The sequence below is a fragment of the Panulirus ornatus genome, chromosome 50 (genome assembly GCF_036320965.1).
Source record: "Panulirus ornatus isolate Po-2019 chromosome 50, ASM3632096v1, whole genome shotgun sequence".
In the NCBI taxonomy this organism is placed as follows: Eukaryota; Metazoa; Arthropoda; class Malacostraca; order Decapoda; family Palinuridae; genus Panulirus; species Panulirus ornatus.
In genome coordinates this window covers 8,316,043-8,388,131 of record NC_092273.1, presented here as the reverse complement: position 1 = coordinate 8,388,131, position 72,089 = coordinate 8,316,043, and the positions used below count along the sequence as shown (strand labels likewise).

The following is a 72,089-nucleotide window of genomic DNA, read 5'->3' as shown; positions in this document are numbered from 1 at the left end:
CATCACTCCTTTTCTTGTTCCATAGCCCTCTTACTGTCACAGCTACCCCTACCTTTCCCTAAAGTATCACTAAAACACCATTCATAATACATGATTCACTTAACTGCCTCTATTGCATCACAAAGGTAGCATAAAAAATATGCAAACTACTGCCTAATTTACATACAAGTATATACACTTTCCTGCTTTCATGTATAATGCATTGAAACCAGAATCTACAATTTACAGCTAAGCCCTACAAACTAATTCATAGTTTATACTGACTCTTTCATATACCCTAGTTCAGCCTAATAACAACACATCAGCCCCCATATATCATTTCAACCCAATGCATCCTATGCCATGCAAGCGCTTTCTCCCTTGAGAACATTCAGATCCCTATACCAACAAACCTCCTCTATTCTATCGTTCCATCTCCTCCTCAGTCTCCCCTTCCTCCCTGCTCCCTCCGTTTCTAGCACATAAATCCTCTTAGTCTTTCTTCACTAATCCTCTCCATTTGTTTAAACCCTTATCGGCACTTTCAGTCAGGCTGCCCTTACTACCACCTCTCTCTCCCTTACAATGTCAATCCTTATTTGATCAATCCACTTCAAACTATACATCATCCTTGTCATCCTAAGGTGTTTCATTTCTAAAACATCCATCCTCTTTCTTCATTTGTACTTAGACTTTAGCACAGCCTTAAAAAATCTTTAATAAAACCTTATAATAAAGCACACATCAGTTAACCTCAGCGAGGTTTATCAAATTACCTCATTGTCAGGTACATAGGTCGGATGATGAAGAGTGGGAAAGTATGGATTCTGATCATGATAACCATAAAAATTCCATACAGCACAACTTTGAAGAAACCTGTGTGTAATACTGTAATTAGACTCTGTAACTATAAAAGCAACTGACAGAAATCTTAAAAAACTCATCTTCACATTCAAAGAACTGGAAACCAAAAGGAAAAGATAGAAAAATGAGAAAACACATTTGAAGACTAACAGGAAAAGAAGACAAATTTTCATATGCAAAGCATATGGCTTTGTACCTCAATGCTTATGTCCCTAATGGATGGAGCTGTATTCACAACTTTTCAAATTTGATTCGATGCCTGTTTTTTTGTGGCATAAGACTGATCCATATCCATAAAACTGGTCTTCAGACTGTATGTACACAGTAATTTAGTAACACTTAGCATATGATGTCTTATAACCTTTACCTCAGAGTCCCTGGCCTCAAAAAATTAGTAAACTGTAAAACTATCTATGCAGTACTTATGATAAAAATTTGTTCCACATCCAGCAATCCCATATTCAGCTACTACGTAAAAAGGCATACAGTAGCACTTCAGTGCATAGCATATTGTGAAGATAGCTCCTGACAGCATGACCTTGAAAATCTAATGAGGTGCTCATCTTTGTATATAATATTTGTGGATACAAGTTTGGTCCATATCTAATAAGCCAGTCATTAAATAATACATACAGATGAGTTCAGATAAATCTTAATACAACTTGACCACTAACCCCTAGACTGTGGAAATTTAGTCAATGGGGAGTATCTGTGGTAAATGTTTGAATCATGTGCAATAACCCAGTCAACAGTACTGTATACACAAGCATTTAGTAGCATTTCTGTACATAAAACACTGACCTTTGACCCTGAATGAGATTTAATCAGATGAACTTTGTATGTAACATCAGCAGTACAAGTTTGGTCAATATATTCATTCCCTAAGTCTTCAGATACTGTGTTCATATGTATTTAAAAATACAGTACTTGACTATATATGACCTCGACCTTCAACCTTCTAAAATTACCCAGATACAGAACTTTGTATGCAGTATCTTTGGTACTAGTTAATATTTGTTAACCAAGTCATGAGATATCAAGTGCGCAAGTGCTTAGTGACATTTTAGCTAACTAAATACTGCAACTAGATCTACGACTTTGGACATCCAAATATCATTCAGGTGCAGGAATTTGTATGTAGTAATTTCAATACATGGGGGTTAGTCACTATCCATGTGCAGGATCACCAGATATTTTGACTCAAGAATTTAGGGGCATTTTGGCACATATTGCAGGGTGTGCATGACCTATGGCTCTTGACACTCAAACATGATCATATGCACAATCATCTTCGTTGTATCTGTGGTAAAATTTCGGTTCCTATCAATTTCCCCAGAGACATGATGTATACAAGCAATGACTGGCACCTTAATACTGAAGACCTTGTGGCCTTAAACTCTGACCCTCAAACTCAAAAACTTATTCAGTAGCAGAACACTGTATGCATTATCTTTTGTACAGGCTTTGGTCATGCCCAATCACCCAGTCAAGATATATGAGTACAGATAATCAGTTCTTTGAGGTGGGCAGTAAATTAAATTTTAGAGATAGGAATGTTCAAGTACAAATAAATAATATAATGGTTTCATATGTATTAGCAGAAAATTCTGTTGATGTAATCCTACTTTAATGATAAAGTAGATCTTAAAATGCAGAGGTACAAATGAATTACAAACTGATATCATAGGTGCATCAGCTTTTTTCAGAACTTCAATTTGATATTCTACAGCAATAAGGTGAGTAAAGACAGGATAAGTGCTTATCAACACAAAAAAACATACAAGAAAAATAGTTAAGTTTTTTGACCAGATGGGAAAAGTTTTAAGAAATTTTATATTTGGCGGAAGGTTTTATCATAAATCAAGTGGCTCAATATTTTTACTAATATAAACTACTGATCTTACTTATAGACAACTGCAACCATCAAAAGAAATACATGAATCCTGTTACCTTACAAACTTTGAAAACATATTGTAATCTCACCCATACAAAGCTCAGTATACAGAAGATACATGGCCTTGTTCTCCCATGGATTCTCTGACTGTAAGTCAACTGTGTGACAAACATACTTCACTGCTATGTTCAAGGCCACAGTCAAGAGGATGGCATATTCAAAGCCAAACACCAGCTGGACTGATGCACCCCGAGTGATAGTGGAGTGGTAAGCGTGACTAACAAGAACCAGGTCTAGCAGACTCAACAGGAGCAGCAAAGCTGAAAAAGACAAACACAAACTGTTGGGAGAGAAGGCTTAATCTGTGAACTTATCAAATAATTTAGGCTATCACAAGTGAATGATATTTTTGCTCAGCTCTTAGCATGAATTCCTCTTAGCATGAATTCAAACTGATTATGTTTCATTATTTCAGCAGAATCATACTTACAAGTAACCCTAATGTGGAAAAGCAAAGTTATTACTGGAGATCGTTCCATGAAGTCTACTCTGTAGTCTGCAAGCCAGTGGAATGCTTTCAAAAATAACAGCACAGTGAACAGTGCCACAAACTTTGGAGAGAAGTCATCTCTGAATACAGTGAATGCCAAGCAAGTCTCAGTGACAGCATAAAAAGATCGTTCAACGAGATGCTGTGGAGAGAAAACAAAGTAGAGTAATTATCAAAATAAAGAAAATCATCCAAATGCTACAGATCATGGGACAAAATATGCAAATTTATGCAAATTCACATTCTAATTTGTGTTTCATGTCAAGTATTCTGTGACACTAATCTCTTCCATACATTTGTCTGAGTATGAGTTCTGCTCCTTCCTAGGTTAATGTTATATTTCAATACCCATGGTCTGACATCAAATTTACTTCTCTTTGAAACAGCAGTGCCAAAGAACTGGTTGCAGTGAGGGTTCCCTACATATTCTGAAGTCTGATTAACTTTAGGGCAGGGGATAATTAGCAAAAATGTCTATCAGTCACAGTCAAATCCATTTAAAATCTAACTGAAAGCATAATGAGAAGCAAAATTTTCTATAATGACCTTGTAGATGCAAAATATATATCTGACTGAAAATATTAAACTGATAACATAAGGAAATGATAGGAGACTGAGAATATAGACTAAACAGACACAGCACAAAAAGAATTTCAGCTTCTTTTCCTTAACTTCATACCTCAAACTCAGCTGCTCTCAGAGACCCAAAGAAGATCTTCATAAGGAACTTCCCAAGATGGATGACCAATATGAATGCAAGCAGGTATATTGCCTGAAATTAAGAAAAAGATAAAATGCATTTACAAAAAGCTCCATTGCATAAAAGAGCATGATAAAAGTAAGAATATATGTTCTGTAAATTCAGACATTATCAGAATTTCCAAATTTAAAGAGATTTGTCAAGAATATAGGAGGTTCAATGTTAAGAGCAAATTAAAGTAAAAAGGAAGCTTTGTTTTTAGTCATTTCAATACATATATACATATATAAATATACATATATATATATATATATATATATATATTTTTTTTTCATACTATTCGCCATTTCCCGCGTCAGCGAGGTAGCGTTAAGAACAGAGGACTGGGCCTCTGAGGAAACATCCTCATCCAGCCCCCTTCTCTGTTCCTTCCTTTGGAAAAAAAAAAAAAAAAAAAAAAAAAAAAAAAATACACATGCCATATGCAACACGGTATTCACTGAGTTCACTCAGAATTCTTGCCCATTAAAAGAAATGAGTAAACCGTTCTAGAGAGGTACATTCTTATAACAAAACAATCAAGTGAGAGTTGAATATATTCTGCCTCTCTATCTATATCTCTGATGCCCATTCCCTCTGGAAACTCCCTCAAGGGTGCGGCTATAGCAAAAGAGTCTCCATAAATGGTGAAACCAATGCAACTTCTAAGCCTTTAGTGCCTCATCCTTAACAGGCTACTGGCAGAAGGCAACTCTACCGCAATATTTCCAGAGATTTCTCCCACAAGTTCCTACCAACTACTTCTACCTAATGTTTCAACCTTTCACTACCTTAAGTTCCTGCTTACCATCCCTATCTACTTCTTCTACCTAATGTTTCAAACTAATATTCTATCTACTGCTCCTAACATGTTGCCAAAAGGTATGCTAGCACACAGCACTCACCACAGAAAAATCTCGGGTTACAAATAATGAGTCATGTAAGTCAAGTATTGTCATGTGTCATGTATGAAAAGGAGTGACTGTATGTCTGTGGACAAAATGCCATCAGTCCACATGTGGGAGAGGCAGAAAGAAAAGGCATAACATCAAGGGTGACACTTGGAAACATGTTGATCACTCTTCCCTTTTTTCCCCTCCCACTTATTTCTTGTTTTTACCTTTTCCTTTCTTCTTATGAGAAAACTTTCCCCATTCCAGATATATAAAAGGCAAATTCACCCCCTTCCCTCTCTCCTTGATAACAAAATTTTAGCAGATAATTATTTTTTTGAGTGTATCTTTCAACGACCTTTTTAAAAAAGAGGAGAAATTGTAAACCCCACTGAAGTGCTGGCTCACTTTGCAGCCATCACTAACCCTCCCGATACCCAGATGGGTATTACCAATAAACCTCAAAGGTGACACAGATTAAAAAACAAAACAGATTTACTTTCCCTTAGAAACATTTCAGGTGTTATCTACCATCACAGCTTCATTTGAATTGAAGCTGCTTAGGTGGGTTGTTAGTTAACCAAACTGCTGGAGGCCGCAACTCTCATGCCTTCATAACCACCAAAGCCTAACCAGTTTGGTATGCAATGTAGATAATTATCCAAGATCTTGAATTTATCCAATGAACACCCAGTATTATCTGTGAAGGATGTTAGTAAAGTACCAAAAAATCTTGGGCACTTGATGTTTAGATACTCTTTCTAATCTTCCTCAATGCACATTTTGACTTCAGTGGTAAAATTCTAGTCTTCCATGTCTGTCATACTAAGAAGGAAAATTTTTTGAGTGTAAATTAGGAACCTTGCCTTCCAGGATTTTCTAAGTGTAAATCATGATACCTGTACATTTGTCCCATCTGCTCCCTGGTGTTCAGTCATTCCCAGTATTTGAGATCCTTTACAGTGTCAATTTCACCCCCCCCAAAAAAGTGATGTTAGAAAACAGCAGTACACTATGCTATTAGGGAAAGTATTAGTGACCTAATCAACACCATCAATGATTGTTCTCTCTTTTGTCTTGAAAGTCCATAAAATCCAGCTGGCCATCTTTACTGAAAAAGGTACCTGTTGCTTTGCTGTGCTTGCTAAGGATAAGGTTATCGGATTTTATTACTCCAAAGTCTTTCATACTGTTCATTCAAGATATGATGGTCTCTGTTTCTGTTCAGCATGCAATACTGCTTTTATACCTTCACTCCCCATAATGGTGTAAGTTGGAACTTTTCACTTTGAAAAATTGTTTCTTTCAGTGACCCACCATCTGTTTTTAATTTGCCGGTGTCTTCTACTCACGAAAACTTCATATTCATTCTAATAACATCTGCAAAGAAAATGAAACTGTTATCTGTATCTGAATCACTGTCAAATATGGTAATGAGAAACAGTAGAGGTGTGTGAACAGTTACTATGGGACAGCATTTTACCATGGAGGCACTGGAAATAGACTGTCACAAAATGTGCTGTAAACTGTTATTCACAAAGTTGCATAATCATCTCCAATGTTTCCAGTTGTTCCCATCCTGAATATTTCATAAAATACATCACCAGTTATATTCAATGAATGCTTCCACAAAGCAAGTCTATTTAACATCAACATTTTCCATCCCTAGTGCAGTAATCTAACAAGTGTCATCTTCACTCCTGATTCTTTCTCAAAGGCAGCATCTGTATTTATTCCAACATTCCCATACCAACCACACACACTGAAGGGTTTTAATCTCCAAACTTTGGGAGCATCTAGCTCAAATTCTGTATCCTACTACTGTTTTTTTCCCTTAAAAGATCTGTCCCACACAGGATAAGATTTCTATATCTATGTAGACATCAGAACTCAGTTTACCTTCCAACCATATGATCCACAGCACAGTTTACTGGAGTACATGCTTTGATAATGATGGACTTTCACAGAACCCATAAGAATCCACAACATTAAAATGAAAGGGTTATCTTTTTTTCAATAAACTCATTGGTATATTCACATCACTTTATTTATTATCTAAACCCATATTTTCCCTCTCCCTCATAATGCTACCATTAATGAGTCATTTAATATTGAAATCATGGTTTTAGTTGTGACAAAGCAAAATCTCACACCTTAAATCACTCTTCACAGTGGTAGCAATGATTCCACTGTAGTGAACACAGATAATACTCCTTGAAAATGCATTTTTGCCAAGAGATAAATTACTGATGCTTCCACCTCTGGTGCATGAATAGTAGAGGTTGTAACAATAAATGCATATAAACCCTCATCCTCTTAACCTAATTCTTTTAATAAGTGGTTCAATCATTCTTGTTGAGGTCATTCAAGCAAGGCAACCTGATATTAAAAATGTCCTTAAAACAAAGCGTTCCTTTATCAAAAGTGCGACAACCTCTCCTTTTCATCCACAGAGAGGCTTTTCTGGCCTTTAAGTAAAAGCACTTCTAAATACTTCTTTTGCATTACAAATCCTTCAGTTTTCCATTCTGAATGTATTATAGCTGTCCCTTTCATTAATAAGGAAACTCTTTTGTGGTTCTCTTTTCTCCTCTAACTCCATCTTGGATGACTAACTTTCCCTCACTGGTTGTTTTTCTAATCCTTAGGCCCTCACAGCAAATCCCTTTGTCTTTCAGAGAGCACTTCTCCTTTTGGACATATGCATGGCTTATGGACAAGCTGGCATCCCTGTATATGTATTGAAAGAATGTGCTTCTGAAATCACACCTGTGCTTGTTCATCTCTTATTTCTCTTCAAAAATGGAAGCCTTTCTTTCTTCATAAATACATCCATTAGTAAATTGGTACATCCTATCACAAAGATACGTGATCCTGATCAACTATCATCCTGGCTTAAACCTGGTAAATCTTGATGAATTGAATAGAATGGTGTTATCTTTAGAAAGGATATTGCAAAATATACCCATACATTTCATGAGTCATCAGGGTCTTCTACACTATAATAGTGTTCCTGTAAATGCACCTTATTTTGATGTTCCAAGATACTAGTCAGCTTGAGGTTGGTCTCAGTGGTTTTCAGCTTTAACCATTAACACTCTCAATCTATTCCATCAGTAGCAATCACTACAAAGTATGTTATGGAAGGCCAGGTTAGATCATACTTTCTTGGGCTGGTAGTTTTTTGAAAAAAATAAAAAGTGGGAAGAACAATAATATGAACTCAAAGACACCCAAAAGAGGCTGAAGTGCTAACAGTGCCCTAAAGGACAATCACAACACAGGATACTTGCCCTACATAAATAACCTCTGAACTCACCTTACTCATCCTCGACCTTAGGTTAGGTCAAGGATGTTTACTAGCCTAAACGGCTCTCTTCACACACTGTCCTGTGAGGCAACTATCCGCTGGGGTGCCTGAAGCACTTCAGCACCTTATCATGAAACTCAATTCATCCTAACGTACCCAAACATAACGCACCCTAACATTCTTCAGGGTGGTTGCTGCAGGTGGAATACTTCTACGACCTACGACATATCCATTGACATGATTTATATTTATAGTGACACATTATAATCGCCACGCCCCAGAGGAATAATACGACCTTACGTACCCACTGACACCCAAAATTGGGTCCGACCTCGAATACGTCATCGGGGTGCAGGTTAAAATCGCTGCGTCAGTGAATGATTAAAACAATTATCTACATAATGAAAAAAAAACCACATTCATTGTATACTCACCGCCATGCCCGGGTTAGATTTGGTGATGTAAACGACAGTTGGATAAAACTGTCTTTTCTTGTAATATGCATTTCCTATGACGGCTGCCATTAGGGCAAAGGAGGCCATGGTTAGGCTCCCTACAGGCATAGGCGGCGGCATCTTGAACTTTATTACCCTAACGATAGTAATAATAAGTCCACACAATCAGTTATGCTGGGTAGCGACATCCACGGCCACTATCACTCAGGTCCTCACAGCTGACGACACACACACAACACAACCCAAACAATTGCTGACATTTGGGTAACACATTTTACTCCATATTCATCATTTTTATCTAAGATATTCTCGATGTGACTCAAGGGAATATAATTCTAAATATATACTGTTAGACTAGATATCGAATTGAATATTCTTATAATTCAGGAAGGTCCGAACGATGGATATTAGAGAAATCGGAAAGTATGTTTCATTTAGCGAACTGTCTCTCTCTCATTGGCTGGAGGAGGAAGGCGCTAAAAATGAGAGTTCCTTAGCTTTCTCTTGAGCTTCTTTTTTCCAGGAAAATCTCTAAAACTGCCAATAATCTACTCATGAATCCCTTTACATGAACAGTGGTTTTCTCTTTATGTAGTAGAACAAGAGGAAACGAAACTAACATAATATTATATCGAAACAAATCACGTTAATTTGCCACTAAATGGATATGCATAAGAAGTAAAGCTGAACTGTCATTAACCATCAGCTGTATTAACCAGTCACAGAAATCATGCGTTTTGTCAAAGGTATATTGACCATCAGATATGAAATCTGCTTTATCTTTTTCGTATAAGCTGTTACAGTTTGATGATGGCTATGAAACGGTAATACCTAATGTACTGAAAGTGACAGTGTTCATGAAATGCAGAAAAGGCTCCATTTTAGCCAAAACTAACATGAAAGTTATGGTACATGTGCTCTACTACTAGTGTACTGTGGATGAGCATCTTTAGGCAAAATACATGGACAGTGAGCACATTTAGATGTCTTAAAGAAGATAGCATGTAAGATAGATACAAATACTTACTTCTAATGTGGTTCTCATACATTGAAATGATTGATGGCAGAGTAAAAGATAAGAGTACAAAAATATGAATGAGGTCTCGGGGATCCAGGGAGCACATCCCTTGAGAAATGTGAACATTTTGGGTTTCTGGGACAGTATTTCCTGCTTTTTTTTAAGGTTGATACATAACGTTTGGGATTAGCGGTCTGGGCCCTACGCTTTGAAAGTATTGAGCCCATAGAAAGGGCCGGCCTTGATTTTTAACATTTCATACCTTCTGAGACACTGCCATTAATGATGCCTTATATATGTCCACATATCATTTGCTCTACTCTTTATTCCCCTGGGAGAGCATAAATTATGCTAAACTGATCAAAGCCGGTCAGAGTTATGGAAGGAGTGTTATGTAAGTCAAATGAATCGATTAGATAATATTAGTGTCACGAGAATCTTAAGTTAATAAAATCTAACTTACAGGATTAAGGCCCAACACGATCTGTCAAGTTATAGTTAGTTAAAGCTGGGGTCCATAGGTGGAATGGCTTTGAAAAACTGGAAGAGGGAACGTCCAGAAGAGGTGAATCCGACCTTGATCCTCTACAGGGCAAAACACTTTAAATGACTTCAGAACCATTTTAAACCATTTTGGGATGAGGGTATTAAACCTAAAGTTCAATTCACCGTACTAATGTATAAAACCGCTGACAGCTAAATACCATGTAAAGAAAAAATGTCATATTACCAAAGATGATGATACATAAAGATTGGCTAAAACAAAATGTGAAGAATAAGGGTCATATTACAGAAAACAGTACCAGCCTCAACATTTCTCATATTCTAAACCTTCAAAGAAAACGAGAAGGCAATGCTTGATCTGCTGATAGTGACATTCTAAATCTGTAAATTGATCGTAATATTCCTCTTCTTCAAAAGTAATTCAGTAGCCTTCAGCATTCTTCATATTTTCAAGTCGATAGATAGATAAATCATACCTGAATTCACGATGAAAGTATAAAGATATACACTAGGAAAGCAAAATGTCAGGACATAATTGCAGAGTACGTGTAACACAAAGATGTCACATGATTACGAAAGAGGAGAAAATAAACGGTGGGAAAGTTTTATCACGTGATATGCCTGCCATCGAAAGTAATAACTTACGTCAATTATAAGATACTATGAGAGGGGAAATATATATATTACTCGTTCCCTGCCATAAAAGAAGATAAGTAATGAGTCTGTACAAACTTTAGTAAACCACTCTAAGGAAATGAAGTAAAACTATCCAAACAGCTGAGTATGAACACCACATATGAGATTATCAATAATCACCTCACCACTGAGGAGACTATGGAGATTGTACGCAAAAAAAAAAAAAAAAAAAAAAAAAAATGGTCATTTTACTGACGTCAGAATCGGTGGGTCAAATTGTATATTGTCGTCTGCTCTGACGCGGTGGGTTATAAAGTAATTTACCAACTAATCTATTTTCCTTTATGTCCACTCTAGTAAATTATCGTTTTTCTCCCTAGTAAATTTGTAAATATCAATAATCCAACAAATACTAATTTCAAAGAACAAAGAGATTGACCTTATTTGCATCACGTATACCTAACCGTCATCTTTAAAGTCTTAAGCAAGAGTAGGGTTAAAACACTAATCATCCTTACTTCCTGGTAACGAGAGGGTTCAGCACGCCATTCCTATCTCACCTTCAGCTAAAAAAAGCACGGGAATAAAAATAGTCGAAAAGACACTGGTTGGCAAAATAACGTTTTGACCCACTGGTCGAAAAGTCGGCAAAATAGCTATGTAAGAAATGACAAAGTCTCTGTGATACAGTGTTCTATTATATTAAAATGGAGTAATGACGTGGCCTTTTGCATATTACATCCTAATGAGAAACTCCGAAAATGAGTTATGAATTTTCTTTAACCATAGCGCATAATCCGATATATTTTCTTATTCGGTTGCTGCACTTCCTAGAAAATGATACTTTTTACACTTTACATGAAATGGCCTATGTCCAATATAGGCCGAACAGATCACCACCAAGAGGACAGTCTGAGTTGGGGGGAGGGGAAGGCTGGGTGACAGGAAGGTCACGCAGCTTTTTTTTTTTGGGGGGGGGGGGGGGGGGTCGGGAAGGGATGGCAGCTCCTGGGATAAGGATGGGGAAAGTGAGGGGTCATTCTGGAGTTGAGGGGTCTGGATCACTCAGTGGAGGGGAGGGAAGCGCGAGGGATGGGGGTCAGGGAAGGTCGTGCATGGGGTGGGGGGTTAGGGGAGAGAGAAGTTAGTGCAAGTGATCGAGAAGGGAGTGCCATGTTAGGGTTGGTGTCCACTCTCGTTTTCATGTCTCACCTATCGAAAACAAATCCCTCCACTCACAGTCATGCTCCATAACATGGTTTCCCCCGATTGTTTCAGCTCATTGACAGTGTGTTGCCCCTTGTATACCACAATGTTCAAAATCTTTCAATCCCATGCATATCCTCTTGCATTCCTGAATGTTCAGGCCATAACTCCAACCTTCCACTCATAGAAATCAACATATACAAGAATCTAAAATTCAAAGAACACATTAATAAGATAGTACTATCAAGCCAAATAATAAGTGATATGACAATAAGAATATTCACAATCACAGACAGGAGGTAATGATGAAATGTTCAGTGTATGTCGAATAAATAAAACTGAGCACTGCTTCTCTGCATGGTAAACAAACACATGAAAGTAAGCAAGAGAGAATAAGGAATCATTTTGCATGCAAAACTGAAATGAACTAACAGAGAAGTTGAAATAGATCATTTGTGCAGTCTGGAAAGAACAGAAAGATACATCATAACATAAGCATACAGCGGGTGGACAGTAACAAGAAAAATGTCAAGGACTTAAAAACGTCAGAAAGGATGATACAGAAATATGAAGCCTGAGGTAATATATCCATAGCAAATGGATACCAAAATTATGTGAAGGTTTGGCTAAAAAGCTAGATTTTTCAATGCAATACAATAATAAATTAAAAAATACAAGGAACAAATACATAAACACTCAAGAAAAAATATATCAATGGCTGAGGTCAATACGAGATGATCCTCAGATGAACAATAATGGGAGGTGCTTGACAGCAGAAACAGCAGTATTCAAAACAAACTGTGAATACAAATCACTAGCATCTGCCACTCTGGTAAAATCTTGTTCTTAGTCTCTGTAGACATGTAAGTACTTCCCTTTGCTCCCTTCACTTTTGATACATATATCCTCTTAGTCAGTGCCTCAGTGCTACTCTACATATATCCAAAGCATTTTAACACACCTGGTCAATTCTCTCAATCACACCTTGCTTACATAATCCTCCTTCCTCACAAAACACATGATCCTCATACATTTCAACTTATTCACCCTCTTCCATTCCTTTGTATTCAGGGCCTAAGATATAACTGTACAATAGTGTTGTGACTACTGTACCTTAAAACATGCCCATCTATGCCTTATCAGACACTGACCTCTCCTTTCACACACTTCTCAATGAACCTAGAAACTCAAACTCCCACCCCCAACCTAGGACTCATTTTGCTCTCTAACATTCCACCCCCTGCTGAGACCACTCTCAAACCATATCTCTGTTTCATCTCATTACCTTACTTCACATTCATTCTCAACTCTCTCATTTCACACTCCCCAGACCCTGTCAGCTTCTAAGGTTCTCCATTGGGTCTAGCCCCAACACTATATGTCATCTGCAACGAACATCAGATTCATCTCACCAGCTCCCTAAATCCAGTATGCTGTGGATCTGCCCCTCTATATAACACCCTTGCACTCACTTCCCTCATCACCGACATCCATGAAGATTGACCATCAACCTGACTGAAGAACACTCACGATCATCATTCTCCCATACATCTTAACAGAATAATCAGCAGACTTATTTGCTTTCATCCTCCTTCCCTTTATATAATGGATCTATACATGTTATGCATATCTGCTATTTAAACAATGAACAGCCAGTCTATTCAGTCAACAAACCAACTGCAATACCATACACTACCAGCAGCTTTAGCACACCAAGTAATCTGAGGCTTTCACTATCAACTCTCTTTTCACCAAACCACATGCAGGACACTCTCACTCTGCATACACCTTGTATTAAACAGTCCACATCCACTGCCCTATCAACTAACATATCCAAGTTCTTCGAAATATTCTCATCTATTTTTTTTTTGCATTTCCTTGCTTCTTATCACTTCATCATCTGCTCCTTTCCCTGGTGTTTCTAGTCTCTCTTGTTCTTACACTGTTCACCTTTCTTTAATAACAAATTGGTTATCCGTTCCAAGATTGGCATGATGCTTGTACTTTTTTTCATATGTTTGCCATTTCAAAGCAAGAGCGAGGTAGTGCCCAGAACAAATGACTGAGCCCTAGAGGATAAAAGATCATTTGGCTCTTTTCTCAGTTCTTTCCTTTGGAATGTAATACAGGATGGGAAGATCATCTCATCCTATGACATGTAGTAGATACGTGGGTAGTATCATTTCTTCCCTATTCCCACTACTAGTGATAATTCCTTTCTATTAGATCATGAAGGTTTTGAGATAGTAAAAGAAAGATTTTATTATGATACAGAGCAGAATTTGTATTCACTGCAATATGTTCATCTATTTGTAATAAAAAACATAATTTTTTGTGGGGTGGATTAAGTGCAAACAGGTCCACATCTTTTGTAGGAATTAGTTTTGCAATACAGTGAGGTTTCTAACATCAAACCCATATGCTGGCCAAATGGAGGGATGCTCGCTTCTCTGATGAAGACATGCCACTCTACTATCAAATTTTTACTGCATATTCTTAAGATATCAATTTCACTATTCATGAAAGTGTTCCTAAAACACAATATCATACACACAAATGTAGAGCATAAAATTCAGCAGATATTCTTTTATCTTTTAATGAAATAAACATTATACAGGTATTCTTTTATATAAAGGATTTCAGTGATCTTGTGATTACCAAAAGAAGCTGTTTATGGTTATGACATCAGCCATTTTGAATGAGAACACTGTTGCTTTACACAACTTCCTAAGAAAAATTCTTTCAGTTAGGATAATGAGTCTTGCAGCTTTGAATGACCAATCAAAAAAAAATTTTTTTGTGCTAATAAATATACAATGTTCATATAAAACTTCCTATCATAATTTGTATCAAACTGTTAACAATTACTATGTGTGGATTTCCTTTCCTGTCACAGAACAGTACACTCAATACATATGGCATATACAGTGAAAGTTCGATTATCTAACCATGTTGGGACCTGTAGCAAGTTGGATACCAATGATAGGAAAAACTGGATACATTGAAACAAATTACAGAGGTATAAGTTTGTTGAGTATTCCTGGTAAATTATATGGGAGGGTATTGATTGAGAGGGTGAAGGCATGTACAGAGCATCAGATTGGGGAAGAGCAGTGCGGTTTCAGAAGTGGTAGAGGATGTGTGGATCAGGTGTTTGCTTTGAAGAATGTATGTGAGAAATACTTAGAAAAGCAAATGGATTTGTATGTAGCATTTATGGATCTGGAGAAGGCATATGATAGAGTTGATAGAGATGCTCTGTGGAAGGTATTAAGAATATATGGTGTGGGAGGCAAGTTGTTAGAAGCAGTGAAAAGTTTTTATCGAGGATGTAAGGCATGTGTACGTGTAGGAAGAGAGGAAAGTGATTGGTTCTCAGTGAATGTAGGTTTGCGGCAGGGGTGTGTGATGTCTCCATGGTTGTTTAATTTGTTTATGGATGGGGTTGTTAGGGAGGTAAATGCAAGAGTCCTGGAAAGAGGGGCAAGTATGAAGTCTGTTGGGGATGAGAGAGCTTGGGAAGTGAGTCAGTTGTTGTTCGCTGATGATACAGCGCTGGTGGCTGATTCATGTGAGAAACTGCAGAAGCTGGTGACTGAGTTTGGTAAAGTGTGTGGAAGAAGAAAGTTGAGAGTAAATGTGAATAAGAGCAAGGTTATTAGGTACAGTAGGGGTGAGGGTCAAGTCAATTGGAGGTGAGTTTGAATGGAGAAAAACTGGAGGAAGTGAAGTGTTTTAGATATCTGGGAGTGGATCTGTCAGCGGATGGAACCATGGAAGCGGAAGTGGATCATAGGGTGGGGGAGGGGCGAAAATTTTGGGAGCCTTGAAAAATGTGTGGAAGTCGAGAACATTATCTCGGAAAGCAAAAATGGGTATGTTTGAGGGAATAGTGGTTCCAACAATGTTGTATGGTTGCGAGGCGTGGCTATGATAGATTGGCATATTGCAGGCATCATCTTGAGCTATTTAAACAATGAAAGCAGTCGTGTAGTCACACAATGATACCGATAAGTACTACAGCGTTTAGCACACAAGTATGTGAGGACATTCAAAAGCAACTTCTTTTCACAAACACGATGCTGGACACTTCACTCTGATGACACCTGTATTAAAGAGTCCAATCATGCCAATCAATAAATATCCGAGGTTGTTGAAATATCAGATTTTGTTTTGCAACCTTGGCTGTAATCATGATAATGATTTTCTGGTGTTTCGAGCTCTGTACTACACTGCACGATGCTTGAAAGACAAAATTGGTGATCCTTGGAAGATTGGTATACAGTTGACTTTTTTTCATAGTGTTGCATTTGAAGCAAGGCGAGTAGAGCTCTGGAGACAACACTAGCAAAGGTAAGATTCATATTTGCGTGTTTCGTTCTTCTTTGTAATGTAATGGATGGGGAGGTCCATTTCTTTGTACTGTTCCTGGTTTCATTTCTTCCCTATCCAAACTAGTCGAAACAGTTCATTAGATCAATAGAAAAGATAAAAAAAAAAAAAAAAAAAAAAAAAATTTAATATAACTGAAAAAAGATAATTTATATTCACTGCAATACTGTACTCATTGTTTAAAAACTTTTGTGGGTTAATAAGTTTCAACTGGTCCACATCTTTTGTAGGTTAGTTTTGCAATACATGAGGTTTAAACATTAACCTATAGCCATTTGGCAGGGAGCCGCCTCTGATGAGTCATGCATTGTACTATTCAAATTTTTACTGCATATTCTTAAGATATCCAATTCACTATCAGAAAGTGTTCCTAAACAAATATCTACACAAATGAGACAAAAAATTCACAGAATTCTTACATTCAGTAAATAAACATTTACAGTTCTTTTATTAATGGTCAGTAGAAACTCTTATTCCAATATGATCTTTTATGTATACATCCAGACACTTTTATTGAAAACTTTGCTTACACAACTTCTAAGAAAATCTTTCAGTTGGAAATGAGTCTTGCAGCTGATACCACAAAAAAATCAATAATACAATTCATTAAAACTTCCTATAATTGTATCAAACAAGCTAAATGTGTGTCTCTGCACAGAAACTAATACAGATAACTAAGTCATACTACGTTGGATACAGGTACATGATGGAAACTATACATAAAGAATAATCAAAAAAATACGATAACAAAAAAATATCATTATGCAAACTCTGCAGGTTAAGTGGCTTACAAGACCTTATGCTATTACCTCAGCAACAAACATAAGCACTTAGTTTAAAAACTGTGCACCTCGATGCGTGAACTTCCTATGCACAAAGTCAGTAACTTATCTCCAAATCACCAAAAATAGTCTCACAGGAAAGAGTCTCCTTCTTATAAGATCTATCCCTTTTTTCTTATCCACAACACTTTCATTACTGCCTGTACTTATCTCACCACAGCAAATAGCTTACTTGGCAGCACGAAACATGAATAAACTATCCTTAACCATCAAGATAGTCATCAAAATTGTCATATCTAAGTCAAACTCATAGCAATACCTAGTCCCAAGCTCACCATCTTAAACAGCTTTATGTTAATTTTCTGCAGAAAACTTAACACCACTCTCTTTCACTTCTTTGTACTGCTTTATGATGAACTCAGCATAAATACTACCAGTTTTTAGCCGACATCGTGAGATGAGGACACTATTTCTAATAAAGTTCAGTAAAAATGAGAAGCCACTCAAAGACACTATGAGGAACCCTGACATCGTACATAAAAGCAACTAAGAATGCTTGAATTGCAATGCCTCGAACGACCAACTCATAAAAGACTACATAGATTCTACAAGAGGGCCAAATATCTGATAACCAGCATTTTGGGGGATAATGAGTATCTAGTCCACCTAAATGAACCATGACTGATACTTGGAATAATCAAATACCTGAAAGTCAGATAATCGGACTTTTTCTGTACTTGAACAGAAAACTCAAAACATGAATATATAAAGAATTATCTGATGCACCACTCCTAAAAAAAAGTATTGCTACGGAACAATAACAATGAAATACTACACTGTGGGGTATCAGCTAAAAATCAAATGATAATGGTGTGGCTGTGAATTAAAATAATCATGGCTCTGACTTACTGTGAAGTTAAACAAAGATAAAATATATAACATCTTTTTCACAAAACAAATTCCACAAAAATGTTGAGGAAACAGCCATGATGATGTACTAAAATATACTGGCAAAATCAAAACTAATATAACAGAACACCAGTGATATTACATGTCTTTACATATCATGAAAAATATCTTTTCTTTGCTGTGTCTTTTTTCATTTCAAATAAGTGCAAAAAAAGCTTACTTTAAGAAGTAAAAAATTATTCTTTGGTGGAATGGTAGTGACATAGATTAACACTAAATCTGTTTAATGCCATAAAAAAGTAGGAGAATACAAGATATAAACATATACTAAGATAATTTCAATACAGTTGCATTTTCAACTGACTTCATTTCATGACCTAAAGCTGAGAGAAAAAATTCATACTGCCTTTCTGGTGGACTCTTGGTATTATGATCTTAAAGACGAAAACTGAGATCTGCCTTTATTATGGACCATGATCTTTGGAAAAGTACACAATATTTACCCTTAATCTCATCAAGTGGAATGGTATTGAAAATTATTCCTCCTAAAGTGTGATCTTCCTTAGCTGTAAGGCTGAATGTGCAGTAATAGAAGGTGAAGTTTGTGGAAAATTTTAAAACTTTTATATGAGAAACAACTAATCAATTCTGCCACGCCATTAAACTTTCTTACATGAGCCATAAGATGTTACGCGCTAAGACTAAAATTCTTTTCCATGCCAATGTTTGATTAAGGTTCTAATAACAATTGTATATGCACGACTAATTCTGTGGCTTCAAGTTCATCATCATGTGGCATACCAGTAGAAGATGTTCAATTTGTAATTCTAAGGGAAATATTTGGTAGTAAATATTTCTCCTTTTCTACAGGCAACACATCAGTCTATCTTTCTGTCTTATCCTTCATTCAAATTAGGTGGCAAACACAGAATAAGTTATTGTCTTTCACAAGATGCTGAAAATTTATGAGTAAAATACAGATTATAACAAATCCACAGAAGTTACAAAATCATGCTCTATTTTCAAAAGAGACATTAATACTGAACATTCATTTGAAAAAGATACTTTTATATACTTCAACAACAGTTATACCATTCATCCTTTAAGAATCTGATGCCCAAAGGAGACATTACCATATCTTTAAGAAAGCACTCTGTGCCTATTCTTTAGATAATGGAACAGCTTCTAAATACTCTTTTATTCAAAAACATATCTGCTAATAACTAGATACTCAGACAACCAATGTCTTTGACAATAATGACCTCCGAATCATCATTAGAGGTTAAATCATCATCATCAAGGCCTGCTTGGTGATGTCGTTTCCGATCTTGCGCTTGTTGCTTCCTTAACTGCTTCTTTAATTCCTTGCGTTTAGAGTTAGAAATGTGCTGTGGGAAAACAGAAAAAGGTCTGTCATGACAGAAAATGATGAAATACTTCAAAGAAAAAAAAAAAAAATGTCTCACATGTAGTTACAAAACAAATTATCCAAATCCTAATTGAAAAAAGCAGTAAACCACTTAGCACTGCTCATTTACACAGGTACAAAATGATTCAGCTATCTGTCTGCTGAAAAGCTGATACTGACTTTCTGGAATCCACTTAATGCAAGTGTCTGAGGAAATTGAGAATATCCATATGACAACTACTACCCTCTCCTCATGGCCACCCTCTAGATGGTGTTTCTGATGGTAATGGGTGTCAGACATATAGGCAGATAGATAGGAGAGGTCCAAGTTCCACCTCAGCCATCTATTCAAAAGGAGGCATTATCCTCACATGAAATGTTTAACACCTAAAGAAACACAAACTAAAATATAGTTAGGTGATTGTAGAGCATAGAACTCCTTAGTACTGTACAAATAGGTAATCAATTTTTCTGTCTAAATCTCTTATTATAGGAGATTCTTCCACACTCTAAGATCAACCTGGATATCATATCAAAGCCCATATGGCAAACCTGTGTGACTGTGTCTAACTATATCTGTGATGCTTGTTCCCTTCGAGAGCTCTCATCAAGAAAGTCGCCATGGCAAAATAGACTTCACTTATCCCTCTCCTTACATGCTCCCTTCACATACACCATTCCATGCATTCTCCTCCCATTTCCCTCCCTCTAGTACTCTTCCACTCTATTTCCCCACGCTACATCATACGATCACACATTCTCCTTATAAACTCATCTTGCATTCTTTTCACATGCCCAAACACCTTAAAGCAATATGTATGACCATTACGACTCGACAATTTATTCTCTTTGCATTCCCTGCCATACCAAATCTCTGAAACACCCCCTCATTACTTTTTTCATTTCATCTAGTCATACAAAATGCTTCTCTCAAATACCTTATTTCCACAGACAGGATTCTTGACCTCTGTCAGAGAGGTCACCAAGTTAAGATCTCTAACAGAATATCTTGATTAAGATGAATAAAACTACAGAAATCTTCAAAACAGAATGTCTTGAATGGCAAAAATACACAGGTATTCAAAATCAATTTACCGGCTGTGTACGTAAACGTTGTTGAATCTTCTCCTGAGGAGACTTTTTTTGGTAGCTTGGGTGGATGGAAGGGGGTGGAGGTGCAGCAGCATTTTCCACCAAAAAGTGTGTCCCTGTACCATTTGGGCTCCACAAACCACTGCTACTGTTTGGGGTAGTTTGTGGATATTCACCTAAAACAAGAAAAGTAAACCTTACTTTAAAAATTCAAATGATACAAGATATGCAAAATAAACCGACATGAATGCTCCCAATGTGGTTATAAGGGCTGGATAAAAACTAATAAATACTCATCGTAAGGGGATATGATATTATGTCAAGTTTTAGAGAAACAAAATGAAAATATAAGAATTCAATATATTACACATCCTTAATCTGAAAAAGAGTTTTTAGTGAAAGGTATAATATTTTGTGCAAAATTTTCTATCACAACAATGGCAGTTTTCATTATGTAAGGATCATGTCAGATCTGTGAAAATATGGTTCATCAACTGATGTTATAAACCCTAACCAATAAAAAAGAGCCCACCAGCAAATTCTTACCTTGAGATAAACTGTTCAACACATATTACAAAACAATGTGCAAATCATAATGCATTTAGGGACTATGCAAAATTTAGATAAATTTACTGAAGAATGTAGGTGAGTTAATCACATACACTACACACATTACTATTCTAAGATGGAAAACTGAAAAACTGAGAGTCAGGATACATGGATGACAAATGAGCCAAGGGATAAAGTATGCTCCTACATTCCTATGCACTGGAGACAAAATTTCAAGTCCAAAATGGGACATTTTTGAAAACCCATAATACCACTGTACTGGCACATGCACATGTACAACTGACCATAAAAATCTGCAGAAACCTTGCAAATGTAAGATAAGACCACAGACCTGGTGAATGTTATTTATTTATCTATTTATTTCTTTTATTATACTTAGTCGGTCTCCCACGTTAGCAATGTAGCGCAAGGAAACAGAAGAAAGAATGGCCCAGCCCACCCACATACACATGTATGTACATAAATGCCCACACACACACACACATATACATACCTATACATTTCAACATGTACATACATATACACATATACACATGTACATATTCATACTTGCCTTCATCCATTCCCATCGCCACCCAACCACACATGAAAAACAGCACTCTCCTCCCCCTGAGCACATGAGGTAGCGCTAGGAAGACAACAAAGGCCACATTCGTTCACACTCAGTCTCTAGCCATCATGTGTAATGCACCAAAACCATAGCTCCCTTTCAACAAGCAGGCCCCACAAAACTTTCCATGGTTTACCCCAGACACTTCACTTAAACAAACTCAGTCACCAACTTCTGCAGTTTCTCACCCAAATCAGCCACCAGTGCTGTATCATCAGTGAACAACAACTCACTTCCCAAGCCCTCTCGTCCACAACAGACTGCATACTTGTCCCTCTCCAAAACTCTCGCATTCACCTCCCTAACAACCCCATCCATAAAAAATTAAACAACCATGGAGACATCATGCACCCCTGCCACAAAATGTAATTACAGTAACATATACCATGCATGTTAAGATATTTGTATTTAATCCCCTCCTCTTCCAACAGAGTCAAATATACAATACTTGAATTAAACTGAACAAAATCAGATGGAGAACTATGGCTGATTAACAAGATACTCCTGGCAGAACACTCATGAAGTTGCCAAGTCACCTGCAGCCCATAGGGTTGGAGAGAAATACTGGAGGAGGTGATGGTTTCCTAAGTTTGTGCCATGGCTCTACCCTACTCAAAAAGGCTGCTATGTGTGCAGGTAAGACAACATCTAATACCATGGGAAATAATTTCTGATCTAATTAGTCCTTTTCCTTTTTCACTGTTCCCTGTTCCTTATACTATCCAGTCCTTTGTCCTCCCTTTTCATTTTCCCTTACACATATACCACAGTTTTTTACCCCACATGTACCTTCCCAATGTACACTTCTCATCCTGATCCATAACCACTAATCTCCAACCCTGTCTCCTTCCACTCCACCATCTAATTACCACCACAGTTAAACGCATAATGTCATCCACTGCTGTGGTTAATTTTACCATCTAATTCCTAACTGTATCATATCACAACACCAACTCTGTTTTCTACTTGCTTGCTCCATCTTTTGACCAAGTGCCATATTGTGATGACTGGATGCCTTTCTTGTCCTCTCCTGTGCTCAGCCTATCAACTTAATCCATACCATATCTTATGTCTTATGAAATGTTGTCAACATCCACACACTCTTCCTTCTCTGCTTAAATTCTTCCTTTTCACCTCTATACCTACCACATTCATTCATTATAATTAATCCTTCTTTTCACCTCTATACCTACCATATTCATTCATTATAATCATTCCCTCACTGTTATTTCATTGCAGGATAAATGTCATGCACTATGTAAGTATTCCATCTCAGTCTACTTGCTAAGCTTCAAACCTATTGACATCTCTAAATCATGTAATGTCTACTTAATTTTATGACACTGTAAAAAAACGCTGTCATTCTGAAGATTTGGTGCACATCTGATCTTCTGTTACCTAAAGATACTACTACTCAGGATCATATAAATACAAGATAATTGGATCCCTGGTAGTGTAATTCACGCAAGTTTTCATCTCCTCAAACAAAGTTTAACTCACCTTTATGTTGTAGAACAAAATAATTCACTATAAAATCAATGGCTTCGTGAACACCAAAGTCATGAGCCTCAAGTTGTTTCCGTATCAGTTGCAAATCCTCACATCCAGTCTGATCCATTACCATCTGTTCAGCTTTGGAAAGTCCTTCATAAACTGGCTCAGAGTAATCATATCTTTCCCCCGACCAAGTGTAGTCTTCACATGCATAATCTTCACAATAGTCTTGAGGATCACCATCGGTAAACTCTTTATCTAGATTCTTGGATACATTTTTCTTTTTATCTTTGGTATCTTCTACTGACTCCTGAACCTGCAAGTAAATCAAGTAAATCAAAAGAAAGAGATGTGTTTCTTAAAGCAAAAGACCCTAATCAGAAAAATTCTTTTCCAGGGAAAGCCTAGATGGAGTTAGAAATCCAAGCAACCTCTTCTTTGTGGACCTTTGGACACCACTGTGAATAACCAAAACCCATACAGAAGAAGAAAAAGTGTATTCCAAGAGAGACTACTAGCAAATTAACCCATAACCTCTTATGTGCCATAAGTTGTTGAAGGAAGCAGTACACCCCTAGACATATATATGTAACAAAATACACTTAGAACATAAATCATCTGCATGCAACTCATTTGGATTCTGAAGCTGAACTTATTGGGAAAGAAGATAATATGCAATGAAGTAATAAGATTTTAAAATCAGACTATGGAGTTCATCACAATAATTTTAACGTCATATGAGATCCAGCAAGCCAATCCAAAACAAGAAAAATAAACACTTACAGCTAACTTGATGCATGCTGGGCTAGAGGTACAGTCACCAATTTTCCGTACGCTGTTGTAGTGGTCTCCATTATGGTAGGATATGTGAAGCTCCTGCAAGTTCTTTTTCCCTTCCCTTCCACAAATCTTAAGGATTAGAGAGAGAAAAAAATTGATAGTAGAAGATCCTTGGATAAATTACAAAATGTTCTGCCATTCAAAACGTTACTCAAACATCAGAGTATTAAAACAGAGGCAGTATGCCTCAAACATGATACCTGTAAGTGATATGAAGATCCTCAATACCACAGGTGAAGTTATGGAGAAAACTGACCAAATGCCAAGTGTGTGGATCAAAGATGATAATCAAGTCAACATGCCTGTCTATAGTCCAATGTATCTCTTGTAAAAACTATACAGTTTTAAGGTTGTTTCTCATCTAAATACACAGATTAATGATGTACCTGCATTATACCCATTATACCACAAGTTTCTAGGCATCTTATTGTTGTGGAAAACAAATAAGAAATCTCTTCCAGGAGCAAAACCCCTGTATAAATTGAATCCCATGGAAAACTGGGTTCCATGATATGATGACTCCATTTAATTTTGTTTTCCAAGAACACATCTCCAATGTAAAGCAGTAACAAGATGTATATAATCTGCATATTATCTCTTATTTTTGCATGCCAACCTATTTCAAAATACATGGAATATATTTTGATTGTTCTTAATATACTGTGTTGGAAACTTTAAAGGGTTATGCACTGCTCAAAGCATACATTCTCATATATCAAACATATAAAAAACATAAAAACATCCTTACATAACTGAAACTCCTCTATCATTTGTACAGTTATGGGGATTTAGATTTAATGAGCGCATCCGCACCCATTTTGTTCTTTACATTCAAAAAGTGCCCAAACATGAAAAACTGAAGCTCTGGGAAACTTCATCAAGGACACACTTGTGAACAAATACATATAAAAATTAAATTTCCTTGTTACATCATATGTGAAGGTTCATGTACTCATACCATAAGAAAATAACCCATTCACGTGGTTAAGTCAAAATCATGTAAATAACTACATTTTTCAAAAGCAACAATCTTCTTCATGTAATTTACAAATGATCTGGGCTCTACAACTACTCTATATCTTTATTTGTACAGAGATCATGTACTTTTCTCCTCATACCTGATAGCTGCTTCCCATAATAGCAAGGTAGTGCCAGGAAACAGATGAAGAAAGACACATCCACTCACAAACACATGAATAACGTACATATACATATATACATACTACACATATGCATACATGTGCATATTCATATCTGCTTGCCTTCATCCAATCCTGACACCACCCCAACTCACAAGAGACAGCTCAAATGCATGAAGGAAAAAAATCATATACTATGTGCAAATGGTCTAGGTCCAATTTTGAACACAAAATAAGCAATAGCACATCTGCATTCTTATGAAAAACTGATATGAAATATACAGCATAGTACATACCTGCCAAAGTGGAGCATTCAGCTGATGGATTACAACCACAACCTCATGAAGACGAGCAAAGGCAACAATGCAGTCATTGCCTGCATAGGTGCCAAGTTCAGCTAAGTTACTCACTGTTGAAAAAGACTTATGTAGGGTGATGCCATTACATGAATACAGCAAGATCTTTCATTCTACTGCTATCATGATTCAGTCCACTTTTTAATACGGAGTTCTGACAGGACACTTCATTCTGTTTAACGATGTGCATGAGCTGAGATGACTAACATATACTTCACTCCTCATGAACTAGTTTATGACAACAAGTAGCATGAAAAAAAATTCTTGCAAAATTACTGAAAGGATTTCCCAGATGGAACAGGCACCAGAGAACAGAACAAATAGACGATGATTATTGTGATATCTTATTTGGGCCCTGTAATGAGTTACGTAGTGGAAAAAAGGCTCAAACTACTGTATCACTAAGGAAACATAAAAGAGATTACATATGTTATCTTATTTTTCTGTCTTTTAACAAGTATGTTGAATTAATCCATTGGGTAATTCTTAATAATTTTCAGAGAAAACCTTAAACTGGATGTAATGCAAACAGAGATCATGCTTAAGAATGAATGGGTTAAATGGCAAAACCTAAAATATTTCCCACACTTTGAATATGTACCCAACTGAACTTTTGACATACTTCAAAATAACGTCTCTTATGAAAATAAATCATCACATAAGATTAAGAGATAGGTGTTGCATACAATACAGTATTTCTCATGTGTCTAATTTCACTGTTGTTAATTCCTTCAGCATGATGCTTTGAATGGTCAGGACAATGGTATGACCCTTAGTTATGATGGGTTGGCCTTGAGAAGTAACTGATTTCGTATGAGGCTCTTAGGTAGGAGCAGATGACCCCAAACAAGGACCAGCTCTTGAAATAGCTGCCTCTGCCCCAGTTGTGAAATTTAAGGCCATTCATGCTTGTAGTGACATCCCACGCATTGATTCAAGACACTACAGACTAAACTTTTTTCCATATATGCAATGTCAAGGATGTGTGTATAAGACCTTGTCGCTATGTCACTCATGTCATTCATTGTTTATGGAAAAAACACTGACAAAATACCACACAACTCACTTGGTATGCCTGAAAATACTCTTGGAGTACCTCATAAGGCTTCTAGCAGTAAGTGTACATTGACTAGCACACAGCATTCATAAACAACAACTCAGCGGGTTGTGCTATATATCATATTAATCAATACATTATGTTGTAATTAATTAAAAGAACAAACTTTAAAACTTTTTTTAAATTCTGAACTTAGGCTTCCATTGTGCAAGAAAAATTAGAGCAAATGCCTTACCAAAGGGATAAAAGTCAGGTTAAATATCTTTCACAGCATGCATTAAAAACGTCAAAAACTTAAACTACTAGGAATGAGGCTTTACTCACTAGAAAACAGATGTGAAAGATTTACTCCACCTTCCTTAAGGGGTTAAACATAAGGAATGTAAAGAGGGTTACCCAAACCGTGAATGAGACTGTTTTGCAACATCCAGTTCTTCCTCTGTCAAAACAAAGATACAGCTGACCGAACAATAAATCACCAGGAGTACTGGACCCTAATATCCATCACAAATTAGGTGGTAAAAGTGTCTCAAATACAGTAATACACAAAAGTATCATCCTAATATAATAAAACTTTAAACTAAATGACTGTAACTTACAGTGCCTGTCAAAGGGAACATCATCCTCAACAAATGGTTCAAAATCACTTCGATGTTGTCTCATGTATGCCACTACATCTTGTCTATGTTTTTGATGGGTATTTGGAGTTCCGTCAAGCTGATCCCCAAGAGCTCGGAATAAGCAATTTCTGGAGGATAAAAATGGGAATTTCCACAACACATTGACAAAATATCTGTGCTGTTACAATAAGATGTTCTTCATTAATACCAAGGACTACATTCTAGCAAAAACAAATACAGTTTTAATGAAGAACGAGTTTCTATTGTAAAAGTGGGTACCATCTCCAACCAATGATGAAAATTCTGTGCTAAGTTTTCATGCATAGAGTAATAGGATAAAATGTTTCCAGCATTATTGAATTCATATTATAGCATAAAATGTTTCCAGTGTTATTAAATTTATATCATAAATAAGTACAGTGTAATAAATAATGCATTCTTTTGTTTCCTACATGGAAAGATGCAGGTATCAGGTGTGTGAACAAGAAGTTTTTCATACACAGACTTACTTTATGTTAAACATGTGGAGAAGAGTTAAGACTCAATTACCATTCACTAGTTTTACAATTAAAAACAGCTTTATTTTGAGAATTGATATTAAATTTAGCTTCTTCATTTGTACATGCAATCATATAACATTTTGGGATGCCATATCACTAACATAGAAAATGAATCTGCAAGCATTGTATAGCTTACCACATAAGCAACACATGGCACCTGGCATCAAAGGACAATGTTTCCTATGATCATATGCCAAAGCAATGATGTAGATTCTTTAAAATCTATTATTGCATCATTGTTTATCATGTTACATTTCTCAGTCTTGCAATTATCTGTACATACACTTCATCTGGATCACACCATCTCATTTTCAACTCATCTCTGCCTATTAACACTTCCACATTTGCCCCTTCACAGATACTCCTATTTGTTTGCATGGACTTCTCACACTATCAACCTCCCAGAATATTTTCATCTCCCTAAAGTTTGCTGATACAAACCCTGAGACTTATCTGCCCTTTTTCAGCCCTTGCACCTTCCTCTTGGCCTCCTGCTGCTCTTCTTGTGCAACTTCCAATCACTTGTACTCTGTCCCTGCAAGTAATTCCCATACACCCATGCAACTCTCTTTTTTCCTTCACCGGTGACTTCACTTCTTCATGCAAACACTCACTACCCTTTCTCACATGCCCATCTCCAACTTTCTGCATGCCATACATTTCTCTCACATGTGAGCACTAACTCCCTAAACACCTCCCATTCCCTGAGCATCATTTACTCTTGTTTCGTTATTCTATATTCAATCTCTCCTGGTATCTCTTTACACAAGCCTCTTTTCCAAGCTCATTCATTTTCACTACTATATTCCCACCCATATAATTTCCTCTTTTTCAAAATCCTTCGCAAAACTTCACCCTTTCCTCCAACAGTAATGATCTGACATCTCACCAGATGCAATCCACCACACTCATCACATTCATATCCGAGTCTCTCTCTTTTGCCCATCCATCAATTAGTACTTAATTCAATTATGTCTGCTTACCCTCTCTACTACTTACTCACATGTATGCCCCTCTCTTTACACTAGGTATTCATCTTTTTGACACACAAATCCAAAAACAGTTCACCATTTTCATTCCTCATGCCCCCCCAATTAAACCCTCAACTGCCACATTACCTACTCTCGTATTCAAATCTCCCATCACCTATACCCAATCCCTCAACATCAAAATTGCTGACACACCCAATTACCTTCTACCAAAATACTTGACTCTCTCCCTCCTCTCACTTCCTGGTGCAAAAGCTTTAATAATCACCTGCATCTCATAGTCCACCTTCATTTTTACCCATATCAGTCTGGGGCTCACTTCCTTATACTTTTTCACACATTCCCACAACTCCTCCTTAAGCAGAACAGCAACCTCTTTCTTAGCACTAACTCTCACAGTAACCCCTATGACATTTCCAAACCATTCCTCCCTCCTTCCCCTTACTTTGTTTTACTCAGAGTTAAAACATCCAAGTTCTCCTCAAATACATTATGTATCTCCCCCTTCTTCTCGTTCTGGTTACATCCACACACACTCAGACACCTCTGTCTGAGCCTTTAAGGAGGAGGACCTCTCCTCAGTTGATTCCATCAGTTCCAATTTTTAGGAATAATAACAATGATAATAATAGTAATTACTGAAAATAAAAACAGCAACAATAATAACAATAATGATAATACAATAATCATTGCATGGGCTATAGATAAAGTTGTGAGGAGGGTGGATGTGTTGGAAATGAGATGTTTGAGGACAATATGTGGTGTGAGGTGGTTTGATTGAGTAAGTAATGAAAGGGTAAGAGAGATGTGTGGCAATAAAAAGAGTGTGGTTGAGACAGCAGAAGAGGGTGTACTGAAGTGGTTTGGTCACATGGAGAGAAAGAGTGAGGAAAAATTGATAAAGAGAATATATGTGTCAGAGGTGGAGGGAATGATAAGAAGTGGGAGAGGAAATTGGAGGTGGAAGGATGGAGTGAAAAAGATTTTGAGTGATCAGGGCCTGAACATACAGGAGGGTGAAAGTCTTGCAAGGAATGGAATGAATTGGAACGATGTGGTATACCGGGGTCGACGTGCTGTCAATGGATTGAACCAGGGTATGTGAAGTGTCTTGGGTAAACCAAGGAAAGTGTTGTGGGGCCTAGATATGGAAAGGGAGCTGTGGTTTCAGTGCATTACACATGACAGCTATAGACTGAATGTGAACAAATGTGGCCTTTCTTGTCTTTTCCAAGTGCTACCTCGTGCACACACAGGGGGAGGGGGTGCCATTTCATGTGTGGTGGGGTGGCGATAGGAATGGATGAAGGCAGCAAGTATGAATATGTACACGTGTATACATGTATATATCTAAGTATGTATATGTACATATACGCTGAAATGTATAGGTAAGTATATGTGCATGTGTGGGCCTTTATATGTGTATACGTGTGTACGTGGGTGGGTTGGGCCATACTTTCGTCTATTTCCTTGCGCTATCTTGCTAACGCGGGAGATAGCGACAAAATATAATAAATAAACATACAAATAATAATAATAACAATAATAATAATAATAAAATTAATAGCAGTCTAGGTGAGGTTGCATTATACCCCTTCCACCAAAACTATTTCAAAGCTAATCAACCCACAATTACTACTCATCTACTTACAGATTCCCCTACTCCCACTAACATGATATCAATAAAACACACAGACACTGAAATGACCTCACAAGTGCTGCATAACCACCCTCCCAACTCAGTCATAAACACCATCCCACCAGACATACACTCATCTGAAACCACACTCCCCTAACATAAGAGTTACTCTCTCTCATCCACAATCTAGATACCAAACATCCCTACATTATTACAAGTTCCTAATCATTACAAGTTCCTATTCATCACATCCCAAGAACCTTCAGAACCACAAGGCAACTGCCATAATGAAGACACCATATACTTACTGTTCAACTGCCCTAAACTCTCTCTGTATAGATGCACATACACTTACAGACCTCTGTGGTGTAGTGGTTAGCATTATTGACTGTCAAGCACGCACAGGCAACCCAGGATCAAACATGCATAGGTTTGAATCGAATCCAGGTCATGGATATGTTGATATGTATATGTATTTATATGTACATGTATGTGCATGTAAGTATATGAGTGGATGGGTCTTTCTTCATCTCTTTCCTGGCAGTATCATGCTGATGCAGGAAATGGTGATCAAGTATAATAAGAATATTAATATATATAAAGGCCAATGGACTAGACAATCCTCACTTGGCCCCCTTCTCTGTTCCTTCTTTCGGAAAAGTAAAGACTGGAGGGGAGGATTTCCAGCCCCTAACTCCCACCCCTTTTAGTTGCCTTCTACGACATACAGGGAATATATCCCAAGGGATATTCTTTTCTTTCATACATTTTCACAATTTCCTGCGTAAGCTGGGTAGCGTATAAAACAAAACACAGAGAGGATACAAAATCTTCATATAATTATTTCCCCTATTCCCTGTTTTGGAAAGTAATACAAGGAAGATTTCTAACCCCCAGCTCCTGCCCCTCTTAGGTGCCTTATATGGATGCAGGAGATATATGGGCAGTATTCTTTCTCCACCATCACCAAGACAATCTGTTCACAAGGACCGCTATATCATGCAGTATGATATAAGCACTTACTTTGCATATCATGATGTAATGGTATTAATAACTTCTCTAAATTACCGTAAAATATGTGTAAATCACTGATGTAAAAGAAGCCAACATTGTTTTAAATTTCTGTTCTTCAAAGCTGTTCCATTATAGCAACACACATGCAAAAATGGCAAGCATCTAAAGACCTGGGGAAGGCTGTCAAAAGATGTAGTGAAGATATGGATATTTAAGATGTTTTTGAAATTTCATGAAAACAAATACGAAAAATGCATACATTATAGGAACTAGACAATATAAAAGTTTTGGAAAACTATAAGAAACTCCAAATCTATACACATTTACAAGAACCTGATTCCCAGCTATAAAATTGTGTATCTTGGTTTTGTGATTATGTGCATAAAGCAAGTACGGTTTCCACAACAAATGTGCGAAAAGAATATATATCCAGCAAGTGGACCAAATACTTATAAACTTAAAAGGGAAAATATGGGTATGAGACAATTCAGACCAATAAAATAATCTTGTATGTAAACAATTCTTGAAAGGTTGTTAAAATTCAAATTGGTGCATCCCTCTGACATATTTCATGTCTACTTTATCAGAAAAAGATTATAATTAGATCAAAATGCAATTACAAGAACGGAGAATATTCAAATGATTAGCCTCTTAACAAAACTAAGCCCAATAACAGTGCAGGGTACAACACATCTAGTCTGAGAGAATCCTAATTCCCCGAATTATTACAGCTGAACAGATCTATGAAGTAGTACTGCCACTGCCATAACTTACCCATCACCAGGAATCTCTCTAAGAGTGAGCCCCATAGCCACCAACTGCTGCTTCAGCGACACAAAACTAGGGTCTTGTCCACCCTGGTTAACACGAGCTTTTCTTGCGGCACGCTGTGCATTTCTGATGGCTCTTTCTTCACGTTTACGTGCCATCTGATGAGTAATAGTAAGATAAATTAATGTTATCAATAATAAAAAGTAAAGCATCAAGGCAATAGTTAAAATAGCTACATCAAGTGTTTTTGGATGAAGAGCACACATAGACACTATCAGCTTTACAGTACATACCTTTTGCTAGATTGTCAAAAATCCATAAACCAAAAACTCCTGACATTAATTCAGTATAATAAATATTCTTTAGTGGATCACACCATCATTCATAATTCATATACTTAGTGTGCAAAGTGAAAAAATAAGAAGCACTTGTATTACTTGGTAAATTCACGTTTCACTTCAACTCATAAGACATGACCTAATGAATGGAAGTAAACAAACAGTTTCTGTACATTTAATCCAACACATGGTACTGGGAAAGGATTTTATGATAACAAATGGAACTAAAAATACAGTCTATGCACCTGATCCAACACATGGCACTGGAAATGGATTCAATGATAATAGATAGTACTAAAGCAACTTCTCTTTGCCCTCCAGATAACATCCCTTGGGGTTCAGAACAAATATAACCCAACAAAATCAAATAATTTGCTATTAGCTTATTGCATTTACAGCACAGTAGGAGGGGATAGGTTTGAACAAATGTCAGAAAGATACACTCTGGCTAGTTGACAGAAAATTGTGGGGTAAAAGACCTATTTGTAATTCTTTTCTATGGTGAAGGCTCCAGTCATGGACAGAAGTCCACATCAAGGCTGGGCCTTAATTGAAATACAGAAAGAATTATGAAACAAAAAGAAAAGTCAAGGGAAACTATCAACAAATATTTGAGAAAATGAAAGACCTGTCCTCTGAAATGTGCTAGGTTATAGTCATTAGGAAAGGCATGGGAGGGTAAAGAGTTCCAAAGCTTCGACATGTAAGGAAAGAAGCAGGTATCAAAACGATCCACCCTTGAGATGCCAATGGCCACACAATTGAGGAATGTCCTGTGGACAACAACAGACAAACATCATCATGACTTTTGCTCAGATGCTATATCACTTTATTCATGAATGTTTGTAAGACAATTCATTACCAGAATGATCCTATGACTTCAGATGCCTATAAAGATGAAGGATCAAAATAATGCATCTGTTCCACACAAATCCATATTCTTACATATTTCTAGACCTAAATTTACTGTTTACCTCGAGCATTAATATGCAAGGCACCATCCAATAGAGCGAGTCTCCTCAATAAAAATGAAAAGGATCCATAAAGGATCTGCAGCATTAAGAGAAGCTAGTTATTATTTTGCTTACACATTCATTAATATTTGCACTGCATTATCATTATGTAATTATGTCTTCCTTTGACATAACTAACACCAGGAATTATCTAACACTGAATTAGAAATGAAAACAGAAAATCCCACCCTCTTCTATCGTTCTTAATAGCACGAAAAACTATTCCACTGGAGCAGAAATGAGGTTATAAACCTAAACATCCACGTCTTCTTTCTGATGCACTACCTATGTCACACAATCCGTGCTCATGGTATAACTTACGTCATTTGCTTATTCTTTATATCTTATATGCATTATCTATAGTTACTTATCATTCGCAGACACTGTATTTACATGAATACATGAAAAAATCACCATATAACCATCAAAATTAAAAACTATGGTATATGAGCTATTGTTTCTTTTACTATAACACCATTTGCACAGTGATTCCATGCACTGCACTTTCTGAAATGATGCAGTTCACCAAATTTCCTTCAGCAACGTAGGGTGTCTATAACACACGATATTGTTTACAGCTGTAGTTAATTTCTTTATAACATCTATGGATAACATTTGGAATCATACATCAGCTTGGAATTTAAACATGGGCATGAAGGCTTACATTCTTGAAGTGGCACGGCACATCAAAATTACATATTACTTCAAGAGTGATACGACGAAAAAGTTTTAACATTATGCATTATGATGCTGGAAATAGTGCTCTACAATTGTTATTATATTCTCTATACACTAGCCATGCATAAAAAATAAACCATTCATTATCCAGCTATCAATGTGAAGTGCAACCCAAATCATTAAATGTTTTGAACAGCTGCTTGAAGTTTCGTTAGTTAAACCTCAACAAAATTGGTGGGCTTTGAATCACAAGGAAAATGTCAGGATATATGGAGAGAAAAGATATCTATAACTTTACCAAACCTAATACTAAACACGTGGTAAAAGAGCTCAGGTAACCCAATCACAGCTAACCTAACCTTAGGCAAGAGGCTTAGCTTCCTTGATTTCCAAATAACCAAAATTTCAAGACCAGAGCAACAGCTTCCTTCACATATATGTAAATTTCATGCTGGTAGACTAAATAACAGGAGTGACCATCAAGGACTTCATTAATATAAACGTCATTAGTGAAAGTCTGGAGGACTTTCTGTCACGCTGACCACAGTACAAACACTTTCAATAATTCACGCACTTTTTTCAATGTTAGCTTATGTAATGGTCCTGGCGTTCAAATAAAATCAGATATTCAAGATACAGAACCTGGGTAAGGCTTATTACTCACGCTGAATATGCACTTCCGCAAAGCCAAAACATATATATGCATATATATCACTAAGAACCGAGGGTAAATCCAAATTCACCCAACAAAATCCACTCTCTTACTCACCTTAGCCTGATGACTGTGGAGTTTAGTGCCACGCTATCTGGAATGAGTGGAGAGAATACTGAAGGCTTGAGAGCGTATATAGTCTGTGCTTGTGCAAGTGGAAACACCTACGCTATCAGCTGACTGCCCGTTTGTTTACAACGTAACGAGTTACTCGATTCTCACCCAAATTAAAACACATACCGAGTTCTGTCACTCTAAATATAAACCGTATTATAAAAACCGATTATCCTCTGGAGGAAATCGTCATCATGCCATGAGGACTTTCACTTCCCTGACGCCTTTACCGACGATTTTGTTTGCTGGCGGACTCATATGGTGTGTGTGTGTGTGTAAAAAGGTTGGACTTACGCCACAACCCTGTCACATGGACGTTACTCCACGTGATGTCACAGATCAGGGACCTCGTACGGTACTTGTACGGTCACATGTCAGCCTCCACACCACATTTCCTGGTATGGTGTCTCCTTGAGTCGAAGTCTTCTCACTTACACCTTGGCCTCTTGACCACGCTTCCTGATACTCGTTGAGACGAATGAAATACGTTGACGTTCACAACCACACACACAAACACGCGATTGCATTGTTGCACAAATTCGTACAGATATATTGCAATATTGAGAAGTACATAGTAATTAAAGTACTTACATCTGATATTCGACTCAATTCAATATATGCCCCAGAGTTATGTCGTCACACTTTTTTTGAGGCTACAAATTTTCCCTCCATGAAAGAAAGGACGTCTAAGGGAGGACGTCATTATATCTTTGCTCCAGAGTTAGTTTCACAATGTGGAGTCAATATTTCTTTGAATAATGGAATGCAAAGGGATAACTACCAAAACCCAGAAATCTTAGCGAGAAATATAGTAAGAAAGGGGTTAAAACAGATCAAACTATTAATCTATTATGACAATGAATGGAACGGTATACCAATGATATTTTGTGTCAGGACTGCTAGACATTTTACCTCCAAATTCCTACTGAACAGGATAATTTGGCTAATTAGGAGATTTCAAAGCAAATCTATTTTCTATTGAAAAATAACTGCAGGGTATTTTTCAGGCCCCCCCCCCAAAAAAAAAATAAATCCACGGATATTAGACGAAAAAAACGACAACCTTACGTCTTTATTTGATATCCAGCATTCAAGAATTTAATTGTAACACACTTATATGGGATTATAATTAGTATATTGTCCTATAGCGATGTGAGAGATATTAACCAAGTCGCGCCAGTGAGGCGAGAGAACGCAGGAATAGGTTGTGTACATCTTCCAATTTCCCGCTCATCTTAGCTACAGCCAGCACAGCACTTGGTGGAGGAGTAATATACATTATGTGTTATATAACAATGGATTTGAAGAAATAATGAGGTAAGTGAGTGACAGCAGACTCCTAGGTTAATGTGAAAGTGGTATCTGATGAGATAATTATGTTCTATATGGAGCGAAGGTAAGAAATTATATGTTTTGGAACCATTGTTTAGAAACTTATTTTATCGGCAAGGTGACGATATGTAGAATTCATGGGAGTACATACAAGCACAAGGATGCATTTGAGTGTGCCACTAACACACTTACCTTACCTTGTTTACTTCGTGTTGTAAGATGGAAACTGTACGATACTACATATGAGCTAAAGAAACCAGCTGTGAAATATGGGAAAGGCTTAGCCCTCCCACGAAATTAATGATTCTTAGCATCATGTTCTCTTTCTAGTTAGTTTGTGAGCATTTTCCAGAATTCAAAGAGTTTTAGATTGCATTTTGTTTTTGCTAGGCCCAGGGGATCATTCAGAAGTACATAGGTGATTTCCGGGGGTGCAAGTTGAGGTAAGTGGGACATGAAAGTCGGTCAAATATCCATAGGTAAGGTTTTGTGATTTTCTTCCCTAACCGTTTCAGTTTAGGTTAGGTAAGGTTTTAAGTTACGGAAGAACTTCTCCATCCTTGGTTGATCACCACTAATTAAGGTATACTTGCATTATATTAAGGTCCTCTTATGGGCCAGAAGTTATGACCAATTCCTAGTTAGACCAAATATAATGACCTGTCTATCTGGGATTTGTGTTAAAAAAAAAAAACTAATGGAGGTCTGTGAAAAGTTAGTTACAGGGAAACAACATGAAGTCAAATATCTTGAACTTATTTTTTTAATTCTGGAAGGGGTAGGGGTGGGTGTCTGACGCAGGGTACCCACCAGAGGACGTTGGGCACAGTATGACATCACCATTTCAAATACTGACCATTTATCACCCAGACTCCAAAGTTGCCTTTGATGCTAGATATTAACTCCATTCTATTTTTGTACCAGACCGACCCTCCCAAACTATAAGTAAGTGAACTCTATGTGTTGTATTAGTTTCCGGGCCAAATGGCATCGTTCACGTGATGCGAGATGGCAACTCCTTCCAGTTGTTGACTATCCCGCTCAAACGCCATTGATTTTCCCGGTCAAACGCCATTAATTTTCCTGCACTTACTTTGGCCCAAACGCCATTGATTTTTATTTCTTATCCCGACCCTAACCTGCTTTAACGTCATTAACTATCCCGTTCTTATTTTTGCGCCGAAACGCCACTGCCTTCTGCATTTACTATCCCGCCCAAATGTTAGCTTCTCTGCTCTTAATTTCCTGCCCAAATGCCACCGACTCGTCTTCGACGCCATATTTTTTTATGTAAGGTGAGATGGCACTGACAGCCGAGGCCCTAATCAAGGCCATCCCATTAACATTATATATATATATATATATATATATATATATATATATATATATATATATATATATATATATGTGCTCAAATTACAGAGGTATAAGTTTGTTGAGTATTCCTGGTAAATTATATGGGAGGGTATTGATTGAGAGGGTGAAGGCATGTACAGAGCATCAGATTGGGGAAGAGCAGTGTGGTTTCAGAAGTGGTAGAGGATGTGTGGATCAGGTGTTTGCTTTGAAGAATGTATGTGAGAAATACTTAGAAAAGCAAATGGATTTGTATGTAGCATTTATGGATCTGGAGAAGGCATATGATAGAGTTGATAGAGATGCTCTGTGGAAGGTATTAAGAATATATGGTGTGGGAGGCAAGTTGTTAGAAGCAGTGAAAAGTTTTTATCGAGGATGTAAGGCATGTGTACGTGTAGGAAGAGAGGAAAGTGATTGGTTCTCAGTGAATGTAGGTTTGCGGCAGGGGTGTGTGATGTCTCCATGGTTGTTTAATTTGTTTATGGATGGGGTTGTTAGGGAGGTAAATGCAAGAGTCTTGGAAAGAGGGGCAAGTATGAAGTCTGTTGGGGATGAGAGAGCTTGGGAAGTGAGTCAGTTGTTGTTCGCTGATGATACAGCGCTGGTGGCGGATTCATGTGAGAAACTGCAGAAGCTGGTGACGGAGTTTGGTAAAGTGTGTGGAAGAAGAAAGTTAAGAGTAAATGTGAATAAGAGCAAGGTTATTAGGTACAGTAGGGTTGAGGGTCAAGTCAATTGGGAGGTGAGTTTGAATGGAGAAAAACTGGAGGAAGTGAAGTGTTTTAGATATCTGGGAGTGGATCTGTCAGCGGATGGAACCATGGAAGCGGAAGTGGATCATAGGGTGGGGGAGGGGGCGAAAATTTTGGGAGCCTTGAAAAATGTGTGGAAGTCGAGAACATTATCCCGGAAAGCAAAAATGGGTATGTTTGAAGGAATAGTAGTTCCAACAATGTTGTATGGTTGCGAGGCGTGGGCTATGGATAGAGTTGTGCGCAGGAGGATGGATGTGCTGGAAATGAGATGTTTGAGGACAATGTGTGGTGTGAGGTGGTTTGATCGAGTAAGTAACGTAAGGGTAAGAGAGATGTGTGGAAATAAAAAGAGCGTGGTTGAGAGAGCAGAAGAGGGTGTTTTGAAATGGTTTGGGCACATGGAGAGAATGAGTGAGGAAAGATTGACCAAGAGGATATATGTGTCGGAGGTGGAGGGAACGAGGAGAAGAGGGAGACCAAATTGGAGGTGGAAAGATGGAGTGAAAAGGATTTTGTGTGATCGGGGCCTGAACATGCAGGAGGGTGAAAGGAGGGCAAGGAATAGAGTGAATTGGAGCGATGTGGTATACAGGGGTTGACGTGCTGTCAGTGGATTGAATCAAGGCATGTGAAGCGTCCGGGGTAAACCAAGGAAAGCTGTGTAGGTATGTATATTTGCGTGTGTGGACGTGTGTATGTACATGTGTATGGGGGGGGCTGGGCCATTTCTTTCGTCTGTTTCCTTGCGCTACCTCGCAAACGCGGGAGACAGCGACAAAGTATAAAAAAAAAAAAAAAAAAATATATATAATATTCTAGCTTAAGCTGGGTTGACTTGTGGACCGACTGGCGTAACCAGGATTCGAACCAATGCCCTCGACCCAGGGTAGCCCGTGAATGCGTCAGGGGTCAAAGCGCTAACCATGGGAGTCTATGTAATGCGAGATGACAGCCACCCTCTAGGTGTTAACCTTCCCACCCAAACGTAATACTGGCGTCTTTCCTCTTACTAATGCAGTACCAGGGTAGAAAGGTCTGGAATTTCCCCTCGTACCCATGATTCATTTTGTTGGACTGAATATGATGTTTGTAGCAGCAACTACAGGCCAGCGTAAGGTTACAACGTACCTTTGTGTGTATACTTATACATCGCGCTATAAGGGTTATGACATTTTCTTAAACGTAATTACCAATCATATCTCATACTATTGTTGATCAAACAGCATTTCACTAGCTTTTAAGATATTTATTTAAATATCTTACATAGCATACAGCGAAAAAGTACTGACCAGAGGCTGTTTGTGATAATGGAAGAGATCCAACTAGGTTCGCTTCAAGAACAGATGCTTGTAACATGCAATAGATTTAACTAGCAAATAGTCAAGTGATTAATGAAAAATACCCGTCACTAGTTAGTTGGTTATATATAGATTTAATGGCTATAAGATGTCAGGGTTATTAAAGCCGTCATCGTTAACCAAATCCAACAGGAAAATCTTTAATAACCTTTTCAAGTGTTAAGGATGATTTTAAGACCCTATACATGCTTACTGTTCATTGGTTGTTATTAATCCTAAAATTCAGGTATCTATATTAAATATATATATCCAGGTTGTGAATAATTTCTTAAGATTTTCATAGAATTGGAATATACGAAATCTTTCGTGAAACTTTAGTATTTTACATATTGTTGAATAAAAGTAGCTGATCATATAAGAAAATGAAAATAACAGGTTAATTTTCTGGGGTAAATATACATTCCAGTAACTTTTAAGGAACGTTTTAAAATTCTTGGAATTTATCAACTGAGAATGCGTTAGTTTTACATGCTGTTAAATTCACCATGTTTGTTAGAAACATTCAATCTTAATGAATGAGGAATGCTTTATATTATTTTTATTAAATGAAGTTTTAGCTCCATAAAAGCGCGATCGTTTTTATTCATTCATAATGTTATGTAAGCTTAAGAGGCGTTGCATACAATAATGGAACCATATAGGTTTCGTTAATATTACAACGACTGCTTATGACAAGCTGGAACAGTAAGCATAAAACTAGTATTAGGATCTAGGTGACAGTCAGGAGCGCCTGAAGTGCATCATATAATCATTCAGCTTGAGGTACCTCAAGTACAGTATATTACTAGAAAGTTTAACTGTCAGGGTGTAAATGTGCGTTATGTATCAAAGACAGCTCAGCTTATTAATAACTTTAGCGAATTACTCAAGTAGTTTCTGAGCACCTGCCTGCATATATATTTTTGAGAAGGTATTATAGCTGGCACAAATGACTACGTTTAAGTCCTGTGTAGGACGTATCCCAACGAATATACATCAACACAGTACTTGCCGCTGTAATATTATGACACTGGGCCGTGGAATGTATGGGGTGATTTGGCCTACGCCAGCTGTCGCTGTGGACAAACATCCAGGGGTCTCCGGGTTTCCAGGTTATTCGTTTCTGTGACCATCATTGTCATAACTATAATGCATAAATGTTCATACATTATATCTATCTATCTATCTATCTATCTATCTATATATCTATATATATATATATATATATATATATATATATATATATATATATATATATATATATATACCATTTACATGCCTGGAGTGCACCATTGCATTTCCACAAAAATTCCGAAAAGTGGGGGTAACAGTGCTATGACTCATCCCCATTCTTTTTTAAGTAACGTCACATTTCTGGAAATTGCACCTGATTAGGGCACTGCTTCCACCACTTCCCCTTAGTCAGACTTAGCGAGGCAAATTTTAGGAGGAAGTCAAAGAGCTGACTGGGAAATGCCTCGTAAAAAGACAATAAAAAATATGAGATGGCAATCTCCAAATGTTGACTCTTCTCGCTTTACAAAAAAGCTACTTTTTGACCATTTTTCCCCCCGTGAACCAGTCTGCTTTTCTTTACACCATTTATTTGAATCCTTTTCTTTCGATAGTGGTTATGAATTTATTGTGTATGTATTTTACTTAAGTAGCAGGCTACGGTCATACCCCATCTCGGGTCTTTACATGAATGTTTTGACAAATATACCTGTCGTTGTCATTTTGCAGAGCTGGGAATATCTTTGTAGTCCTTGTCTTGCTCCATCAGGATGTGTTAATGTGACCAGACTTAGTTAGACGTAGTATTCTCGTGTACACTTTACATATCTCTCGTATAAAAGTATTGTTTCGTTGTTTTTTTTAATTCGAAATTTGACCGTTTTCCTTGCGTTAGCTGCAGTACACCAGACAAGTTTCCAGAAGTTAAGTTGACTCATCAACATTTTAAGGTTTCTCCTTCAGACTTCCAGAATAACTACACCGTTCTCCACCTGCATGAAGTTTATATTTTTCTGACATTGTTTTGCATTTTATTATCATGGGAGTGATGGAACGAATTCGCATAGTTTATATATAGTTCATGGGTAGATGTGAGAAAACTCAAAGATACAAGACCTGGCGCTGAAATTTTTTTTTTTTTTTTATTTGAAGAATAGGATCGTTTTCTGTGTAACAGTTATAAAGATAAGGGAGGATTCAGCCATTTATTTTTTATAGGTAACCTCTCCCATAGGATTCGCTCAACGTTGGCCTTGTGGATATAACCATGAAACTGATATTTCCTGAATACAGTACGTCCTCAAAAGAATAACGTTGTGATTTTCTTATCCAAGTCATGGTTTAAGTAATTCACTGTAACAAAGAATGCATACGAATTTACTTAATTTTTCCGTCTTTTAAATCATACACTTTGTCTTCGGATCCTCTTACAAACAGCATAAACAGGACTGACAATGGGTTTTCGAGTCAATGATGCTGTATTCACCAAATCCAACGACGTAAGTTTGAGCAGTTCAGGTCTAGTTGGTTGAAAATAATCGAAGCTATATTTTGGTTGTTGGAAGGAAGGGATGTAGGAGCTGCAGTGTGTGTGTGTGTGTGTGTGTGTGTGTGTGTAAGGGATTTGTCATAGGATTCTTGGAATTTATGTCATGATAACCCTAAGGGAAGTGGAAGTGATGTAGAGATCCGGGTTTAACGGGGGCGCTAAGCTTTAGTGCAGTAAAGAGTCATTAAATCCACCCCTTGCTCAATACACATGTATGGCTTGATGTAGTGTTTGACTCCATTTTCCTTTTAATATGGATCAAAATCTGTTCCTCATATTCTGTACCATGTAGATTTCATATTTTGAAAACGCTTGATCTTCCTTAAAATTTCTGTATGCCGTTTTGGAGGCAGAAATAAGCATGCATTAAATAGTACTTTATTCACCTTATTTCATATCCAGCTGTGATAGCTAACTACAGATAGGTGTAATGCATGCATAAAATCGGATATTGTCACAAGAAATTATTGCAAGGTCGAATTTACTGAATGTCATTTCCAGTGAAGATGCATTTGGAGATTTTCTCTCTTGTTAACATGCTTTTTTTTCTCATGGTAATATGCATTATATATTGTGATATTTATTAACTTCAAAAGTTAAAGTTATTTCTTGTTAGTCTGAAACAAACGACTAATGAAATTCTCTTGTTTTTTGTCATTAACCTAGAACCATCTGCCCTCGAATAGGGTTTTTTTTTTTTAGAATAATTATTTCTGATTGGATGTTACTTTTTCTTTCGTAACGAGATGGTATACATATTAGGATTTAATCTGTAATTGAAATTACATGAATTTTGAGTGAAGAAGAGATTTTACTCTCGAAAATGTTTAGAAACCACCAAGATAAAATGTTTATTTTAATATTTATAGGTAAAATAAGATATTGAGATTGGTGTTTGTAAATTAACTTGTGGCTTCCAACTGTGCAAGACTCTACTGACTTTGTGCTCAACTTGTTTTTCCATAACGTGGAATGATTAATATTTATGCATTACGAGAAGTTTACACACTGACGGACCCAAGTATTAAAGCTGACGTGGAACGGTTACAAACTTGGCGAGTAATTTTGATTGTAAGTTGTATTAACAGAGTGTGTAAACTTTGGCTTCACCAGCTGAATCTTTAGTTTCCTCAAATGTGGTTTCGATGCGTTAAATGCTGTGGAAAGGGATGGAATTTCCGTTGATAAAAGACGAAATAGCAATAACCAAAGAAATTTAGTGAAAAAATCGCTTTAGTTGTGGTCATCGTTAACGTTTTTTTTTTTCCATTTTATTCTGTTGTTTTGGTTCGTATGCGGTTTCGGTTTGCTGGTCTGCCATAGATTTGCTGAGTGTGGAACAGTTGGCATTTCAAACCCAACTTTTTTTTTTTTTCATTTTTACAAGCGAGATGTGATATCTGAAAGTTGCAAGTTTTCACGGGTTAGTAGATTTATGTGCAAAAATATCAATGGCGTGTCCCCTTTGAGAATTTGGAACACTGAGAAATTCATGGTGTTTTTGTCCGTGTTTATAAAATGATTTTTTTTTTTAGAACGTTACGAATCAAAGAAAGTTATTCCTTCCTTGAAAAGAAAAATAATTTATTTCCTACGAAAAGTGTCATTCTTGTGAGTTTACTGAAATAACGCGTTTACTGACACGATGGCACATTACTGCTTCTGTACTTATGGGATATTATTTTGAATTTTTAACTATCATAGTTTAAACTGTTCAGAGCCAACCCAAAAGTGGCTTACTGAATAAAGTAAGGCTGCCATTTATGTATAACTAAAGGTCAAAGCTTCATAGGAATCATCTTTACGTATGAATTTTGCCGGGGAAGAATTAACTGTTATTTCTCACGATTAAACCAACCGTAAATATCGAGATAAAGAGAAAAAGAAAAATAATACAACGATATCCTTAATGCTGGCAGGGTTAAAAGCGGCTGTTACCCCTGCGCACTGGACCTCACCAGAGGTGATGGCTAGGCTTCCTAATCTATTATGACAAAGGATTCACTCAGGTGATGCTAGGCTATCTAATCCATTATGACAAAGTATTCATTCAATATTCTATTCAATAACCTAATCCATTATGACAAAGGTATTCACTCAATATTTTATTCAATAGCCTAATCCATGATGACAAAGTAGAGTCGACTGGCCTCAATGATGTGAATACTTGGTTCACATTAAGAAGATTGAGTTTATATTATTTTCCGTAACGATGCGTTACAGGTTATGATATAACAGCTCGTCCAGGGATCAGGTCTTGTGGGAAACGGTGACATGAACCGGGTAATTGGTTGGATGGGACGACATGTACCGTCTCGGTGGTTAGATAAGAGTGACACGGACCGGCTGGTTGGTAGGATGGAACGACACATACCGTTGGCTTGGTTGGATTCGCCGTGGCAGGAACGACATAGTCTGTCACTGAAGTTGAACGACAGCTGCACACTGAGATGTGTGTTATGTATGCCCTTGTAACAATGCTTTTATCATAGTGACAATTTTATTTAACAAGTGTGTCAGACTTTATTTAACAAGTGTGTTAGACTGATACGTCAAAATATATTTCTAGGATACATTAAAAGTTGTGATCAGCATCCCCAGTAAACACGAATTTAAGATGCATTCCCAGATAACTATTGTATTTGAGTATGGTACTATGGTAATATAGTTTTCATTTGCGAGATGAGTATATAGTTATAAAGTAAATATATAATTATAATTTGAACCCGATCGCCTCAACAACGTAGGAGGATGAAACTGAAAGGACACTTACTATTCATTCACCTTTTCTAGGAGTGAGTCCTAGGCAGTGAGTGGCAGCAGCCAAACATCCAGCCAGCTCTGCCATCACGAGTTGAAACGCACAGATTCCAGCCTCGAGTCATGAGGTAACAAGAGGAGTAAAACTAGTAAGCCAACGCCAACGCTTTCTGGCCACCAACAATCAACCGTTCACATTACAAACACCTTATGTTCTAACGGTGAAATTCGACTGACGGTACCACACCCCCTGCTCATCAATGGAGCGATCCTCCTCATCATAAAAAGGTTTCGATTAGCGTATTTCTTTTAGGAATTTGTGTGAAGTTACTAGTCTTTCAGTCTAGTCTCTTGTATATTATTATATAAATTCAGGACCATATTCACTGTTGGTTAATGTGACTTCAGAATTATCTCTTAACATTTCCAGATGTTAAAGTTGTACGGTTGGCAGTGCAATCTCTTGAGGTGGGCGGCCCAGAATGACCATGTCAGCCGATAGGCCTAAAGCTTTCCCTACTAACCAGCCGGGGATGTAATACAAGAACAAAAAATAACACAAGGGTTTGTCATACGGCATAGGCCTATGCTAAGCTTGAACCTCCCAAATCTTTATCAAACAAGTTACGAATATTTTTAAAGTATTTTTTTTGGCATAACTGCTCTTCAGTCGTTAGCTAATCAGTCCAGCAACATTACATGTATTACTCTGCATGGATATATCAAATTTACTATAATGAACTATGTAGTGGTAATTACCTCATTATTATGAAATTTTTTTTTCCAGAAAAAAAAAGTTGGGTACGAATGGTGCGATTGCATTGGGTATGGAGGCATGGACCATGATGAACGGGACCGTTAGAACGACCAGTAAAGATTGGAGGGGCATTGGTAGACGACACAGACGGGCCGATGGGAACGACGACATCTGATGGCAGAGAAATACCACCACCTTGTTTAGAACACACGAGGACGGCGCTCAGATACATCTTGGTAACGACACACGGTAATTAGAGAAATGTGAAGGTAACACAAGTATCAAACACATACACACACACACACACACACACACACACACACACACACACATGCTTACAGAGTAGAGAGGGTAGAGATTTTTCTAGATGGTGCCCCACGAGTTTATAACCGTCCCTTAAGTCCCCTGTGACACCCAGGAGATACTTGGTTAGTATTATTTCTCCCCTATCTCCAGAGATTATATATATATATATATATATATATATATATATATATATATATTATATAGTGTGTGTGTGTGTATGTAATTGAAATTTCCTTTGGATAAGCTGATGTATCGTTAGAATTACTGTTCTTTGAATATTTAGAGGTAGTTTGTCTCCTGATGTAAGTGACGAGCACTTAAGGTGTTATTATCGTGCAGGTTTTTAACTGCTTTGGTAAAGACTAACCAATTCTTAGGCATCCTAAACAAACGATGCAATGTTTAGTATTAGTGGCACTTAGCGATAGAATTTCTCGTTAAAGAAAATTTGAAGATGTAGGTGGCTAATAAAATGTGCCATGTAACTTTGGTATATTTAAGTTCGTAGCTTTGAATACGTAGGAAAGTTGTTTGAGGCAAAGAGGAGTTATTATCAAGAAAGTAAGGCTTGTGTGCAAGTAGGAAGAAAGGGCGAATTGTTTCAGGTGAAACGTTCTATGCCAGGGGCGTGCGATGTCACCATGGCTGTTTAATCTGATCTTGAATAATACGGTGAGGAAGATAAAGGCGAAGATCAGAGAGATAGGCAACAGTGCAGTTTGTCGGGGTTGGGGCGTCTGAGGCGAGTCAGTTGCTGTTGATTGGTGACTCGGTTCTGGTGGCAGATTCCAATGAGAACAGAGATTAGGTTTCATTCATCTCTGGGAAGGCGGTGCGACATTTTCCATCGGCGCGCTGACCTAGCCCGGCTCAGAGAAAGATCTCGAGGCTTGGGGATAATTTTGATCATTCCAGCCCCTTAACCTTCCCTTCCGTCTTAACTTTCTACACACACACACACACACACACAAAATATTCCAAATATTTGTCATTGTTTTGGCTTTTGCCGTGTGAAATATGCCTCTTCTGGTATACTGATAATGCCAATGACTGTCAAAACACGAGTTTTAAAACGCGTTTTCCTGGAGTTGATAAGGTCACGACCGATGAAATAGTTTTTGTATGTGGTGAATTCAAGAAAAAAAGAATATAATTACGGCGGATGATAGAAAATTCAAATGCATTTTTTTTTTTTAGATTGTTGACCTTATGAATTTTTGTAGAGCTCAACAAATCTGATTTATGATGGTGAAATTCAGACTCGATTAAACATAATATGAAAAGAAGAGAAGATATAAGGTAAAAACAACCAGAGAGAGAGAGACCGTTGATTTATTAATACGTTTATATGTAGTGATATTGTTTACCATTATTATTTAGCACTATTTACCCTATAAACATGATTATTGAAATGTTAGTTAGATATTGCCACTAACCTAGCTTTGTAACAAAAGTACTATATATTCCTGAAGTCTTTTATGTTCAGTGTTTCCCAGTTAAAGATTGTTGTACGGTATTTCCTACGATTACCCTTAGGCCCGTCGAAAAACTGAGACAATGATTGTCAGCGATTTTCCGCTCGTCCCATGAGAAACATATTGCACGAACATAATGTTTCAAGAACACTGTTTGCCGCAGAATTTTTTATTCTCGCTAAAGGCGAACCGATTCATCTGGTGCGTTACGACCTGGTTAAATTTCTTGGATTAAGCCCAACTTTGTTTATACAAGTCTTATTTTACCCTACATTTAACTGCTGTACAACACTGCTCACTTTCATTGTTTATCCGTCACTGACTCGATCAAAGTGATTTTTGCAGGCGTAATGGTGTTATACGATTCCGCTAAGTCGTTATTGCTTTATTGAATTTGCAGACGTACACCAAATACAAACTTGAGTGTTCAGCTAGATATTACCAGTCAATATCGAACGTACCGTAAAGATAAAACTACCATAAACTGATCGAAGGAAAAGGGGGCTTGAGGGTCAATATAAAATGGGGAAGTAAAATTCGTCGTGTGACGCCACCGAGGCAGCACCTAACACCTGGCTGGCTGAGGGATCACGGTGCAGGGCCAGTCGGGCTTAGGGCGGTGGTGAGTTGGGACGTGTTTGTTTCGTCTGTCCTGCTACCTGTTGAGTGTAAGCCCCACATCACTCTCGGTGATCGTTTCATTTTCGTTAGCTTGATGTCCAAGTAGTATAATTGTCTGTCAAATCAATATCTGTCGAGTCTTGTCTCAAGGATTTTAGTTATTTCAGAGAATGTATTTTACTCATGTAATGCACACGTCTCTACAGATATTGATGTTTGATAAGGTATAATTTATTATGAAAATAATCATGTATTAGAAGTGAAATTAGTGTAACTTTAGATCCGAAGACGATCCAGTTGTGTCTTCCCTCTTGTTACATGTGAACTCCCGAGTTACCACGATTTTTATCATCGCCCTATATAGTAGTTTAGCGCTTCTTTTTAAGTTATTCATTGCGGCCACTCAGCATAGCAGGGCTTCTGTTGTTGTCACTTGTAACCATAGTGACCCACGAATTGTCCTTAGGCGCCTGGACTAGGGCTTAACACAGTACACGTGGAGAATAATTGTTACAGTACCTACCTGTCCGCGCGTTTCATTATGCTTTCCCATCATTCGCTCGTTCACCTTGCCTTTAATCGCCGCTTTTTATGAGTAAACGACTCTCGTATCATTTGCCTAATGCTAGCAGGTTAGGGAAACGTTGTGGCATATTGCCTTACCTGCTCCTAGTCATGAGAAATAAACGTGTTCTCAGGTTGGCTTGACGCCTTGCTCCACTAATATAGTTGTGTAGTTAAGTTCTAGATATTTGAGGGACCATGCAGTATATATATATATATATATATATATATATATATATATATATATATATATATATATTTATTCTTCATAGGATTATTTCCAGCTATTAGCGAGGTTTTACATTAGATACCTCGCTCTTAACTATATTACTTGGCCACCTGTCTTTTCCTTCTTTTGAAAAAAAACAAGAGATTCCACCACGTCCAGCTACCCATTATCGATTCTACCCCTAGGGAATGACTGGGTTTGGTGTGATAGGCCCACGCCCTGGATTCGAACCATAAACTATTAGCGTAATCAATAATATATGATTACTAGTAACCAAATTATGTAACGCACGAGGGTTCTACCTTTATTATATAGCCTATCTTTTCTTTCTGTAAGAGACGTTTACCACCGTTAAGTGCTACCGATTATCTTTGTCCCTAGGGAGATGAACTGTTGGTTATAACACAGTGAAAGAACCCACTTAAACCTGAATACACCGACCTTGCAAAAATTTTTTTATTTATCATTTTTTTAGCCTAGTGGCACCTTTACGGTAAATGCATTTTGCACTTAACCAAGGTTATACCTTGAATATATATCATTTTTCATAAACACCTCCCTTGGAGAAACAGTAAAGAATCGTGCAGGTAAGGCCACTGACTGATAACCCCCCTTAGTATAGCCTATATCATCATCTTGAAGAGATGCATTTGCCTTAATACTCTCAGATGTGACTAAAAGAGGCCATTTACCAGGGGAACGTAGTATGTTTCCCTTCCATATACACCATAAGTCTCTTTGTGCCAAGACTCGTCAAAGTTACGTTAAGAGGATGTTGCAGTTACTGAGTATGTGAGGATCAAAGTAAGGAATGTTTGTGCCACGTCTCGGCAAGACCCAGGGTGGGGCAAGGGGCAAGACTGATTAAAGCAAGACCCGGCTGAGAAGACCCAACGCGAGGCAGGATGAGGGCAAGATACAGGGGTGAGGCAAGACTCGTTACACGGCGAACAATAAAGATGAAACGAAGCACGTTTGAGGTAATGCTCAGGATGAGTTGATATAAAGTTTGACAAGAAAAAGAGAGAGGGATGGTACAATATGAGGCAAAATACAGGATGAGGAAGATGCAGAGCAAGCCATGACTTTGTATGAGGAAGATACAACACGAGGCAATATCCAGGGTGAAGCGAGATAATGACAAAGTGGGTTAAGGCAAGCTACCTGGAGGTGAGATAGATATTGGATGAAGTAAGATCCAGGTTGAGGAAAGACTGAAGGGGTGTGTGCGGCTTGTCATCAGTATTGGCTGAATAAAAGTTTGCAGAAAATTATTTTTTACCTTTGGCCTCTAAAGAGGTTAAAGATAATCATCTCAAATTTATCGTGGTAATTGCAGACATCTTTTGGGAAAACATCATTAACATAGCCTGAACTTGGGTGAATAAGGACAAGAAATATGAAATTGTATTTTGCCGGTGACCTTTTACCCCTAAAGGAAAAGTCGAATAATTCATTTGATATACGTATAATGTGAGTCATGTATAAATACCTGGACAAGATTTCATGAGCACAAGGATATGGCATGGTTATGGTACGAAAAAAATGTTTTTACTGACCCTTGACCCCTCTAGAATAGTATAAATGGCGTATCACAAATACATCCAGTGAATTGTACGTGGCTGATGGAAGGTTTTTGCCTGCAGTGTTTCATGTCAGTTGATCAAGACTTAAAAACAGCAGGCGAAAATGTACACTTCAGTGGTTTGTCTTTTGATCCAGTAGAATTCTATAAAAAGAAAATATGGAACAAGTGTCTGGGTATATTGAACCATGGAACACATGACTACCAAGTTTGAAGTGAATGGACTCCAGAATGAAGGCACATAACACTGATTGTTGTGAAGGAACAAACTCGTTTTAAGCAGGATGTCTATTCGAAAGGCTATGAATATCCCTGATTTAACCCATGGAATAGGTAAGAGTGCAGTTCATTACTCCTTGGTAACACTCGAAGACATTTATTACATACTATTGGTAAACGCCCTTCCTAGAAAAAAGTTTTTATGCTGTAAAGATTCAGGCATCTAGCATACGCCTTGTGAACAGATGTTAGCCTAGTCTCCGTCAACTGTTGGCTGGTAATGTAATTTCTTAACCCGACTCGATTAAAGATGCAAAAGAGTTCATTGTTAATTAGGGAAAATTGTGCTATAACCAAAGCTTGAGTTAAAAGGAAAGAATGGTATTTTCTAGAATTAACCGCAGTAGATAGCAGAAGGTTAGAGGGTGACATGACAGCAACATTCAGGCTTTTCCGTGGCCTCGGAAACGTTGATTCTGAGCTATTCTTTTTTTGAAACGGATGAAGCGTCCAATTAGAGTGAGTACTATGGAAGAAACGAAGAGAAAAGATGTGGGTAAATTTACTTACACCAACAGAGTAGTGGATAAATGGATTAAGGCAAGTGAAGAGGCGAATGTTATGTCATCATCTAGATTAAAATGAAACTTAAAAAGATATGAGGAGAGAAAGGGCGCAAAGCTTTACTGTACACGCAAATAGTTAATTACACCGCCGCAAGCAAGGGGCATGAGACGATGCTGGGCAACATACAAGTCAGGAAGGACATGAGAAAACTTCATTAGCAGCAGTAGCGGTGCTTAGGGAGGAAATTAAATGGAGATGTAATTCTATTTGGAATGGTAGAATTAAAGGTTCATACTAAATGCGAATTCAAGCTTCATATATATATAGTTTTCGGACTTCGTCTGCAAATGGCATAAAGTCACCCTCGACGAGACTGTAACGTCATCAGACGAAAAAAGGGCCTCATCGAGGCCCTTGCCACCCCTGTAAAGTAATCCACCTTACCCTGTTCTCGCGTGCGGCGCAGCCTCGAAGTTCAGGCCCTGGCCATTGTAAAAGTATTATATGTCAGTGTGCAGCGTTGGTTACGTTAACTTATTAGTTCCTTTTTGTGTTCATGTGCTCGTGTGTGTGTGCATAATTTTCAAACATTACGCTCTATCATCTTATACATCGATATCCGAAGGTGGTGATGGGGAAAGTATTTAGATACGTTGTATTATCTAACGCCGAGTTGGGAGCGGTGGTGGAGCGGGTACGGCAAGCCACTAGTATTGTCATTTTCCTATCTTTTTTTTTTTTTTTTTAAAGCATTTCCTTCCTGTCCCCAACAATGCTGGCGACGTGCAAAAGCTACCGCCGGAGGTTGGTTGCGGAGCCAGAATTTGTGTATTGATTTGTGACCGAAGCTTCGCGGGGTGGGCCAAACAGCTTGAAATTCACTGGGCAAATTATTCCGCGTCATAAGATACATTCATTGGGCAGGAGAATGCAAAATGTGGGCGAGGAACGTATGTTGTTTATCTCCCCGAGCTCGGTGGTGGTACGACCCTTAGCTTTTGAACCTGAGCATTCATGGTTCAGGTCAGGTCCCTGGTATTTATAGTGTGTAGAAATTAAGTGTATCAGCTTGGATCTCGATGTGATATATAGATACATAGGCGAGATTAATGGAAGATCAAGGGTATGAAGAGCTGTTGTCAATGTTTGAATCTCGCAGCACTTGCCAGGTTTTTCCCCCCAATATAATTACTGATTTATATTTACACCGAAGTATGATGATGATGTGACTTTCCTATACTTCAAAAACCATGATTATAGTAAATGATTTGCTTTTCCCCCACCGTTTGATTGATGAAAAATGAAAGTTATTTTAAGTTCACCCGTGCAGCTCTTGGCAATCTCTGGATTAATAACTTCTTGCAGATGATTGAAATCCCGACCGTCAGCTGCAGCCTTCCTTCCTTCCTTCCTTCCTTACCTCACACTGACTCTGCTCCTATTCTGGTTATTGTTATTATTATCTTTTCGGAGAATTTATGCGTAATACATTTATGTTTAATACCGAGCGATAAGACTTGAGTATAGATTTTATTTGAATGATCGGCAAGTCGTTATGCAACTGTGTTGATAAAGCACCTGTTGCTCTTAGATCATGGCTACTTTGTCGCTCGGACAGGTCTAAGTAGCCATCCATACTTATAGGCAGCCATCTTGGTGGAGTTCTGTTCCTTCTTGAGGGAAAGCGTCAGTGTATAGGGAAGGACGGGCCTTGATAGACGTCTAAGTGAGCAGCTGGTCATTGGGGCATGTGACCAAGCTTGCTGATCCAAGTGTCCATTTTGTTCATGTTGACGTTCCTTTTGAGACGTGTGATTTGATACGCTGTAGTCACTTATGTTCAGCCAAACCTTTAAGGAGTAATTTAATACGTCTTTTTTTTTTGAAGTCGGAGTTTCCATTTTTCAACTGGGACATCTTACAAGTGAACGTATTCTACACTTCTGCGTTTTTTCTTTAGGGACTCTTGGTTCCTTGAGGAACTTTGTATAATGTTTTTAAATGGGTGTGCTTCAGTGTTCCCCCCGTTGCAGGTTTGATAGTTTAGAGGTTAAGTAGTTAAACTCCTAGAGCACGATTCTTGAATACAACGACACAACCATTGAGTTTGACGGTATGACCTTTTCAGTTTACCTCGCAGTTACAAGTCAGGTACATAGGCTGTTATACCCAAGGGTCGTATCTTCATGGTCAAAGGTCGTGTTCAAAGGTGTGAAGTTTGCATTTATAGAGAATAGCGTTCGTTTAAACCTAGCCTCTGGGTCATTGATGTATGAAACGCTTATTCATTTTTATTTATGCTGTTACGTGTTAGATGCTGCCATAAGCTGTATTTTCATACTGCTCTGCGATTGAGTATCGTGCCGTATGGATGAGTGGCATAAGCGAGTTATGTAAGATAGAGACTGCGATTATTCTCCATCAGAAGGTGAGTACATACTAAATGAAAAAAATATTGCAATTATGAAAGGTAGTTGTTCACTTTCATATTATGAGTATGAGCAGTTTGTTCAGTAAACGTTAATTTTCCACTCTGAGTGGTAATTTTCCACCCAGGTTCTTAATTACATGCTTCGACTGTTGCTGGAACATGGCCTAATGAATCCCTGTGATCTCTGGGCCTGCAAGTCAGTCACCACTCAGGCTCACTCAACCTCCCTACACCCAAGGAAGGCTCCCAGGAGGCTAGGCTTTAGGATGCGTGGATTTCAGGATACAATACTCTCGGTGCACGGCATATATATATATATATATATATATATATATATATATATATATATATATATATATATATATATATTTACATAAGCTCTCGACACGCCAAGTTCCAATGAGAGTCTCTTTTAATAGACTTATTGCACGTCAGGAACCCCAGGAATTTGAAGAAGCTAGGCTACTTAATATGGCGATGACCGTTAGTTTTCTGGGAAAGCTTCATTGCTTCGTCGGTGGAAATCTTGATGAAAGGATAATTGTATAAGTCCCAGATTGTTTATTTAACTCGATATTCAATACCTTCGAAAATCGTAACTGTTGCATTATTTTGTGTGGCACAGTGGCACGACAGACCCGAGGAGATTCTAGAACATGTAAACAGACAGACCAATACGTATTTTGCTGTCGAGGTTTACTTAATCATACCACAAGCCAGGTAGACCAGTCGTATACCAGTAGTAAGATCTGCGACTGGGGGGGTATTGCTCAGTAAAAGATTACGTGGGCGCACTTTAGAGTTGATGGTTAAATTTCCCCGGTGAACGAACAGTTCTGCTGCAGACGTACCCTTGGAAGGAAGGCTTGGTTTGAGGAAAGAAAACGTATAAACTTTTGGATTCCAAGACATGAAAGAGGATGTTGACAACGACCTCCAAATATCTCGTCACATGCGACATTCGTCGTAAGCAAGAAGAAAATGTCACAGTAAAAGACATTCGAAAACATTTGGATTACTAGGTGGATGATTTTAGTGTTAAGGTTTGGCTTTGCAATTACTGTGGCTTCGAAATGGTGTGTATATTGATTTCAGTGAAATCATAATTTTCAAAGTCTATCTCAGAAAAAAAAGCTCGTCTTGCTGTCAACATTAACATCATTTCACTAAGAGGTTTACGGGATATAGCGATTACTCCGTGCGTCCGTCTTCCGTCTGTCTGTGCGATGCCAGGGTGTGCCGAAGAGATAAACATAATGTGTCCCCTTCACAATGTGGACGAAAATGATTGGTAATTTGGCAGTATTTTCGAATGTCACGATCACTGACCCAATCAGGAAAAGTACTGGCGGAATATTTGGCTAATTACCTCATCTGAGCTAATATCACCAAGACCTAGATAGGGCATGGAAGAAGCGACCTTAATTCAATGTTAAGGTCAGAGTTGTTACGACCATATGAATATGGCTTTCGTGTGTTTTTGCTTTGTTGGTCATGGTATAAACTTGTATGGTGTACCTGTATGCCGTACGTGTAGGATGGGGAGAACAGAGAAGGGAGCCAAGTGAGGATATTCCCTCTGTCCTTAACGCTACCTCGCCTCTTCGTCTCTTCGATGTATATCAACTGACTGTTATATTTCTCTCTTGTGTCTCCCCTGATGATGTGATTATTACACGAAAGTGCACTTAGGAACTTTTCGTGTTTCATTTTCCCCGTGGACTCCTAGGGATATCTTGATCACGCGCAAAATTGTGATCCTTTCCAATATATATATATATATATATATATATATATATATATATATATATATATATATATATATATATATATATATCAATGAAAATCTAGTATTAACGCTAAGACAGCTATCACATGAAGCTGGACGCTGTTCTTTACAGCAGCAAGCCAGGAACTAGAATGGAATGGTATCTGATGTCCACCTGTTCCCTGACGTGTCCAGCTTCCACCATCAGGGAGACGTGTTGTGCTATTCATAATGGCGTTATGTAGAACATTGTGGAGAGTGTGGGTGCAAGCGGCCAGCTGATTCGCTTGGGTTCAACCTAAGAGGGTTTGTTAACGAAAATTGGATTTACTCAGAACACTTGCAAGCGGAAACGCCATCGTCGGCCATCTGGTTTCTCTCAACTTTTCACTGGATATGGAGTAGCCATTATACTGGTCTATTATGTATAACCCGGCGGATGTGGTTGTGTATTAGCGATAGTATAAGGGCTAGTATATCTAGCCACATGTAAAATTTCGTGGACACTCATGGTCAGTCACTCCGGGTAGGAGCGAACTGTAGTCTCCCCCTCTCAACACCCCGTCCATTCACGTGGGTAAAGGCTAGGGACACTAATTATTTGTGCCATTACCTTCTTCGCTTGGGGAACGATGTTAGAATCCAGGTTCATTCTCGGGGAGCAAAGATTGCGCTGCATCCCTACATCTCAAGGGAGGGGAAGGGAGGAAACCCGAGGAAGGTTAGTTCCGCAGTAGGTGATTTTATATATATATATATATATATATATATATATATATATATATATATATATATATATATAGAATGTACAACACTATTGAATACACTGATAACGAAGGTTACGCAGGAATTTCGCTTCTCCTTTGATGTATTCAGCTTTGTAGCGGATGAAAGGGCTGTTCCATTGGCGGCTCGAAGCAATAACGTAGGAGACAATCAGACGGAACATGTGAACGCTGAAGAGAGTGTTGACGTGGAGGAATATTGACCCAGGTGATTAATTAAGGTAATGACCTGATCCTTCCTTGGTGATGTGTCTGGGAGAAGAGTAGCCATACTTAATGAATGCTGATGCAAAGTTAGAACTCTGAATACAGATCGTGGTTGTCTGTATCAACCAATCAAGGCTCTTCATTCCAGTCAAACGCTCCAATACTCCTTTATCTCTCCACACACACCTGTCGTATCGGAATTCATATTCGTAAAAGATGCCGAGTAGTTCCATTTACTCACGTTTTCTATTCGCTCCCCCCTTCGCACATTTCAATCATCCCAACGTACCATAGGTGACGGTAGGTACGCCTTTAATATCCAGAGTCAGGTACATTATTATTGGAATGAATATGTGAAGATGAATGCCCAGTTACCCCCTCCCCAATAGATAAATGCATTTAACGAACTTTGATTTGATTTGATGTTTGCTGAACGTCTCTCGAACGACTTCGAAATTCAGTTTTCGTTCTGATAGTTAAAAATTAGTATGGGTTGTTTTCGTCAGATATCTATTAGTCACTGGTAACTCAAGTTCAGTCTCTGTACAATTTTATTGTGAAACGATAGAGTATCAAATGCAAACAAATATTCTGACACGAAAGAGTATCAGAGGCAAATATTGTCGATAACTTTGATAAGAGTGCGTTCAGGCTGAAGCCTATTCAATATGCGTGCAGGCTGAAGCCTATTCAATATACGTGCAGGCTGAAGCCTAGCATATGCGTGCAGGCTGGAGTCTAGTTCAGAATGCGTGCATGCTGAAGCCTAGTGTGTTTCATGGGTAAAGGCATTGCACAAATCTTCTCGAAATATTATAAAGAAAAACCCGTTTTGTTTTTAATCTCTTGCAAGAGCCGGACCCCCTGCGGCACTCCTCTCTGGATCCTTGCCGACAGAATGCGAACAGAACAAGGGAAGGGAAAAATCCTCTTACGTTTGCTTTAAAAACTTTTGTACTTTCTCAGGGAGCATCGAATGGTAAAGACTTGGATGGCATGGAAGGAATAGAGAATATTCATTTTCGTCTCGTGAGCTGAGGTGGCCAGAGCTGGACTAGAGTTTGGCGAGATATGTATGATGCAAAAGATTATATGTATATATATATATATATATATATATATATATATATATATATATATATATATATATATGTATATATATATATATATCAAGTCAATAGATTATTCATTCTTTGGTTGGTGTTAAAGCGTATTTTAGCAAGTTAAAAATAATATATATATATATATATATATATATATATATATATATATATATATATATATATATATATATATATATATAACCTTGAGACGTCACCAGAATGTAGTATTATGCACCTAGATAATTTCATTGGTTCAGTTTTCACGGGAACGGAAAACCACCCGATCCCCTACCAAACACACTCGTTACGATCCTCCTTTTCTTTACAGCTTTACAATTACAGCAGTGTGTATATATGTGTGTGTGTGAGTCTGTGTGGTAGAATGCTTATGTGAATAAATTCCGTTACTTATACTTTCGCACTGACAACGGTTAGAGGGTTCAAGGAACTATGGTTGTGACGTAAGACCCATATACGTTACAGAAGTTACATCTCCCAACCTACAGCCAGGGAACACTTACCCTGTAGTTCCCGAGGGCATCGTTGGAGGGTACAGCTCCCAGCCAGCCGTTAGCTGCAATTCGTAAATGCTGTTGGACTCCCAAGGTGACCCTCAGATCCGCCGATGTCTGGCAGCCTGGTGTTTGTTATAGACTCGGGAACTTGACTCGTGTGTGTTTTAAGATCGTCTTGAGATGAAAGAATTTGTTTACCTAAATGGTTTGTGAAAGCTTCGAATCGGGAAGTAGGACTGGTATTTTTGTGATATGTTTTCAGATTTCGAGAATATTTATTTCTTTGTTTTTTAAAGTGACGTAGAGAATAAATATTTCTTGTTCATAGCCTCGATCAAATTAATTCTGTATTTATGCGACGATAAAATGTATTTTTTTTTCATAACCAAATCATTTCAAAGTCGGCCCCAGTTCTCGGAATTTCACCAGAGTAAACATGTTAAAATTTCACGGTTGAGCAAAATTTATGATCCCAACCGTATGGGCCAGAGGGGGTTTGAATTCATCCTGGCCATACACGCGCGCGCGCTCTACTGAAAAACATACACACACACACATCACTGTTGGCTCATAGATCTTAGTCATATTCTTATTTTCCTCCATAGATATCCCTCATAGTGGGGCTAATGCGGCGAAATGACGACATATCAACAATAGGACAGCATGGTGGAGAACTTAATGGCATTGTAGTGATGGACAACAATATGATCAACAGTGTTTTTTTCTCTATGACGTGACACGATGATGATGGTGATGACCCACCCACCCAGCCTTGTCGAACGGTATATGCTAGCATGTCTCCTGGGCTCCGTGCGCACCATAGTTGATATGGCAACGTGGTTATATATATATATATATATATATATATATATATATATATATATATATATATATATATATATATAGTTCATGCTGATGGATAAGACACAAAGGGGGAACCAAAATGGCCCGGGTAATTAAGGGGATGCTAATGACTCAGAACTTGATGGGAAGGAAGTACGGGTCATTCATTGTTGGCTCGGCGCCACTTGTGTTTTGAGCACGGCGGGTACGATCATTAAGAGGGACGGTACGAGCCCCTTGGGTACGTCATGTCGTGATCATGGGTCGTACCGCCGTGCTCAGAGGGAAAATAATTCGCTAATGATACTCGCGTTTGTTATACATAGCGATGTCGTGTACTTTGTATTGTTTATGTACAAGGATTAACTAGCTCAGAATTACTTAGAATAGTTAGATAAAGGCTGTCTGGGTATATTATCTTTACTGTAAATATGTTGTTGGAAGAAATGCACGACAATTCTGGAATTGCTAATGCGCAGGAAAGCAAGGCAGGAGGCCATCACGCGCAGCTGTACTGTAATGCGTCCATATAAAGCCAATCATTGATGCCGTGCATATTGAAGGGTGTCTGAAAATGACTGAATTTCACAAATTGATTGCACTATCTGTAGTTCATGAAATATTCATAATGCATGATATGACACTCGAGTACACGTACACCATGAGTACGTGAATGCAAGGGTCATGTGATGCAGTTTGAATATATTTTCGTTTTGGAGTTAAGTAGGGAAATCGGACTGACGGCGGGGTTACTGAGGCGCTCAGAGTCGTCCACCTTGCCTACTGTGTCGTTCCATTTTCTGCAGAGGAAATTGAATTTCGCTCTAACTCTTTCTTATTCTCAATTTTCCATATTTTGTATATTATTTTCTGTTAGTATCTCCTGATTTTGATTTAACAAAATCTCTCTCTCTCTCTCTCTCTCTCTCTCTCTCTCTCTCTCTATATATATATATATATATATATATATATATATATATATATATATATATATATTCCTGGGGATAATGGAGAAAGAATACTTCCCACGTATTCCCTGCGTGTCGTAAAAGGCGACTAAAAGGGGAGGGAGCGGTGGGCTGGAAATCCTTCCCTCCAGTTTTTACTTTTCCAAAAGAAGGAACAGAGAAGGGGGACCAGTTGAGGATTTTTCCTCTTTGGCTTAATTTCATTTCTTGGTGCTACCTCACTAACACGGAAGATGGCGAATATATATATATATATATATATATATATATATATATATATATATATATATATATATATAGACAGATATATGTGTGTGGGTGTACGCGAGCATTTAAAACTACATGACGCACGTTTCCCATTCACATATGATTCAGATTTGTTTAAATTCATGAATGAAACCAACATCTCTCTCATCTTCCTTGCTTCAACCATTTATATTCATTTTGCATCAGCGTTCTTGTGGCCTCCCTCCCTTGTTTATACTTGCTCAGGCAGCTGCCATTTTTGACGCATTCTTATTTCCCAGTGCAAACTGCGTCTGCTTCCCGCACACGATACCCAGACCAACTTGAACAATTTTCCGACGTATACTTTGCAATACCAGTGCTGCCTGCTCGGGTAAGGAAGGATTTGACTGGGAAATAGAATGGTGAAGCAGAGGTTTGTCCATGCGTTGCTCTGTCTCTCCTCATACTGGGGTAAGAAATCAGTCACGGAACACACACAAGATACTCGTAAGGAAATACCTTATGATGTTATAGGGTAAAATCAACCGTATATATATATATATATATATATATATATATATATATATATATATATATATATATATATATCATCGTATATGCTTTTTCCTCATATGTCTTAAACGGGTGAAAAGAAATTTTGATATGAGATTGTAGTATTATCCAGTATATTTTTGCATTTCGTTGTGAACCGATATTTGCTTGGTGTCTGTTCTCACGTCTTATCGCTATACCGAATTCTTGGCTACAGAGGTGGGTGTTCAACCGTCGTACATTCTACACTGCTTTGAACGTTTGTATTTTTTTTTTCTCTACGTGTTTCCACGAGTTGATTGTTTAAGTGAGACTGCGTGGCCATTCTTCCCCCAGCAACTACACACGCTAACGGCCCCACGTCACACGACCCAGATGCCTTTCCTCCTTTATATTTAACTGTAACGCCATTAGGACAGACTGTCTATCATGTTGTACGTGCGCCTTCAGATATGCAATCATATATATATATATATATATATATATATATATATATATATATATATATATATATATATATATATATTTTTTTTTTTTTTTTTTTTTTTCTTTTTTTCTTTTAAACTATTCGCCATTTCCCGCGTTAGCGAGGTAGCATTAAGAACAGAGGACTGGGCCTTTGAGGGAATACCCTCACCTGGCCCAATTCTCTGTTCCTTCTTTTGGAAAATTAAAAAAAAAAAAAAAAAACGAGAGGGGAGGATTTCCAGCCCCCCACTCCCTCCCCTTTTAGTCGCCTACTACGACACGCAGGGAATACGTGGGAAGTATTCTTAATCCCCTATCCCCAGGGATATATATATATATATATATATATATATATATATATATATATATATATATATCATACAAACCTCCAACAGCCAGGATCGAACCTCAGGCTTTTTCTTTATTGTTGGCGATCCTTAGGTCAGACGTTAAGTAACATCTTTGTAATTCGTTTTTTTTTTTCCTTTTTTTATAAGTGATTCATATTATTGGTGATACACAATACTATTTTGTGAGGTTGAGTAGCGTGATGAGGGAATGGTTTGAGGAGAGGGGCACCTGGGTAGAAAAGTCACGAAAGATTATCCGTAATGATTGCAAGGGAATGGTTTGTTGGGAGCAGGTTTGATCAGAAGGAGAGAAGGAAAGTAAGTTACGAGACGAGTTCCGTGGCTCAGTCTAGGTAGCAGCTCTGTTGCAGTCGGTGGGGGAGGAAGCCATCCGTACGTACCAGGCTACGCAAAAGGTTTGAAAATATTGCAGGATTTAAATGTTTTATATTTATGAATATGTAAAGTGGATGTGAGAAAAGAATGTCACGACAGTGAGGCAGTCTAAAAGGAAATGTATATATTTTGTGATCTGAGTAAAGACTAAAGTCGTTAGGAATTTCTTTATCCACAACTTAGAATTTTAATGGTTTTCGTATATTAGATAAACTATATTCCTTTTTTTTTTCCATAAAGAAATGTTAATGGTTTTCGTATATTAGATAAATTATTATCTTTTCTTTTTCATCAAAAGTGCCTCGTCGTGGTGATGTAGGAAACCATAAGAGACTGGCAGGGGGGGAAAAAAAGAATCATGTTAGTATGTAATTGAGAATGAGGCTTCCCCTTATGTGAATGCTTAATGGTGGCCATACCATCGTCTGAGGCCGCTTCCCACGATGATGGCACGAAGTAATTTCATTGCAGTTTTCCTCTAAAGCAATATTGCGGCCTCTCCTCCCCCTGGCATTCGTTTCTTATTAAAAGGAATTTTTTTTTTTTTTTTCGTTGTGTGTATGTGTGTGTGTGTCGTGGAAAATTGTGTATCGTATGCTGTCTTGCGTCCCCCTTTTGCTTAGGCGTCGTCTTGCGGATCACTGACTGAGCAAGCAAGCAAGCAAGCAAAGGGGGTTTTCGTGCGCGCAGGAAGACCATCCTTTGTGTAGTGTTAGTGGCGGTTTGACCGTCTGGGGTCGAATGGATCTCTGCCGTTACTCTCTATTAAGGGAAAATGGGAAGGTAAATCTCCGCGGGATCTTATTGTTTGAGGGGAACCTCCTCGTCTCCCCTCCAGCTCATAATACTGTCCAGGAAGGCGTCGTGGTGTTATTCATAGTAGTGGCTAGATGGTATTTCTAATTTTCCATTTCGTTCTGCAAGTTGGAAGTATGAACCACACAATAAGATGGCGTCCCCGTGTATCATTATTTATCCCACTTCGGAAAATGTATGTCTGCCGTTCGCCAGGAATTCGTTAGATTAGATGTTTCCCATAACACTTAGGCCGATAAGTATTTCACATTCTGTTTAGAGTAAGTAACTGGAATATCACTTCCATAAGGAAGACGAGGAATTATATTTTTTCTTTTTTTAATGAATTAGTTCTTTGAGTAGGGTAGTATGACTCGCATACGTCGGTACGACCCTGGGGTGTGGTTGCTTGGCTATGATACCCAAGGGTCGTTCGCGGAGGGGGAGGGTGGAGTGGGTCGGGTCGTACCGTTGTGTTTAAAAGGTTCTACAGTCGTGCTGAAGGGTCGTACGCTCGTGATTAAAAGGTCTTACTGACGTGCTCAAGGAGTCGTACCGTCGTGCTCAGGGGTCGCACCGTCTTGTTCAAAGGATCGTACTGTGGTGCTCAGTGGTCGTACAGTCGTGCTCAAAGGGTCGCTCCGTCTTACTCAAAGTGTCGTACCGTCTTGCTCAAAGGGTCGAACTGTCTCACTCAAGGTGTCGTACCATCTTCCACGAAGCTTCGTACCGTCTTGCTCAGTGTCGTACCGTCCTACTCAAAGCGTCGTACCATCTTGCTCAGTGTCGCATCGTCCTACTCAAAGCGTCGTACTGTCTTGCTCAGTGTCGTACCGTCCTACTCAAAGCGTCGTACCATCTTGCTCAGTGTTGTATCGTCCTACTCAAAGCGTCGTACCCGTCCTACTCAAAGCGTCGTACCATCTTGCTCAGTGTCGTATCGTCCTACCCAAAGCGTCGTACCGTCTTGCTCAAAGCGTCGTACCGTCTTGCTCAAAGTGTCGTACCTCGTTGTGGGCGGAGGGTGTCAGAGGGAGTGACGGCGTTGACAGTGTGGTCTTTGTTACCCCGGAGTCAATACCTCACCTGGGATGGAGGCAAGATTGATTTGCCTTTTATGTTCCAGAAGTAATTACTTTCGTTTCCTAAATATCTGTGGCAAAGATACGGACCCTGAAAGGGTACGGTGAAAACTTCAGTTGATGAAATAATTGCTTGAAGGTTCCCGAAATAAAATCGTGAACAGTTTTCATTCTCTGAGTGTTTTTGTAGTCTGGCACGCGAGAGGAATGAACACACTACTGATGGGAACATTGCCACTGCTTTGTAGCTCATTGGACTCGATGTGAGGCAGATTTTTAGCATGAAGCAGATGCCCACTATAGCCCCAGTTCACACGGACCTTTCCGTGGTTTCCCCAGTCCGCTCCCGCTTCGTATGCCCTGGTTCAGTCCATTGACAGTACGTTGCCCCCCGTATACTATATAGTTCCTGTTCTCTCTTTCCCATGCACGCCTCACACCCTCCTGCAAGGACTTTTACTTCATCCTTCCAGCTTCATCTCGGTTTCCTTTCTTTTCCTAGTCCATTCCACTTCCACCATGTATGCCCTCTTAGTCACCCTCTTCTCACTCCCTCTCTCCTTATGTCCAAACCATTTCGGCTGACCCTCTTCAACTCTCATACAAACTCTTCCTTCAACCACACCTTTCTCTTGCCTTATAATTTCGCATTCGAATATATATATATATATATATATATATATATATATATATATATATATATATATATATATATATATCCCTGGGGATAGAGGAGAAAGAATACTTCCCACGTATTCCCTGCGTGTCGTAGAAGGCGACTAAAGGGGAAGGGAGCGGGTGGCTGGAAATCCTCCCTTCTCTCTTTTTTTTTTTTTTAATTTTCCAAAAGAAGGAACAGAGAAGGGGGCCAGATGAGGAGATTCCCTCAAAGGCCAAGTCCTCTGTTCTTAACGCTACCTCGCTAACGCGGGAAATGGCGAATATTATGAAAGATATATATATATATATATATATATATATATATATATATATATATATATATATATATATATATATATATATATATATATATATGTCGGAGGTGGAGGGAACGAGGAGAAGAGGGAGACCAAATTGGAGGTGGAAAGATGGAGTGAAAAAGATTTTGTGTGATCGGGGCCTGAACATGCAGGAGGGTGAAAGGAGGGCAAGAAATAGAGTGAATTGGAGTCATGTGGTATACAGGGGTTGACGTGCTGTCAGTGGATTGAAGCAAGGCATGTGAAGCGTCTGGGGTAAACCATGGAAAGCTGTGTAGGTATGTATATTTGCGTGTGTGGACGTGTGTATGTACATGTGTATGGGGGGGGGTTGGGCCATTTCTTTCGTCTGTTTCCTTGCGCTACCTCGCAAACGCGGGAGACAGCGACAAAGTATAAAAAAAAAGAAAAAAAAAATATATATATATATATATATATATATATATATATATATATATATATATATATATATATATATATATATATAAGTGATGATTTTCCCTCTAAGGCTCGGTCCTCTGTTCTTTATGCTACCTCGCAAATGCGGGAAATGGCGAATATGTATAAAGATATACGAGATAATACTTAGCTTTACGAATGTGAACTCAAACTGAATTAACGTTTCCCTAATCTAACAAAATGGGTCTTTACTAATAGTTTACGTAATCCCATCTTCCCAAATGGAATTATCGCGGTCATAAAAGACAAAACCAGAAAGGACAGAGGCCTTTTGCCTTTTCTCCTGAGAAGGAAATTGACATTGGATTAAGACTAGATTTTTAAGTGATATATATATCGCATGTTTACCAAATGGCGTCCTAGCTTCGTCTCTTCGATGTATATCAACTGACTAATATTTCTCTCTTGTGTCTCCCCTGATGATGTGATTATTACACGAAAGCGCACTTGGGAAGTTTTCGTGTTTTATTTTCCCCGTGGACTCATAGGAATATCTTGATCACGCGCAAAATTGTGATCCTTTCCATATATATATATATATATATATATATATATATATATATATATATATATATATATATATATATATATTGCCTGTGTATATATGATTCCATAGCTGTATGAGCATACACATATATTTATTTGTGTTTGTGCTCAGGTGTGTGTTTGTGTGTGTGTGTGTGTGTGTGTGTGTGTGTGTGTGTGTGTGTGTGTGTGTGTGTGTGTGTGTGTGTGAGAGAGAGAGAGAGAGAGAGAGAGAGAGAGAGAGAGAGAGAGAGAGAGAGAGAGAGAGAGAGAGAATCGCACGTGTATACTTGTGCGTGCTTGCATACTCACGTCTGGCCTGAATATAATCTGAATGTACAGTATTGTTGTGGCTTTCCATTTGAGCAGATAATCCACGCACAATTTTAAATCCCTCATTCACCCACGCTGGAAATAGCTGAGTGTCCTTACTCACCCTGAAACTAGGCTGGGTTTACTCATGCACGAGAGGCCGTGGTGGTGGTGTTTGTGTGTGTGTGTGCCTCCTGGTAAACTGCAGTCTTGGAAAACGAAGGTTGATACGCCGTTCTTTTTAATGGACGCAAATTATGACGCGTTTAAAGGAAGAGACGTAGGTTTTGGTGCACTCGGGGATAGGAGACACCTGGGCTAGTGCACCTGTTGGTAGGAAACACACCTGGGGCTGGTGCACCTGCGGGTAGGAGACACACCTGGAGCTGGTGCACCTGCGGGTAGGAGACACACCTGGAGCTGGTGCACCTGCGGGTAGGAGACACACCTGGGGCTGGTGCACCTGCGGGTAGGGGACACGGGGAAGGGGAGGAAGGTGTTCCCTCCAGCAATGATTAATCAATATTCATCTAGGGGGATGTCCACAGACGTGTCTCTCTTCCCTTCCTCGACCTTAACTGTAAGTCTGGCCGAAGCCCTTCGTGAGGCACCTTCCCAGTACCTCTCTCGCTGCTGCTACTGCTGCAGTGTATGAGCCTCGCTGCTGCTAACTATCTAACAGTGTTTCTTTTGAGGGTATCAAGGCTCTCGTTACCCTAATGATCGAGTTGAGAGTCAGTCAAGCCGAGGTAGGACATCACGGGGAAGCTGAGTTAAGTTTTGGCCCTGATGAGGGAAGGTAATGAGGCATTTGAATTGAGTTTAAGGGGGGGTGGATAATGTTTGTAGATTCACCATGCAAGTAAAACTAGGTGGCTTGATCAGTTAACGACCTTAGACTGTCAGTGAAGGATACGTAGGCGAGAGGGAAGGACTCTCTCTGATTCCCCTCATCAGATATCATTTATGATGGCGTGGGAAGCTCAGGGATTTTTTGAGTTTACTGCGAGTCTGTGAGGACTCTGGTTCCGCCTCGTGTAACTGGAAGCGGAATTGGAATACAGTGCACGGGAAGATGGTGTTCTTCAGTCTATTCTTGTTTCATGGATGCCCTCGGAGCTACCCGTGTATTTACAATCTTTAGCCAGCCACAAGCTTTTCCCAATATACCCAAGTATATATGTATATGTTATACTTTGTCGCTGTCTCCCGCGTTAGCGAGGTAGCGCAAGGAAACAGACGAAAGAATGGCCCAACCCACCCACATACACATGTATATGCATACACGTCCAAACACAGCACATATACATACCTATACATCTCAACGTATATATATACACACACGGACATATACATATATACACGTGGACATAATTCATACTGTCTGCCCTTATTCATTCCCGTCGCCACATAGTATGCTTCCCAGGTTTGTAGTAGAGCCTTGTTATTCCCCCTTTTCTGCTTGACATAGGAGAGACAGAGACATAGAGAGAGACTTATGTCTTAACTGCTCCTGTTTGTGCGTCTCTTCTATTATTGTTCCTCTCCCTGCTCTCACAGTTTCTTCTTGACTTACTGTTCTCACCGCCATGGTCCCCTCTCTCTTGCCCCTCCCTCCTCCTCCTCCTCCTCCTTCCTTCCCCAGGCAGCTCCAGCACCGCTGATGTTGATTTTATTAGAGCACTGATGTTGTCGACATGGAGGCAAAACAACCCAGGAACTGTCGTGGTAAAGCTGATGATGTAGGCTACTGCCCACCCTCAGACCCACCCGCCCTGTGGCTCACCACCCCACTCACCGTGCTTGTGGCTCACCACCCCACTCACCGTGCTTGTGGATCCCTCTCACCATGGTTGTGGCTCACCACCCCACTCACCGTGCTTGTGGATCCCTCTCACCATGGTTGTGGCTCACCACCCCACTCACCGTGCTTGTGGTTCCCTCTCACCATGGTTGTGGCTCACCACCCCACTCACCGTGCTTGTGGATCCCTCTCACCATGGTTGTGGCTCACCACCCCACTCACCGTGCTTGTGGTTCCCTCTCACCATGGTTGTGGCTCATCACCCCACTCACCGTGCTTGTGGATCCCTCTCACCATGGTTGTGGCTCATCACCATGGTTGTGGATCACCCCACTCACCGTGCTTGTGAATCCCTCTCCACGATTATGGCTCCCCCCCACTCACCGTGCTTGTGGTTCCCTCTCACCATGGTTGTGGCTCATCACCCCACTCACCGTGCTTGTGGTTCCCTCTCACCATGGTTGTGGCTCACCACCCCACTCACCGTGCTTGTGGTTCCCTCTCACCATGGTTGTGGCTCATCACCCCACTCACCGTGCTTGTGGTTCACCACCCCACTCACCGTGCTTGTGGATCCCTCTCACCATGGTTGTGGCTCACCCCACTCACCTTGCTTGTGGTTCCCTCTCACCATGGTTGTGGATCACCCCACTCACCGTGCTTGTGAATCCCTCTCCACGATTATGGCTCCCCCCCCACTCACCGTGCTTGTGGTTCCCTCTCACCATGGTTGTGGCTCACCCCCCACTCACCGTGCTTGTGGTTCCCTCTCACCATGGTTGTGGCTTACCCCACTCACCTTGCTTGTGGTTTCCTTTCACCACGATTGTGGCTCCCACCATAGATCCCAGCTTGGTTATAGTTGTATCTCTATGATGATAGGCCCCGGGATTGTAGGTTCCTCCAGCGGGTTACATCGTACTGGCCTTATGGTTCTTCCTTACCCGGGTCGGTTGGTCGGGTCTTCTTGCTCGGCTTGAAGAGCTGGGTTGCGGCCGTGTTGGGTGTTGTGGGTGTTGTTTAAAAGATTCGACAGGTTCTTGTCTGGCGCTGTTTCCTTGTGGTACCCCATCTGAACACCCTGCAACTGTAGTGGCTGACGACTACACGACTGGAGAACATACTTAATGACGACCGCTTGACCAGAGTACATTATGACTGACGACCACGCAGCTGGACAGTTATAGTTATTAACAAACGACCGGAGATCGTAGTCACTGACGACCACAAGGCTGGACAACATAGTTACTGACACCCACACGCCTGGAGAACATAGTTAATGACGACCACACGACTGGGGTTAATACACTACTGATGTAGGATTATATAGGAAGTCTTCCCTTAACACGACCAATGAAATCCATCTTCTGGAATGTGCTATGATGCATAAGCCAGAGGTAAACCCACGTCTTCATTGAAGTTGTGAGAAAATAACGGTATTTAATATACGTTAAAACTAACGAGACTGACATAATGTGGTTATAAGTTAATGTTATCGCAAGAAAGTATGTCTTCCTCATTCAGACAAGAATGAGGGATGATTAGGGAGTGTACCGCTCTCCTATAAGGATATATATGAATATTCTGACCATAGCAGACGCCGACGGTATATTGAAGGTCAATGATAAATCATATTCAGGATTTTATGTATCGGCTGTGGCTCTGATATCTTTTCTTTTTGAAAAAAAAAAGACCGTTGCTTATATATCATGCGGTTTGACATTATTAGAGGTCAAAGAATTTATTTTTGTTCATACCAGTCGTGAAAAGCAGGTATATATATATAATATATATATATATATATATATATATATATATATATATATATATATATATATATATATAGCTGACGCGGGAAACTGTGATCAAGTATAATGGTTTTATATATATATATATATATATATATATATATATATATATATATATATATATATATATGAGGCATGAGAAGAAAGATCATGAGAGGCAAGTGTTTTGGGAGCAGCTAAATGAGTGTGTTAGCGGTTTTGATGCACGAGACCGGGTTATAGTGATGGGTGATTTGAATGCAAAGGTGAGTAATGTGGCAGTTGAGGGAATAATTGGTATGCATGGGGTGTTCAGTGTTGTAAATGGAAATGGTGAAGAGCTTGTAGATTTATGTGCTGAAAAAGGACTGATGATTGGGAATACCTGGTTTAAAAAGCGAGATATACATAAGTATACTTATGTAAGTAGGAGAGATGGCCAGAGAGCGTTATTGGATTACGTGTTAATTGACAGGCGTGCGAAAGAGAGACTTTTGGATGTTAATGTGCTGAGAGGTGCAACTGGAGGGATGTCTGATCATTATCTTGTGGAGGCTAAGGTGAAGATTAGTATGGGTTTTCAGAAAAGAGGAGTGAATGTTGGGGTGAAGAAGGTGGTGAGAGTAAGTGAGCTTGGGAAGGAGACCTGTGTGGGGAAGTACCAGGAGAGACTGTGTACAGAATGGAAAAAGGTGAGAACAATGGAAGTAAGGGGAGTGGGGGAGGAATGGGATGTATTTAGGGAATCAGTGATGGATTGCGCAAAAGATGCTTGTGGCATGAGAAGAGTGGGAGGTGGGCTGTTTAGAAAGGGTAGTGAGTGGTGGGATGAAGAAGTAAGAGCATTAGTGAAAGAGAAGAGAGAGGCATTTGGACGATTTTTGCAGGGAAAAAATGCAATTGAGTGGGAGAAGTATAAAAGAAAGAGACAGGAGGTCAAGAGAAAGGTGCAAGAGGTGAAAAAAAGGGCAAATGAGAGTTGGGGTGAGAGACTATCAGTAAATTTTAGGGAAAATAAAAAGATGTTCTGGAAGGAGGTAAATAGGGTGCGTAAGACAAGGGAGCAAATGGGAACTTCAGTGAAGGGCGTAAATGGGGAGGTGATAACAAGTAGCGGTGATGTGAGAAGGAGATGGAATGAGTATTTTGAAGGTTTGTTGAATGTGTCTGATGACAGAGTGGCAGATATAGGGTGTTTTGGTCGAGGTGGTGTGCAAAGTGAGAGGGTTAGGGAAAATGATTTGGTAAACAGAGAAGAGGTAGTAAAAGCTTTGCGGAAGATGAAAGCCGGCAAGGCAGCAGGTTTGGATGGTATTGCAGTGGAATTTATTAAGAAAGGGGGTGACTGTATTGTTGACTGGTTGGTAAGGTTATTTAATGTATGTATGACTCATGGTGAGGTGCCTGAGGATTGGCGGAATGCGTGCATAGTGCCATTGTACAAAGGCAAAGGGGATAAGAGTGAGTGCTCAAATTACAGAGGTATAAGTTTGTTGAGTATTCCTGGTAAATTATATGGGAGGGTATTGATTGAGAGGGTGAAGGCATGTACAGAGCATCAGATTGGGGAAGAGCAGTGCGGTTTCAGAAGTGGTAGAGGATGTGTGGATCAGGTGTTTGCTTTGAAGAATGTATGTGAGAAATACTTAGAAAAGCAAATGGATTTGTATGTAGCATTTATGGATCTGGAGAAGGCATATGATAGAGTTGATAGAGATGCTCTGTGGAAGGTATTAAGAATATATGGTGTGGGAGGCAAGTTGTTAGAAGCAGTGAAAAGTTTTTATCGAGGATGTAAGGCATGTGTACGTGTAGGAAGAGAGGAAAGTGATTGGTTCTCAGTGAATGTAGGTTTGCGGCAGGGGTGTGTGATGTCTCCATGGTTGTTTAATTTGTTTATGGATGGGGTTGTAAGGGAGGTAAATGCAAGAGTCCTGGAAAGAGGGGCAAGTATGAAGTCTGTTGGGGATGAGAGAGCTTGGGAAGTGAGTCAGTTGTTGTTCGCTGATGATACAGCGCTGGTGGCTGATTCATGTGAGAAACTGCAGAAGCTGGTGACTGAGTTTGGTAAAGTGTGTGGAAGAAGAAAGTTGAGAGTAAATGTGAATAAGAGCAAGGTTATTAGGTACAGTAGGGGTGAGGGTCAAGTCAATTGGG

The 72,089-nt window shown here is 38.7% G+C and overlaps 3 protein-coding genes across 4 annotated transcripts in view; 1 reads left to right on the top strand and 2 right to left on the bottom strand.

Moving 5' to 3' along the window:
• sip3 (septin interacting protein 3) overlaps positions 1-8,937 on the bottom strand; it is a 35,442-nt gene extending 26,505 nt beyond the window's left edge. The window contains exons 1-5 of the mRNA XM_071691353.1: positions 8,664-8,937; positions 3,967-4,059; positions 3,228-3,429; positions 2,827-3,057; positions 756-855 (exon numbers count right to left, since the gene is read on the bottom strand). Coding sequence (XP_071547454.1) covers positions 756-855; positions 2,827-3,057; positions 3,228-3,429; positions 3,967-4,059; positions 8,664-8,804 — 767 coding nt within the window. The 5' untranslated portion in view covers positions 8,805-8,937. The remainder of the gene's footprint in view (positions 1-755; positions 856-2,826; positions 3,058-3,227; positions 3,430-3,966; positions 4,060-8,663) is intronic.
• A 9,363-nt stretch (positions 8,938-18,300) lies between these two features.
• Positions 18,301-45,407, bottom strand: LOC139764566 (OTU domain-containing protein 3-like). Of its 2 annotated transcripts, XM_071691350.1 has the most exons (9): positions 35,440-35,620; positions 35,089-35,125; positions 32,294-32,448; positions 27,297-27,445; positions 25,581-25,693; positions 24,089-24,214; positions 23,312-23,621; positions 20,635-20,807; positions 18,301-19,519 (listed from the first exon to the last, which is right to left on the bottom strand). In XM_071691350.1, the coding sequence occupies exons 3-9, from the start codon at positions 32,446-32,448 to the stop codon at positions 19,355-19,357; spliced, it is 1,191 nt and encodes a 396-aa protein (XP_071547451.1). In that variant the 5' UTR covers positions 35,089-35,125; positions 35,440-35,620; the 3' UTR covers positions 18,301-19,354. The 2 variants fall into 2 exon arrangements, with proteins under 2 accessions (XP_071547451.1, XP_071547452.1); XM_071691351.1 differs by lacking the exons at positions 35,089-35,125; positions 35,440-35,620 and adding an exon at positions 45,265-45,407.
• Positions 45,408-48,354: 2,947 nt separating this feature from the next.
• Positions 48,355-72,089, top strand: part of LOC139764565 (tumor protein p53-inducible protein 11-like) — a 449,602-nt gene continuing 425,867 nt past the window's right edge. Inside the window, exon 1 of the mRNA XM_071691348.1 lies at positions 48,355-48,457. The gene's annotated coding sequence lies outside the window, so the exon portion shown is untranslated. The remainder of the gene's footprint in view (positions 48,458-72,089) is intronic.

Bases quoted from the DNA above. Each gene is read 5' to 3' on its own strand.
- LOC139764566 (XM_071691351.1), bottom strand. From the start codon at position 32,448: ATGGCACGTAAACGTGAAGAAAGAGCCATCAGAAATGCACAGCGTGCC. The intron at 25,694-27,296 runs GTAAGTTACAGT...CTTTTTCAACAG, and splicing joins TGTTCCCTTTGACAGGCACT to TGAGTAACTTAGCTGAACTT. The intron at 20,808-23,311 runs GTGAGTTAAACT...TTCTTGTTTTAG, and splicing joins TTTTGTTCTACAACATAAAG to GTGAATATCCACAAACTACC.